Here is a 72,089-nt window from a genome sequence, read left to right on the forward strand (position 1 = left end):
ACCATGCTGTTGTTTTTGTGCAGAAATAAAAGTTCTCGGAATGGAACGAAACTTTTTGAGGATTTTTTATACCAACAATAAGAATTTCTGGAGCCAAGACCCATCTGAGAGGGGCTCCTGGGTGGGCACAACCCACCAGGGCGCGCCCCCTCTCCTTGCGCGCCCAGGTGGGTTGTACCCACCTGGTGGCCCCGCTGACGACCCCCTGATTGTGTAAATTCACTTATTTCTAGAAAAAAAATCAGGGAGAAAGAATTATCGTGATCCACAAGACGGAGCCACCACCAGGCCCTGTTCTTCCTCGGGAGGGAAGATCTGGAGCCCGTTTGGGGCTCCAGAGAGAGGGATCTTTGTTCTTCGTCATCACCAACCCTTCTCCACCGCCAATTCCATGATGCTCCCCACCGGGAGTGAGTAATTCCTTCGTAGGCTCGCTGGTTGGTGAGGAGTTGGATGAGATTCATCATATAATCAAGCTAGTTTTTTTAGGGCCTGATCCCTAGTATCCACTATGTTCTTAGATTGATGTTGCTATGACTTTGCTATGCTTAATGCTTGTCACTTTGGGCCCGGGTGCCATGATTTCAGATCTAAACCATTTATGAATTCATCATTATATCCACGTTTTAGATCCGATCTTGCAAGTTATAGTCACCTAGTACGATTATGATCCAGCAACACCAGAGTGACAACAACCGGGCCCACTCCCGGTGATGACCGTAGTTTGAGGAGTTCATGTATTCACTATGTGTTAATGCTTTGTTCCGGTTCTCTATTAAAAGGAGGCCTTAATATCCCTTAGTTTCCAATATGGATCCCGCTGCCACGGGAGGGTAGGACAAAATATGTCGTGCAAGTTCTTTTAATAAAGCACGTGTGACTATTTACGGAATACATGCCTACATTATGTCGATGAACTGGAGCTAGTGCAGTATCGCCCTAGGTTATAACTGTCACATGATGAATATCATCCAACAAGTTACCGATCCAATGCCTACGAATTTATCCTTATTGATCTTGCTGCGCTACTACTGCTATCATCACTGTTACACTTGCTACAAATTACTACTATCATTGTTACTGTTATCGTTACTACTGTCACTACTATCAAAACTATCAAACTACTTTCCTACTGATCATATTGCTGCAGATAATTAATCTCCAGGTGTGGTTGAATTGACAACTCTGCTGCTAATACCTTCAAATATTCTTTGGCTCCCCTTGTGTCGAATCTATAAATTTGGGTTGAATACTCTACCCTCGAAAACTGTTGCGATCCCCTATACTTGTGGGTTATCACTAGGTATTTAAACCTGAGGACACACAGTCCTCACCGTATTCTCCTTCAGCTAAGGTCACCCAGACCTCTCCCAATTACTCGTGGTATGTCTTCAGGTGACTTCCAAACCTTCACAGACTCAGTCACTCGGCGATCCACAATTTCCTCTTGGATGCTCTAGACCATGAGGCCTAACCGTCTGGAGGATACACAGTCCTCAAAGTAACAAGCATCAGTTCCATAAAGGAACAATCTCTTCAGTGATGCTCGGTGGTTGCATGTGAGAGAGCCAGAGGAGGAGAGGAGCTCGAGGAGAGAGTGAGAGGGCCTAGGGCGGTGCGTGGCGTCTCCAGGCGGTCGGGCGAGGACGGGGAAAGGAGCGAGAGGAGGAAGCAGGAGGTGGCTTCGCCTCCTGTGCGCGCGCCACGCCATCATCCTTCTGGCAAATTAAGAAGACGACTGGCACTGGGCCAGCACGGTGCTAGGCCGGCCAGTGGGCTGTGAGGTAAGACTGGTGAGTCTCTCTCTCTCTCTCTCTCTCTTATTTCTTTTGTTTTCTATTTTTCTGCAACTTTAGATATTTATTAAAAATACTAAAACTAACTCAAAAATCATGAAACTTCTCATGCCCACTGTTTGGAATATTTCCAACAGTAAACATTTTAGTTTATGATTGTTTGGACATTTAAAATGTTTTATTGTATTTAAATGCCCAAATGCAAATAGAGTATGATTTAATCCAATGACCTTATGCTATCCTAGAAAATTGTGCATTCTATACCAAGGCAAAGATGATGAACATTTTAGAAGGGCGTTTCAGGTTCATTGAAAAGGATTTTAGTAAACCCTAGTTAGTTTAAGTGGTGTTGGGGGTTTCTGTCATCCCCATTTCAACTTTCTAGGAGATGTAAACATGATGCAACACTAGATGCTAGCACTAGGCAGACCAGAACTAGGGATGTGACAACTCACCCCCACTAAACAAGAATCTCGTCTCAATATTCAAGTGTTGGCAAGAAGACAGAGGGGACACAAGGCTAATGCGATCTTCGTGATCCAATTGCCCTTCTTGGAGATGTTGATTCATTGCTTCAAATTTATCTTGATGTCTTTGCCTTCGGGGTCTTCATCCAACACGATGACGACAGAAGGAAACTCTACAGAAAACGATCTTCTCAAAGATCGAGCAACTCAAGATCAACTCATGGTGTGAGATGTTGAAACATCTCTTGAGCTGAGACACAGAACACACATCGAGAGGTGATGTAGGGTAGAACCCTAATCGGCCGATCTTTCACAAAAGGAGCGGATCCTGCGATGAACACGACGGGAAAATCCCAAGGGGAACACAAGAGAACACTCAAACCAACAAGAATGATCACACAAGGGCTAGATCCATGAACATAAAGGGAGATACAAGATCCAATTTCAACAACGGATGATACAAGAGGTAACGGTGTTCTCCGTGAGGAGGTCTTGATGGGGCCGCCCAAGAGGGGGTCTTGATGATCTTCTCCGTAAGGAGGTCTTGAATTCAAAGGGATCTTCTCCGTAGAGGCCGCGGTCTCTCTCGTGGAGTAGATCTGATGTGGATGAGCAATGCTCTATCTCTAAAATGAGCGAAACCAATGCAAACCCTAGAAAGTAGGACGAGGAGGAGTATATTTAGTCTAGGGGGAGAAGGGGTACACGGGCCTCGGCCCTTCACTATGTGCAGACAGGGGAGGCCAGACGTCTGGGCATCGGGCCGGATGTCCGGGCTTTCACGCGAGGCCGGATGTCCGGGCTTTCACGCGAGGCCGGATGTCCAGGCTGGGGAGGCCGGATGTCCGGGCTGGAGCGGCTGGTTTGTTGCTCTCGGGTTCGGAGGGGTCTAGATTTCTGGACTGGAGGCCGGATATCCGGGGGCTCGGGAATGGACGAATGTCTGGGCTGGCCAGGCCGGATGTCCGGGGCCTGTAGCTTCTGGCGGCTGAGCGGCTGTGGTGGGAGAAGCTCCAGGGGCCGGACATCCGGGGTCGTGGCCGGATGTACGGGGCCTGGGAGGTGTACTTGACTCCTTCCGTTGGTTCTCTTCATACGTGAACTTGGGGACTTCTACATCTTCATGTGCATCTTTGGGAGGGTCCTTTTGATACCTAATCATGCACAATGTCTCGGACTTAGGTAGTAGCCATGTCTCATGCATAGAAAATGGAAGTTCGGAGAGGAGTTTTTTCACCTTATATTTGATAGCCTTGGCTCGGGCTCTTGTCATTGGTCCAAGTGGTGTCGTTGGAGGTGTAGGTGCATCCATGGGAATGATCGTGGGATGCTCCGCAGCATCTACCCTCCCTTGGGGAAGATCCATCCTCGGATCAAATTCTTCATCATCATGGTAGGGAGAGAGATCTTTGACGTTGAAGATGTTGCTCACGGAGTACTTGTCGCGTGGAATGTCGATCTTGTAGGCGTTTTCATTGTAGCGTGCAAGCACCTTGAAGGGACGTCCGCTCGTGGTCGAAGTTTGGACTTGCATTCTTGGGGAAAGCGGTTCTTTCGAAGGTGTAGCCACACAAGATCTCCAATGTTGAATACCATAGGTTGCTTGTTGAAGTTGAGCTTGGTCGCAAGGCAAAGAACTTGGTGCTCGATGGTGTGTCTTGTACCTTCATGCACCTTCTTGAGACGTGTCACCCGTGCACTTGCGTCCAAATTGATGCGATCTTCGAGTGGTAGAGGAAGAATATCCAACGGTGACAATAGGTTGAATCCGTAGACGACCTCGAAGGGGGACTTGCCGGTTGTTGAGTGTCTTGCTTGGTTGTAGGCGAACTCGGCAATAGGTAGTCACTCCTCCCACTCCATGATGTTCTTCCTGATGAGTACTTGAAGTAGAGCGGAGAGTGTGCGGTTGGTCACCTCCGTTTGGCCGTCAGTTTGTGGATGATATGCCATGGAGAAGAGTAGCTTGATTCCGAGCTTGGCGCATAGGGTCTTCCAAAAGTAGCTAAGGAACTTGACGTTGTGGTCCAAGCCGATCGTCTTTGGCACTCTGTGTAGACGCAATATTTCCCTACAAAAGAGATTAGCAACATGTGAAGCATCGTCTATCTTGTTGCAAGGAATGAAATGTGCCATTTTACAGAAACGGTCCACAACGACAAATACCGAATCCTTCCCATTTCTAGTCCTAGGCAAACCAAGTACAAAGTGCATGCTAATGTCTTCCCATGGTTGATATGGAATTGGTAGAGGCATATAAAGGCCATGGGATTGAGCTTTAGACTTAGCTTTGCGACATGTAGAGCATCGGTTGGTGAAGCGGTTGACGTCACGAAACATCTTGGGCCAATAGTAGTTCTTTGAGAGCGTAGCGAACATCTTGTCGCGTCCAAAATGTCCCATTAAGCCTCCTCCATGAGATTCCTGCAAAAGCAACAAACAAAGAGAAGACTCAGGGATGGAAAGTTTGTTAGCTCTCAAAAGATATCCATCTTTGATGTAATAGTGTTCCCAAGAGGTGTGCGTCAAACACTTGGAATAAGGAGTAGCAAAAGTAGGATCATGCTTATATGCTCAAAACTAATGACATCCAATTCAAGTTGAGTAACAAGCATGTATATGCGGGAAAGGGCATCCACCACAATGTTTTCCTTACCCTTAATGTACTTGATGACATAAGGAAAAGACTCAATAAATTCACTCCATTTAGCATGACGCTTGTTCAACTTGGTTTGGCCCTTAATGTACTTGAGCGTTTCATGATCGGTATGAATGATAAATTCATGAGGGCGAAGATAGTGCTCCCATTCATGCAAAACGCGGACTAAAGAATAGAGCTCTTTGTCATAGATGGGTAATTGAGTTGCGCTCCGGAGAGTTTCTCAATAAAGTAAGCGATGGGGCACTTCTCTTGTGTTAACACACCTCCTATGCCATTACCACTAGCATCGCAATGAATCTCAAAGTGTTTGTCAAAGTTGCGTAAAGCAAGCACGGGAGCATGAGTAAGCAAATTCTTCAGCTCATTGAAAGCGGTATCTTGGGATGGTCCCCAAACAAAAGGTGCATTCTTCTTGCTCAAAACATTCAAAGGCGAAGCAATGGTGCTAAAATCTTTCATAAAGCAACGATAGAAACCCGCAAGGCTAAGAAAGCTACGCGCTTGTTGCAAGTTTGTTGGTTGTGGCCAAGTCTTAATAGCATTGATCTTGTACTCATCAACATGAACACCCTTAGAAGAAACAACAAAACCCAACAAAACGAGCTTGTCAACGCCAAAAAGGCATTTCTCCGTATTAGCATAGAGATGCTCTTTTCGAAGAGTTTGTAAAAAGGTTCGGACATGGGTGACATGCTCTTTGAGAGACTTGCTAAAAACAAGGATATCATCAAAGTAGACCACAACAAACACACCAATGTAAGGGAGAAAGACATGATTCATAAGGCGCATAAAAGTACCCGGTGCTTCTGATAGACCCATAGGCATGACTAACCACTCGTACAAGCCAAACTTGGTTTTGAAAGTGGTTTTCTATTCATCACCCTCTTGTATGCGGATTTGATAATAACCACTCTTAAGATTAATTTTTGAAAAGATAGTGTCACCACTAAGTTCATCAAGCATATCATCAAGGCGTGGAATGGGATACCTATAACGGACGGTGATAGCATTGATGCATCTACAATCGGAGCACATTCGAAAGCTACCATCTCGTTTGGCACAAGAATGACTGGGATGGCACAAGGGCTCAAAGTTTCATGCACATGTCCATGGTCTATGAGATGCTTTACTTGCCTTTGTATTTCTTTGGTTTCTTCGGGGTTGACGCAGTAGGGAGATTTTTTCGGAAGCGGAGCTCCAGGGATGAGGTCGATGCGGTGCTCGATGCCTCGTAGTGGAGGTAGTCCTGGAGGTATCTCATCAGGGAAAACATCGTGAAATTCCTGCAAAAGAGAATACAACACTAGAGGAAGAGTGTGAGTGTTGTTAGCTTGTGGTTCATTGTCCTTGCACAAAAGGATGTAGTGTAGGACACTAGATGGGTTCTCACACACTCCTCTTATCTCACTTTTGGTGGCAAATAGGACTAAGTTCTTCTTTTCTCTCATCGTGGAGGCGCTCGATTTGGGCTTGGGGCGCTCACTCTCTTTTTGGTGGCTTGCTCTCTCACTATTCTCTCCATGATGGGTGGCTTGCTTGTCGGCGATCACTTGGCTTGGAGACATGGGACGAAGTACATACTCCTTTCCCTTCATCTTGAAGATGTAGTGGTTCGTTCGGCCATTGTGAATGACACCTCTATCACATTGCCATGGGTGTCCAAGGAGAAGGTGGCAAATGGTCATTGGAGCGACATCGCACTCCAAATTGTCTTCATAGACACCAATTTTGTAGGAGACTTGTACTTGTTGCTCAACTTGGATAGTGCCGAAGTCGCTAAGCCATTGCACTTTGTAGGGATGCGGGTGCTTCGTCTTGGGAAATTGGAGCTTGGAGCAAAGTTCTTCACCTGCGAGATTATGACAACTCCCTCCATCGGTGATGACCTTGATGGATCTTCGATTGATGCCGGTCTTGGTGTGGAATATGTGGCATCTTTGGTCTTCTTCTTGGTGATGTTGGAGAGTAAAGACCTTGGATACGACAAGAGCGGGACTTGAATATTCATCGCAAAATACTTGTTCCTCTTCATCGTTCACTTGCCGGTGCAGGGCGACTTGCTCAAGAGCGTCCATTTCTCCTTCACTCATCGAGTCATAGGTTCCGTCGTCATGGAGGATCATGGTCAGCTTGTTGGTGCACTCGTAGGACTTGTAGCCTCGGCCTCCGCATGTGAAGCATTTTAAGGAACTCGTCTTGATGGTCTCATCGGTTGGAGTGGATGATGATGAAGCTCTCAGCTTGAAGTTGCTTGTAGTAGGAGGATGACTTGGAGTTGACGAAGCTTTCCTGGAACTCGACTTGTTGACATTGCTTGTAGAAGGCTTGGTAGACGGTGTTGGAGTCGTTGAAGCTTGGGTGTGGGAGAAGCCGTATGACTTGGATGAGAACTTGGCATACTTGAAGTCATATTGCACTTGACGTTCCACTTTGGTTGCTTGATGCACTAGCTCGATGAGGTTCGAGTATGGTTGGAAGTCGGCGATCTTCTTGATAGGATGGTTGAGTCCATTTAAGAAACGTGCCATTGTTTTCTCATCATCTTCCGTGACGTTGGCTCTTATCATGGCAATCTCCATCTCCTTGTAGTACTCCTCAACGCTTTTGGTTCCTTGCTTGAGTAGTTGGAGTTTCTGGAAGAGGTCGCGGTTGTAGTAGGTAGGCACAAAGCATGCTCTCAATACATACTTCAGTTGTGCCCAAGTAGTGATGGGTGTTTCACCTCTTGCCTCTCGGCGCTCGGTAACTTGTTCCCACAAAATGAGGACATAGTCTTGGAACTCAAGGGATGCCATCGCGATCTTCTTCTCTTCTTCATAGTTGTGCAAATAGAAGATTTTGTCGACCTTCAATGCCCATGAAAGGTATTCTTCGGGATCGTTGCTTCCATTGAACTTGGGCATGGTGAACTTGAGCTTGCCTTAGCGTTGCTCTTCATTGTGTTGGGGTCGGGGATGATGACGTCCATGTTGTTGATGATTTTCAAGCTCGTGTGGCTCTTGGTGAGGAGGGTATCCATTGTCTTCATGCTCTTGATGAACTTAATGTTCTTGGCTAGCTTGTGGAGGAGCTTGTTGAGCTCGAGGAGGAACTTGAGGAACTTGACGATGCACGCGAGCTTGAAATCTTCGTTCGTGAACCTCTTCGTGAAGTGCTTCCTGTTGTTCACGAGCTTGTCGGCCTCGGTTGGCTATGGCTTGAATTGCATCTTGGAGGGCTTGTTGCGCCTCAAGTGCTTGATGATCTCGCAATTGTTGTTCTTGGCGTTGTGCCTCGGCATCTTGTGCAACTTGGTGTAGACGCGCGCGCTCTTCCTCTTCATGTTGTCGTTTTCGTTTCCATTCTCATGCTAGCGCAAAAGCCTCTTGGGTTTGATGTTGTCGGTACTCTTTAGAGTTAGTGTCGCATAGAGGATTGAGGCTTGCTTGACGATCATTGCGCGCGGCACGTCGAAGAGTGTTTGATGTCGGTGTACTTCAGCCGGAGAGGGTGAAGTCGGAGTGTCGACTTGAGCGAGTCCTTGATGAAGACAAAGTGGAAGAAGAGCGGTTGAGAAACAAAACGTGAATCTCGTCCATTCTTGCGTCATTCTCTTGCTTATGATCGTCGAGCTTGTGGTTGAAGTAGTCCATTGTACGTTGCTCGGAGGGTCGCAAGTCGGCGGCGAAGTTGTCGATGCGTTCACTCATAGCTTGTTGCTCTTGATGCAAAGCATGTTGTGCACCAAAGAGGTGACTCTGGGTGACGTAGGAGTTCATGTCATCGTGCTCAATGAAAAGTGGGTTGGTAGAAGTACTTGGCCTATCCATCATTCCAAGATACAAAATGTGAGTGGTAGAAAGAGAAGAACGAATTCCAAATGTACCTTGACCAAAGTTGAAAGTGGATCAATGATCACTCCAATGTGGACAAGGAAATAGCACAATTGGTACCAATTCTTGTCGGTTTCTCACACCTACACAAATAAGGCTTATGCTGGAGCTCGGTGAGGATGGTGGCACAAAATTTGATGCAATAGCAAGTGAGCTTCAATAATGTTGGAAAAGATTCGCAAGATTGCAATGCAACAAGTAGACCAAGCAATGTAATGTACACGCAAACACACACACAAAAAGATAAGTGGGGTTGGGCAACCAAGGATGAGCCAAAATGTGGAATCCACAAAAATGCTCTTGTTTCACAACACTAGTGAGACGCTAGCACGAATGCATAATAGGCGGATACAAGACTTGTGCACAACCTACTAGGCAAAAATGCGACAACTTCTATCGCAAGTATGTTCTATGCAAGGTGTTTCGATGATATGATCCAAGATGATCGAGTATGACAATCTTAATGTTGTATGATGCTATGGTTCTTGCTTAAAAGCTCTTTGCTTATCTTTCCTTTTTGCTTAAAAGCTTGTTTGGCTCTTTGATGTTGGAGCTCTTTTCTCATGCAATGCTTCACGAACCAAGATAGCAAATGTGTATGCGATGACAACCTTGTGACACAAGAGATGATACCAAGATATGCAACAATGATGTACGTATTCTATGGGAAGTATGATCACTAATGTGCACAAGTCTCGTTGCCGGCAATACTCAATGGCTAGTCTCGATGGGTAAGCAACACAAAGGAGTAAGGCTATGATGGCTATCAATGTAATGGTAAGAGTGATATGTGCAATACCAAGATGAGGTTACCGTTTCTTACGGACGGTATGGTGTCAAAATGGTGGCACGTATACCAAGATGTAGTCGAGATGGTCGTTGTTGATGATGCGTCCGTGGCGAAGATGAGCGGCGGTGATGTTGATGTCGAACCATACCTAAATAGCCAAACACAAGTAGGACATGGTACCGCAACTCAAATTCTCAAAGCAAAAATGGACCAAAATTGTCGGAGTTGGAGTTGGTAAGCGGTGGTTATATATGTGGTATATGGTGGTGCTATGCGGAAGTGGTGGAGGTATGCGGAAGTATATGTGGACACCGGAAGAAAATTTGGCGAAGAATGGGCGGAAAACGAGTGGTGGAGAGGAAGTGGTGCTGCCAGGGGCCGGATGTCCGGGCTTGTCAGGCCGGATGTCCGGGCTCTAGATCCGTGGATGGATTCAAAGATCGTCATGAGGAGAGGTCAAATCCGGGCAAAATTCAGAGAAATTTGTGGATGGAAAGCTAGATCTACCTACAACACACGAAATCTGCGGATCAAATCCAACAAAACTTCATCACACCAACAAATCACAAAAAAAAATTGGGGCTATTTTTGTGGGGAATTTTCGAATTAGGGACAAAATCAACAAAATTAGGCTAGCAACACAACGGGGAGGCTCCGAAATTGTGATCAACGTGGCTCTTGATACCAAGATGATGTAGGGCAGAAGCCTAATCGGCCGATCTTTCACAAAAGGAGCGGATCCCGTGATGAACACGAAGAACACGAGGAGGGAAACGAGGGGAAAATCACAAGGGGAACACAAGAGAACACTCAAACCAACAAGAATGATCACATAAGTGCTAGATCCATGAACATAAAGGGAGATACAAGATCCAAAGTCAACAACGGACGATACAAGAGGTAACGGTCTTCTCCGTGAAGAGGTCTTGATGGGGCCGCCCAAGAGGGGGTCTTGATGATCATCTCCGAAGGAGGTCTTGAATCCAAAGGGATCTTCTCCGTAGAGGCCGCGGTCTCTCTCGTGGAGTAGATGCGATGTGGATGAGCAATGCTCTATCTCTAAAATGAGCTAAACCAATGCTAACCCTAGAAAGTAGGACGAGGAGGAGTATACATAGTCTAGGGGGAGAAGGGGTACACGGGCGTCGGCCCTTCACTGTGCGTAGACAAGGGAGGCCCGACGTTCGGGCGTCGGGCCGGATGTCCGGGCTTTCACACGAGGCCGGATGTCCGGGCTGGAGCGGCTGGTTTGTTCCTCTCGGGTTCGGAGGGGTCCAGATTTCCGGGGGCTCGGGAAGGGCCGGATGTCCGGGCTAGTGAGGCTGGACGTCCGGGGCCTGTAGCTTCTGGCGGCTGAGCGGCTGTGGTGGGAGAAGCTCTAGGGGCCGGACGTCCGGGGTCATGACCGGATGTCCGGGGCCTGGGAGGTGTACTTGACTCCTTCCGTTGGTTCTCTTCATCCGTTAACTTGGGGACTTGTACATCTTCATGTGCATCTTCGGGAGGGTCCTTTTGATACCTAATCATGCACACCGTCTCAGACATAGGTAGTAGCCATGTCTCATGCATAGAAAGTGGAAGTTCGGAGAGGACGGAGTTCACCTTATCTTCGATAGGCTTGGCTCGGGCTCTTGTCATTGGTCCAGGTGGTGTCATTGATTCATTCCTTCAAATTTATCTCGACGTCTTTGCCTTCGGGATCTTCATCGAACACGATGACGACAGAAGGAAACTCTACAGAAAAATATCTTCTCAAAGATCAAGCACCTCAAGATCAACTCATGGAGTGAGATGTTGAAACATCTCTTGAGCTGAGACAAAAAACACACATCGAGAGGGGTGGAAGAAATAGATGATGAAGGTTCAAGTTGGTAGGCAACAATTCCACGCTTGAGTAAGATGGTGCATGGTTTCAAAGTAGCGAGGAGATAGTTACCATGATTTCAGGCGCTCGGGGAGAGAGTGAGAGGGCCTGGGGGGTTGCGTGGCGTCTCTAGGCGCTCGGTCGAGGACGGGGAAAGGAGTAGGAAGTGGAAGCACGAGGTGGCTTCGCCTCCTGTGTGCGCGCCACACCGTCGTCCTTCTGGCAAAGGAAGAAGATGACTGGAACTGGGCCGACACTGTGCTGGGCCTGCCAGTGGGCTGTGATGTAAGACTGGTGAGTCTCCCTCTCTCTTATTTCTTTCTGTTTTCTATTTTTCTATAACTTTAGAGCTTTATTAAAAATACTAAAACTAACTCAAAAATCATGAAATTTCTCATGCCCACTGTTTGGAATATTTCGAACAGTAAACATTTTAGTTTATGATTGTTTGGACATTTAAAATATTTTATAGTATTTATTAAAATCCCCAAATGCAAATAGAGTATGATTTAATCCAGTGACCTTATGCTTTCCTAGAAAATTGTGCACCATTTTTGTCAGAGGTTCTAGACCAAGGCAAAGATGATGAACATTTTAGAAGGGCATTTCAGGTTCATTGAAAAGGATTTTAGGAAACCCTAGTTGGTTTAAGTGGTGCTGGGGGTTTTTGTCATCCCCATTTCAACTTTCTGGGAGATGTAAACATGACGCAATACCAGATGCTAGCACTAGGTAGACTAGAACTAGGGATGTGACAGTTAGGTGGGTAGATATTTTGGGACAACTGGCGCGTAGCACAACAACGGTCGGATATTTGAGTATCTAATTCCCCAGGGCTATCATGTTCCTCACTAGTAGGCAATTCGCACTAGCAAATTCCTAACTCGTCAGTCAGAACAAATTCCTTAGACACCAGAAGATCTTCGTCTCTGCAACTGAAGAAATTGACTGAACTGTATGAGATTTCCAATGGCTTTACTCGAAAGGATTGGTAGGTGTAGGATTTTGAGATGAGCATCACTTGGAAACTTTTCCTTAGTTTTACCTCGACCCCCTTTAAAAGTACGGTGTTTCCTATGACTTAAGAAAGAGAAAATGAAACTACGAAAACAAAAGTCTTCACGCTTCATAATCCTCGCATGGATATCAAGTCTTCATGGTCACACCAATTTCTTCACTTTCAAAGTCTTCAGAAAACCAAACTCTTCAGTAGAAAACATTCATTTTTAGGGGTCGACTTTCATCGTAAATATCAAACTCCTCATAGACTTATAGACCTGTGTACACTCGCAAACTCATTAGTCCCTTAACCTATAAGTCTTCAATACACCAAAATCACTAAGGGGCACTAGATGCACTTACAGAGGTGCTATACAAACGGTTTTTAACCCCTTCCCGTGACGGCGTTTTGAACCGTCTCCAAGTGAGTGACTGTGATAGGGGGGTCCTTCCCACACGACCCAGAAATCGTCGGGGATAGGCCCTTCGGTCACACACGCTCAGCAAAGTGAGGTCGTGTATGATAGGCGAGCGATCAAATACGGTTATACGTGCAGTTGTGCTAAGAGATACCATTATACATGGCAAATCGTTTCCGGTTGTAAGTACATCCCACACAGTCAGTCCCGACTAAACGTTTCCATTCATATGTACATTGCACACAGCCAATCCAAGGAGTACATTTCCGTTACTATGTGCATCCCACACAGTTAATCCAAGAAGTACATTTCCCTTCATATATACATCCCACACAGTCACTCCAAGGAAAACGTTTCCGTTCGCAGTTGCATCACACACAATTTTCCCCAGTAAATCGTTTGTGATAGCGTTGCCAATGCACACGATATTAAGAATTTTATCGTTTGCGTTATTGAATGCGTCACACACAGTGCATAGAGGAAACTGTGTGGCTAAGGCTGTCCATCACACACACTTTTTATGTGGTAAGCGTTTGCGCAAGGTGGCCTAACGCAAACAATTTTCAATTGGATGTCGTGTGTGATTGTTCATTGATCCAACACGTTTTATTCCTAGAAACTGTGCGTGTTGCCTGAGGTCATCGCCCACGGTGTTTTCTCAATAACCGTTTGCACTAGAAAACCCCAATTAGCAGGCTAATTGGCCATTAGCAGGGTAATTGTCCTATTATTAATAATCCATTTATTAATCTAATTGACATTTCATATTAATCACACAATATATTTCATTTTCATATTAAGGAAGCATGATTTCATAATTAAAATACATTAGAGTACAACATCATATAGCTTCAGCACTCAGCTACTCTAACGCCCCAAGACCGGCGCTCCAGATGCCTTCCAAGGATTCCGAGATTCGTCGTGTGATTTGTTTTGTTCGTTGCATTCATCTTTGCATCATGTCATCTTGCACCCCCTTTTTAAAAACTCAAATAAATAAATCATGCGGATCTTCGATCCATTTAAATAGAGGGAAATTCACATGGTGAAATTCTCTTTAAAACATATCCTCCCAATATTTAGGGAGCTAATAAATACTCTGTTGTTTTGGAATTAACCATAACACACTTGTAAATGAATCCCATGCCTTTCTATCTAAATCCTTGACCTCAACTTTGCCCATAATTTATTTCATCACTTTTCCAATCTCCACCAAAATTCCCAACATTGTTTGGACCTTCCTTTTACCAAGTCCTAGTTCAAACCATTTGAATTTAAATCAAGTGAGTTTGAATTTAAACTTTCAGTCATGCCCACTTCTATTTTTCTTGGATCAAACTCATTTTTGCGAGTCCGAGAAAATTATTCGCGTGTCCAAAATTTTTCCCTAACCCTCTCTTTCTTTTCTTCTCTCTAATTCTTTTTTGTTAAAGAAAGAATAGAGAGAGAGGAGAGAGCCAGCCCATTTGGACCCCCCAGCTACTGCAGCTCGGCCTAGCTCACAGCGCCGACCCACCTAGGCCCAGCCGCACCTAAACCCTAGCCCCGATCCCCTCCTCATCTCTCGCTCGACACCCTCTCTCTCTCGTTCCCCTACTCACGCCGCTAGAGAGCAGCAGATCCCTTGCACCCACGCCTGGCCCGATCCCCATGCCTGAGCGCCTCTCCTCTCCTACGCCTCGCCTTTGACACCGGCAAGCCCGCCGTCGCGCCCAACCAGGTCGCCTCCCTCAGCTCTACCCCGCCTCCATGTCGTCGTCCTCCATGACCGCTACTAACCGAGCTCGAAGCTCCGCCGCTGCACCTCGTCGCCTGAATCCCGCTCCTCTGCCTCCCTGCTTCGTCAGCCGTGACGTCCGGCCACCGTGCCGCCATGCTACAGTGACATCGGCCTTGACCTCCGCTCGTTCGCGTCACCCCTGGTTCTCCTCCTGCACCGCCTCGCCGGACGTCTCGCCTCCCATGGCCGCACCGCCACAACCACGCACTACTGTAGCTGCTCTTCTCACCCGCCGTTGACCCGCGACCCCACCTCCCGAGCACTGTCCATGGTGGTCGCCTTCCTGCATAGAGCTCCCCAAACCCCCCCTCTGCATGATTCCTTTCGCCTGCCATGGCCCTCCTTGCGCCTTGCTGCTACTACGTTTCATCACCGTGCCGGCATGACTTCCTGTGCGCGCCCTCGTCAAGCACTCCATGCCACCACCATCGCATTTCGAACCCCCTTGCAGCCTTTGTTGCCCCACGGCAACCAGCGCCCCTCCATGGACCCTGAGCATCACCACCACGTGTTGCATGACACTGGAACTCTCGCTGCCTTCCTGCACCACCGCTGGCCCCTCAAAATGCCAAGTTCCACTTCTATTGACCCCGAACATCTACGGAATGTGAAAGACTACTAAACGTGTACCTCTACGATTGATGTGGGACCGTCAAGACATGCCAAGTACATCTACGGACGCACCGGACGTCTGCGAAACGTGTACGACCACATGGATTCATAAGTAACCTTCGGATACGCCAAGCTTGACTAGATGGATACGACAAGTTCCTCTCTGAACGTGTATGACTACACCCTGTGATGTGTCGATTACCTTTACCGACGTCCTCGAACATCTACGGAATGTGTACGACTACCGTTGACCTCGAAGACCCGTGAACGACTACTTCCCATGATGCCCTGTAAACGACTACTTCCACTACCATTGCGAGAATGACTACTTCCCTCGACGAACTCGTTCCGCCTTGTTCGATGCACGCTTCAAAGGTATAATGTCAAGATGACCGCCGTGGACGAATGTTGTGTAATGTATGAGATGAACCCCATGTTTGCACCATGCCCATTTGTTTCATGCACGTCCCTCATTTGCCATGCCACCGACACATGGGACACCCGGTATCCGGGATCACTCCCCGTTGCACTGCACATTCCATGTATCCCATGTTTCTTTTGCACCGATGTCTCAATGAGTTGTCGGAATCGGAACAATGCCTTGGAATCATTTTTGTTATCGCCGCCATGGCACCCCTTCCATTCTGTCATGGCGACCAAATGCTTCATATCATGTTCATGTCAACTTTTAACAAAAATTGCACAAAACTTGCATATGTCATCCGCATCATGATAATAACATTTAAAATGTTTAAAATTGTTGTTTGCATTAAATTGATATATGCACATGAGGATTTACCGAAATTGTTGTTTGATGTTTCCGGCCTCATTTAAAGTTGCCTAAATAGTTAGTTTACTCATGCATCACCTCTTGCCATGTTAACCAACATTTAATATTGTTGGGTAAATAAACAGGTGAGAACTAAATAAATGAATGTGGTGTTTCATCAATATGCAACTCATTGCATATTGAGCTCCACTTAATTTGTAGTATTGTTTGTTGCACTTGCCCATGCCATGCCTCTTTAAACCGGACATACATCATACTTGATTTTGCATCAGGCCATGCCTATGTGATGGTTGTTTACCATGTTCTTTGCTTCTTTCCGGTTGTGCTTCTTCTCCATAGTTCTGGTCACGTTGCGATTGTGAGGATCCGTTCGACTATGTTGGTTCATCTTCTTCTTCATGTATTCTATCTTCATCCTAGCGGGATTTCAGGCAAGATGACCGTCACCATGGATCTCACTATTATCTTTGCTATGCTTGTTGTCTCGATGCTATCGCTATGTCACGCTACCTACCACTTGTTTATCACGCCTCCCAAAATTCCATGTCATCCCCTAACCTTTTTCACCTTCCCAGCAAACCGTTGTTTGGCTATGTTACCGCTTTGCTCAGCCACCTTATAGCGTTGCTAGTTGCAGGTGCAGTTTCAAGTTGTTCCATGTTGGGACATGGATATCATGGGATATCATGATATCTCTTATTTAATTAATGCATCTATATACTTGGTAAAGCGTGGAAGACTCGGCCTTTTGCCTGGTGTTTTGTTCCACTCTTGCCGCCCTAGTTTCTGTCATATCGATGTTATGTTCCTTGATTTTGCGTCCCTAACACGATGAGGGTTTATGGGCCCCTCTTGACAGTTCACTTTGAATAAAACTCTTCCAGCAAGGCCCAACATTGGTTTTACCATTTGCTCAACATAATAACTAAACGTGATAATCAATTTGACGCATAGGGAGTTAGCGCTACCCGAGGTTCGTTATTCAACCTAATACAGGGGGGCCAGTGCTGATGGTTTTGGTCCCAAACGTGCAGACTGCGGGGCCGCCTCGGGGAAACCTGAGGTATTTAGAATATACTTGTAGGCTGACCCATCCGGACGTGGCCTGCTACTATCAAGGTGTCGGCACGCCGAGAGGTCTTCCTGGATTAGTTTTAGCATTGTCGAAATGTCTTGTCCACCGGGATTCCGAGTCTGATCGGAGGGTCCCGTGATGGAGGATTGTCTCCGCGGATCATGAGCTTGTCATGGGCTAAGTTGGGACACCCCTGCAGGGTTTAAACTGTCGAGAGCCGTGCCCACGGTTATGTGGCAGATGGTAATTTGTTAATATCCGATTGTAGAGGACTTGAAGTAAACCCAATTAAAATACACCAACCGCATGCGTAGCCGTGACTGTCTCTTTTCGAGGAAGTTCGAGAAGAGAACATGGTGGGGTTATGCTTGAACTTAAGTAGTTCATGATCACTTATTGATCATTACTAGTTTGCGACCGTTTGCGTAGTTTCTCATCTTACTCTTGTACTTGTAAGTTAGCCACCATACATTGCTTAATAGCTTGCTACAACCTCACCACTTATCCATTCCATACCCATTAAGTTTTGCTAGTCTTGAAACCCATGGTAATGGGATTGCTGAGTCCTCGTGGCTCACAGATTACTACAACAATAGTTGCAAGTACAAGTAAAGTGATGATCTGACGCTAGTGCGATGCTTGCTTGTTTGGAGTTCTTCTTCTTCGATCAAGGGATAGGTTCCGGGTCGGGGAGCCTGGGCTAGCAGGGTGGATGTCGTTCTTCTTTTTCGTTTGTGTTCATCCGTACCGGATCCTGCTCTTATGTATGATGATTGCTATGTATTGATGAACTGTTGTATTCATGTTGTAGCTTGTGGCGAGTGTAAGCATTTATCTTGTATTCCTCATATATTCAATACATGGTATGTTGTAATGATGTCCACCTTGCTATGCACTCGAAATGCGATTGTGCCCTGATCATGAGTTCATCACGTGATTGGGATAGAATAACATCTTGGGTGCTACAAGTTGGTATCAGAGCCTTACTGACCTTAGGAGCCCCCTTGATTGATCGAACCGCTGCCATTGTTGAGTCTAGAAGAAAACTATTTTTGAGTCTAGTTATATCATAGAGTAGGAATTCTTTTTACTCCTCAGCCCCTTCGTCACTTTGCTGAGGAATCATGACGTAGGTGTTTTCCCACTCTTCTATCCTTTTTGACTCAATTTTTTTAGGATCACAAGGGTATTGTTGGATCGTTGCGATATCATTGTGACGGGAATTCTATCTTGGTGCCTCCTGACATTTAGGGGTTGTGGCAGTGTCCCGGGGAGTTGAGCTCCAAGGTGTTTTCGTCACAGTGCTTATCATTTAAGTTACGGAATACCAAAACGCTTCTATACTCTTTGTGGTGAGAGTAGTTTGACGACACCCAGTACTAGGGAGAGCGATCAGATGTATTGCCACATCTAGTATATCGGATGTTTTCAAAGGTCTAAGGTACACAATTTCCGAAAGTTTCTTGGTTATGTGTTGAAGGATGGATACAGTCGAAGCATAGGGCTTGTTAGTTGTGTCATATATTTGTGCCTCCCTGTATCCCCAACACCAGATTGCATAACCAGAAAATTTCAGGAGTTAATAGGTGGGAATTGAAGTAGTTACCAAGAATATCTTTCCGACAGATGCATGATATGAGATTGGGGTTCGACGTCTAGTGGTCCGCTGTAACACCCCGGATGTAACTTGCCATATCTGTAACTCTGGCTCTGCCATTTACGGCTTTAAGTTATGAGATTCCCTTCGTGGTTGGGTTTTGTCTTCGTTTTGCATTTTGTTCATGTCATGCATTTCATATCATGTCATCATGTGCATCGCATTTGCATACGTGTTCATCTCATGCATCCAAGCTTTTCCCCATTCTCCGTTTTGCAATCCGACACCCCTACTTGCACCGGCGTACCCCTATTGTCTCTTTTTGTGAGCGGGTCTCGAACGTTCTCGGAATTGACCGAGATTTTCCAAGTTTCCTTAGTACACCACCGGTAGACCGCCTGTATAATTTCGTGCCATTTGGAGTCCGTTTGATACTCCAACGGTTAACCGGGGAACCGCAAAGTCCTCGTGTGTGTTGCAGCCCAACACCCCTCCAAAACGGACCAACGACCCATCCAAACCACTCCCATGTTCTCCGTCGTTGGATCACGATCGTGTGGGCGAAAAATACACTCCATTTGGACACTCCTACCTCCTCCTAGCTATAAATATGTGCCCCTCCCGGATTTTTTCGCGGACGAAACCCTAGCTCTCCCTCTCCTCGCATCGCCGGACACGTTCGGATCTAGCCGGATGCGTCCGCCGCCGCATCCGTCCAACCCGCCGCCGCCACGTGTCCGTCCCCGCCGCCACTTCGCTCCGCCGGCCCGCAAGCCCGCAGCGGGCCCGTGAGGCCCGAGCCGCCGCACTCCTCCGCCCAGTCGTCTCCCCGCCGGCCGGCTGCGCCACGGCGTCGCGCCACCGCCGCCTAGCGCCGCCCGGCTCCCTACGTCCCCGCCGTCCTTCGCACACCGCCACCACGCCGCTTGCCGCCGCCACGCGCCTCGCCAGTGCCGCCCCGCTTGCCTCGCCGGCCGCGTCTCCTCCGCCCTAGCATCGCCGGTCGCCCTCGCCCGCGTTGCCCCGACCTCCTCCGTCATCCCGCGCCGCCACCTCGCCGCCCCGACCTCGCCGGAGCATCGCCGGAGGTCTCCGTCATCGCCCGCGTCTGCCTCGTCGCCAGACCTGGTGGATCGGGACGAGATCCACCGGGATCCCATCCAAACACCCCCCTCCACGCCGTACCTCTCCATCCCGAACCACTCCGTCCAGTTTCTGAGAGGTTGAAATTTCCTCTAAGTCCTTTTCCCCAAACTTTTTTATGCCCTGTTCATTGCATGATAACTCCGTGACCATAGCTCCGTTTCATGCGCATGATATATCAAAATGTTTATTGGGATATGATCTTCATTTAATTCCATTGTGGCATGCTTTTTTGAGTCCATCTTGATGCCCAAATCATTGATGCAAGAGTGCTATAAAATGTTTACTCCTGTTACTTTTTAGATTATGATGTTTTGGCATTTTTGTCACATTTGATGTGTGCTTCATATGGGCATGAGCCCTACATGTGTTTTGAACTATGCCATGCCATATTTACAGGGGTGCTTGCCATGTATTTTTGTGATCAATGTGGTGACTAGCACAAGCATGCAAAGTAGCCCTCGTGATGTTGCTGATTTCAGGGACTTAGGATTTTGCCAAGTCATTTTTCCTGCTGTTATTTTTATGCCATGTAAACATGATGCTACAGTGAGATCCATGCTTGTTTTGAGCATCTTCAGTAAGGGTGTTTTGGACATATGGTTATGCTCTATCCATCCATGTCTTAATCTTGCTCTACTTTTGCTATGAAATGTTCCTGGCAGATTGTTTACATGTTAATCAAGTTTGCCATGGTTGTTGTTAGTGATCCATGCATGCTATGATATTGCTCTTGCCATGGTTAGCTTAATTAACATGTCATCTTGCTATTTCTATGCTTATATTGTCATGCAATGCCTTGTGGTGAGTGAATTGAGCTCGCAAAGATGCCTTCATAATTTTGTTTTTGCCATGCTCAGTTTTCTGCTAAGTCTAAAACTGTTAATAAAACTTGCTATGTTTACATGGGTGCCATCATATCTTCTGTGCCTTTTTGGCTCATTATCAGTAAAGGACGTTTGTTCTATGCATTTAGTAGATTCATGCCGTTCCCTGTATTTCTATGATATGTTCCTGTAGAATGTTGTTTGCTTGCTCTAAACATGGCTTCCTGATGTTATTTCTAGCACGTTAGTATTTTCACCAAGTCTGTGAAGCTGATATCTTTTGCACTGTTGCCATGCTTGTTTGAACCTACTCTTGTGTGATTTAGCCTTAGCTCAGTGTTCATGTTTCGTCAAGTATCTTGAGTACATCACTGACATATGCTTTGTTGCTATGTTGGAGTGCAGTAGCTTAGTTTCTTGTTGCGTTCTAGATGGCATCATGCTGTTAACCGCAGAATTGTGCCATTCTTGCTTTGCTTGCCATTTGCAAACCATGCAATCGTTTTCGGTGATCCTTATATCGATTTAGACCGAAGTCATCTCATCTTTCCAACGACACACTTGGTTTTCCAAGTTGATGCCTTGATCTTTATTTTCCTTCCGGAGCACGCTTATGCATTGCATATCATGTCATGTTTTGCATCATTTTACTTGTGCATTACACCGTGGTTGATTGTTGTTTCCTTTGCATGTGTTCTTTCTTTGGGTAGAGCCGGGAGACGAGTACGTGATCGAGGAACTTGTTGAGTACGCTAACGAGGATCAAGCTTTCGTCAACTCTGAGAACTTTGCAGGCAAGATGACCATACCCTCGAAATCACTTCTATCTTTGCTTGCTAGTTGTATGCTCTATTGCTATGTCGCGATACCTACCACTTGCTATACCATGCCTCCCATATTGCCATGTCAAGCCTCTAACCCACCTTTCCTAGCAAACTGTTGTTTGGCTATGTTACCGGCTTACCGCTTTGCTCAGCCCCTCTTATAGCGTTGCTAGTTGCAGGTGAAGTTGAAGTTTGTTCCTTGTTGGAACATGGTTATTATTGGGATATCATTATTATCTCTTATTTACTTTAATGCATCTATATACTTGGTAAAGGGTGGAAGGCTTGGCCTTATGCCTGGTGTTTTGTTCCACTCTTGCCGCCTTAGTTTCCGTCATACCGGTGTTATGTTCCTTGATTTTGCGTTCCTTACGAGGTTGGGTGTTATGGGAACCCTTTGACAGCCTGCCTTGAATAAAACTCCTCCAGCAAGGCCCAACCTTGGTTTTACCATTTGCCACCTAAGACTTTTTCCCTTGGGTTCCATGGACTCAAGGGTCATCTTTATTTTAAACCCCCGGGCCAGTGCTCCTCTGAGTGTTGGTCCAAACTAGAGCCCCTTGCAGTGCCACCTCGGGGAAACTTGAGGGTTGGTTTTAGTTGTATGGATTGCTTATCCGGTGTGCCCTGAGACCGAGATATGTGCAGCCCCTATCGGGATTTGTCGGCACATTCGGGCGGCTTTGCTGGTCTTGTTTTACCATTGTCGAAATGTCTTGTAACCGGCATTCCGAGTCTGATCGGGTCTTCCTCGAAGAAGGAATATCCTTCGTTGACCGTGAGAGCTTGTGATGGGCTAAGTTTGGATACCCTTGCAGGGTTTTGAACTTTCGAAAGCCGTGCCCGCGGTTATGGGCAGATGGGAATTTGTTAATATCTGGTTGTAGAGAACTTGACACTTAACTTAATTAAAATGAATCAACCGCGTGTGTAGCCGTGATGGTCTCTTTTCGGCAGAGTCCGGGAAGAGAACACAGTCTCGTGTAATGCTTGAACCTAAGTAGCTTCAGGATCACTTCTTGATCACTTTTAGCTTCTCGACTGTGCTTTTCTTCTCTTCTCGCTCTCATTTGCGTAAGTTAGCCACCATATATGCTAGTGCTTGCTGCAGCTCCACCTCACTACCCTTTCCTACCCTTAAGCTTAAATAGTCTTGATCGTGAGGGTGTGAGGTTGCTAAGTCCCCGTGACTCACAGATACTTCCAAAACAGATGCAGGTGCCGATGATGCCAGTGCAGGGTACGCTACCGAACTGAAGTGGGAGTTCGACGAGGATTCGGGTCGTTACTATGTTTCTTTTCCGGATGATCAGTAGAGGAGCCCAGTTGGGACGATCGGGGATCTAGCATTTGGGGTTGTGTTTATTTATGTTGGTTCCATAGTCGGACCTTGATTGTATTATGGGTGATGTATGACTCTTTATGTATTGTGTGAAGTGGCGATTGTAAGCCGACTCTTTATCCCTTTCTTATTCAGTACATGGGATGTGTAAAGATTACCCCTCTTGCGACATGCCTACCATGCGGCTATGCCTCTAGGTCGTGCTCCGATGCGTGGGAGATATAGCCGCATTGTGGGTGTTACAAGTTGGTAATTTGAGCCTTCCCTGACTTAGGAGCCCCCTGCTTGATCGAATTGCTGACATTGTTGAGTCTAGAACAAAATGTTTTCAGTCTTAGGATTATATATATCGGAGAGTAGGATTCTTTTTACTCCTCAGTCCCTTCATCGCTCTGTTGAGGCCTCCTGACGTAGAGTTTTGACTCTTCTCTCCTCAAATTTCACGAATTTTTTTTAGGATCACGCGGGTATCTTGGAATCATTCCGATGGTTTTGTGATGAGAACATTGTTCTTGGTGCCTCCTGACATTTAGGGGTTGTGGCAGTGTCCTGGGGAGTTGAGCTCCGAGGTGTTGTCATCACAATTTTATCGTTGCAATTCTAGAATACCTGAGTTTGCCGACATCAAAAATCTCTTTTATGCAGTCGTTGGTGAGATAACCTCGACGCCACGCAGTACTTGGGCGGGAGTTCGGGAGTATTGTCGTAACTCGTATAACGGATGCTTTTCGAAGGTTGAGGTACATGATTTCCGAAGGTTTCTTGGTTATGTGTTGAAGGATGGATACAGATGGATGTAGGATTTGCTAGTTTTGGGTGAGATGTTATTCTTCCCCTGTATCCCCAACACCTGATTGCATAACCAGAAAGTTTCAGGAGTTTCATAGGTGGGAATTCAAGTAGCTCTAGTATTTCTTCCCGCAGATATTTGGTTTGTGATTGGGTAATCCTTACCAATTATTTTTTCATATCCATACCTTGTTTCTTTATTTCATCTACTTTTATCTAAGTGGCTTCTCAATTTATGGAACTGTGATGATTTACTTTGGAATCCATTCGTTCATTCTTGTTCGAATGTTAAGGCTATATGTTGCAATTTCGATCCATTGATTCAGCTTGAATATATGTCTTTCAAGATGCTAACGGATGTCAACCTATTCAGGATGGCTCCTCTAACGCGTTAGAATCCGGAACCTCCGCTACCACCTCCACCTCCGGAGGCATGGCAAGCTGTCATGGCAGCCACCAACGCCAACACTCAGATGCTTTTGCAACTCTGGCAAGAGCGCAACCAATGGCAAGGCAACCAAGGAAATCAAGGCCAAGGCAACAATCAGCCTCAGTTTGCTACCCTCAATCAGTTCCTCGCAAACCAGCCAAAGTCCTTCAACAACTGTGTCGAGGCCACAGACGCCGACGACTGGCTCATGGATATCTGCAAACATTTTGAGTGTAGCAATGTCAGGCCTGAGGACTTGGTCAAGTTTGCTTCATTCCAACTCAAAGACCAAGCTGCTGAGTGGTTTCAACAATACAGAGATTCCAGAGGAGGTCATGTGATTACCTGGGATGATTTCCGCTGAGACATCAAAGCTCATCACATTCCACAAAGTGTTGCTGAGAGTAAGTGTGAGGATTTCCGCAATCTCAAGCAAGGCAGCATGTGTGTGTATCAATACAATATCCAGCTTCAGAAACTCGCTCGCTTCGCTAAACAAGACGTCCCTGATGAAACGAGCATGATTTATCAATTCAGAGGTGGCCTCAGAGAATATCTGCAATTAGCTCTCGTGCTTCTTGAGCCGACTAAGTATGATGAATTCTACAACATGGCACTAAATCAAGAAGCTGCTCAGCTCAAGTGTGAGGCATCTAAGAAGAGAGTAAGGGATGCAGTTCAATCTTCTTCTTCAACTCAAGTGGCAGCTAAGCAACAGAAGTTCTGGTTGCCTCTTCCTCATCCTCCTCCGTTTCGTCAGCCTTATGAGCAGAAGAGTAAAGGTGGCAATGGATCTTCCTACCCACCCAACCCAGGCTATCAGAACAAAGATTAGTCTCATACTCCAAGGTCAAGTGCTCCTTATCACCGTCCTCTCTCAGAGGTTACTTGTAACAAGTGTCAGCAGAAAGGGCACTATGCAAACAAGTGCTTCAACCAAAGGCACCTTCCGCCTCCTCCTCCTGTGAGATCTGCCAGCAATGCGGTCGTCAAGCATAATTCCAAGTTTGCAAAGGTTAACATGATGAACGCAGCTCAGGCAGAGGATTCTTCAGAAGTGATCATGGGTAATCTTCCTGTTAATGATTTTCCTGCAAAAGTTCTTTTTGACACTGGTGCATCACATTCTTTCATTTCAAGACCTTTTGTGGCTATGCATGATTTGGTTACTCAAGTATTGCCGAGACCTTTGTCTATTGTTTCTCCAGCCCGACAAATGACTTCTCGAGTATTTGTTCCGGATTCCGTTATCAAGATTGGTGACTATAAATTTCTGTCTTCTCCAATAATTCTTGGTGACTCGGATATTGATCTAATTCTCGGCATGGACTGGCTTTCTAAGCACAAGGCTCAGCTTGATTGTGCTGCCAGGCAAATTCAATTGACACACTCTTCTGAGGATGTGATCATCTATGCCACTCGTGATGATACCATTTGACTTTTTTCTCTCAATGAGAAGTACGAGTTGAATGCCATCTCTCAGATTCCAGTCATTTGTGAATATCAAGACATCTTTCCAGAAGAGCTTCCAGGAATGCGTCCTCACCGGCCAGTTGAATTCGTTATCGATCTTGAGCCTGGCACGAAATCTGTTTACAAACGTCCTTACAAGCTTGGTCTAGAAGAGTTGAAGGAGTTGAAGAAACAACTCGATGAACAAGAGCGTATGGGTCTGATCAGACCGAGTTCTTCTCCATGGGGTTGTGGTGTTCTTTTTGTCAAGAAGAAGGATGGAACGGAACGACTCTGCGTCGACTACCGTCCATTGAACAAGAAAACAATGAAGAACAAGTACCCACTTACCAACATTAGTGAGCTATTCGAGCAACTTAAAGGTGCTCAAGTTTTCTCCAAGCTTGACCTCCTTATGGGTTATCATCAGATTCGCATTCGTGAACAAGATATCCCTAAGACAACATTCAGAACAAGCTGTGGTTCTTATGAATATACTATCATGTGTTTCGGCCTTGTCAATGCTCCTCCAACGTTCTCTTGCATGATGAACTTCATCTTCAACCCTTACACAAAAGATTTCATCCTGGTGTATCTCGATGATATTTTGGTCTTTTCCAAGAATAAGGAGGATCATGCCAAGCAGTTGAGATTGGTGCTGGACAAACTCAGAGAGCATTAAATCTATGCGAAGTTTTCAAAGTTTGAGTTTTGGCTTGATGAGGTTCTCTACCTTGGTCATATCATCTCCGCCAAGGGCATCGCTGTTAATCCTGAGAAGGTGTCTGCAATTGTGAATTGGGAACCACCTCAAAATGTCAAGCAGCTCCGCAGTTTTCTTGGGCTTGCAAGCTATTGTCGAAGATTCATTGAGAATTTCTCTAAGACTGCAAAGCCTCTTTCCAACCTCCTCCGGAAGCATGTCAAGTATGTCTGGACGCCTGAATGTGACGTTGCTTTCAACACCTTGAAAGAGAAGCTAGTCAGAGCTCCTGTCTTGACTCCTCCTGATGAATCCAAACCATTCGAAGTTCTCTGTGATGCCTCCCTGCAAGGTCTTGCTGCTGTGTTAATGCAAGAGAATAAAGTTGTGGCTTATACCTCTCACTAGTTGAAGCCCAACGAAAGGAACTACCCCACTCACGACCTCGAGTTGGTGGCAGTTGTCCATGCATTATTAACATGGAGACATCTCTTGTTGGGAAGGAAAGTGGACATCTTCACTAATCATAAGAGCCTCAAGTACATCTTCACTCAGCCCAACCTCAACCTCAGGCACATTCATTGGGTCGAAATGATTCAAGAATACAATCCGAGTATTGAATATACTCCAGGCAAGGCCAATGTCATTATAGATGCTTTGAGCAGCAAGGCTTACTGCAACAGCTTAATTCTCAAGCCCTTCCAACTGGACCTTTGTGAAGCTTTCCACAAACTGAATCTCCAAGTTGTTCCTCAAGGCTTTCTGATGAGGACATCAATACCATTGTTACACCCACAGCCCCTGCTGCTATACATACTGGACCAATTACTAGAGCTCGCGCACGCCAATTGAATTATCAGGTACTTTCGTTTCTTGGTAACGATTCTAATGTTCATGAGAATATGATGCTGCCTAAATTAGATACATTTGTTTTGGCTGAAAATGAAGGGCCTAGCTTGGACAAGAAAGATGAACCTTGGAACAAGTTCAAGCATGGAGATGATGGCATGCGCAAGGGGATCCAGAACGGAATTACAAGTGATGATTTCAGGACTTTGAAGCCACCATAAGGAGTGCATGAAGCCTTGGACGAAATATACAAGATGGCACTTCATAAATTTCGTTCAGAGACTATTTTAGGTGCTGTGTCACCTTATTATTGGGCCAGGCCGATGTATTTTCGAAATACTTAAGTATAGGCTGTTTTTAGAGTCCGTATGTGTGGGGAAACAAGAGTTAGGGTTGGTTTCGGACCCCTCCTCCAAGGGCAACGAAATCCCCCCCTCTTCCTCCATATATACAACCCTTAGGGCGTCGTTTAGACTTTGGGTTTTGTTTAGATGAAAAGTTTGCCATAGCTGCAACTTCGCGTACTTCGTTTGTGTCCAATGACCAGACCAAGACGTCACACCACCCCACCTTGATCAATAAAGCTTTCATCTTATATTCACAATATCCAGATTGCAATCTCAGTTTCTTGCTTGTTCTTCGTTTACTCACAGGAAATAGACCCTCATGGTCAGGTTGATCGTGCTCTGGCGTGGTCAATAACCCCTCGGAAGTTGGTTTAGCGATTGCTAAGGCGCGACGTCTCGCACGTTCGTAGTCGGATCATCAAGGTCGACTCCCACAGAAACGATAGCCACCATCTCATCAAAACATCGGGACACCTTTGCCTCTATCAAGTGGTATCAAATTTTCAGGTTGCTCGGTGAGATTTTACAGTTTTTTGTAGTTTAGATCGAGTCTGTTGTTCATACCTACAGTCCACGAAAAAGCCAAAAAATTTCGGGTTAGTTCATCATATCCGAACCAATCTGAGCCATTGCATAATCTTTTGAGGGTTTTGCATTGTTGAGTTTGCAGTTGCATCGTCATCTCTAGTTGTTGGTCTTAGTGTCTAGTCCTTTAGAGTTTCGAGTTCTGTTCACAAGTAGTCACACCGCCGCCGCATCATCATCATCACTGCTGTCATATACCACCATCATCGTCACTGCTGCCATATACCACCATCGTCATCACCGCTGCCATATACCACCATCATCATCATCGCTGCCATATACCACATATCCACCGCCATCACGCCAATCCGAGTCCACCTGCAACATATATATGCCACCAGTCCGAGTTCCACCAGATTCATCGCCGCCACCAGTCCGAGTTTCCACCAGATTCATCTCCGCCACCAATCCTAGTCCGAGTCCTGTATTTGTTGCTTTGTTTTCGAGTTCCAGATCACGTGATACTCCGAGTTGTGATAGAATAGGACTCCCCAACTTTCGAGCCATCCGCAGAAGGAAAATAGTTCCAAACTCAAAAAAACTAAGTCTAGAAAATTCTGGCTAGGCAGTTTTTAGACCATTTGTAGACTTTTTCGAAAAAAAATTGTTGCGGAGCGAAAACAAAAAAAAGAGGGAAAAAAGTGCAAAAAAAAATCAGAGCGTGCTCCTCCCTTGTTTACGTGCAGCGTCGTGATTTTGTTAGTGTTGTAGGCTCGCGTCTCTAGCATGGTCTAGCCTAGGACTAGCACAGTACCATCGTTGAGCGTTTATTCAACTTGGCATCTCTAAATTGATTATTGCTGACCCTTTTTGCTACCATATTATAAGCCTTACTAGCTCCACATACATCTATGTCATGCGTTTGACTCTCCCTGGTAATCGCTCTATCCAAGTTTTGGGAGTTTTGACTACGACGGTTGCCGATCACCGCCTGCTGCTGGGTAAGAATTGGAAAGAATTTGAGATTTGCTTGACGGATTTGTGACATCCACCACCACCTCTTGTTAGTAGTCTGTAGGATCATATTCTTGTGTGTTTCTATTGCCGCTAACCATGGCAGGATCGCAAGCCGATGAGACTGACTAGGAGAACATGACGAATATGGAGTTGCATGATAAATTTCAGCATGGAGAGGCAAGGAGAAGATAGATGGCATGGAGAAGACGTTCGAAACAAATCTCGATAACAAGTTTAATGAATTTCTCGCGCGTCTTCCACCACCACCGGCTGCCCCTAACGCACCTCTACAACAACAACAACAACAACAACAACGTCACTTTCCAAATCAAGTGGGACGAGCACAGCGAGTTCCCATTGACCCTGGGCAAAATTCTCATGCCACTATTGATGCTTCTGCCGCTCCTACTGCTATTGCAAAGGTGGAGGACCATTACGAGGATGAGGTTGACCAAAATCAGAACTACGTGAAACCACCAGCACCACCACCACCAGGTCGTCCTCATGCATATCATCGCAACGGTAGGGCTGCACCACCACCTGAGGTACATGACCATCTTCCTAAACTAAAATTGAATATTTCATCATTTGAGGGTAGACATGTTCCTGATATATATCTTACTTGGGAGTTAGAAACTGAACAACGATTTACATGTTTACAATATCCTGAAGAGAGACGTGTTCCTGCTGCTGTTTGTGCTTTCACTAGCTTTGCATGTGTTTGGTGGTCTGAACATTGTAGATTATATCCTATTCCAGCTACTTGGGCTGCTTTGAAAACTGCTATGCGTACTCGTTGGGTTCCACCATATAATCAACATGAATTACTTAAAAAATTGCAGCGCTTAAGACAAGGAAAAAATTCTATAGAACAATATTATCAGGAATTACAAACTGGCATGATTAGATGTGGTATTGTTGAGGAGAATGAAGCTATGCTTGCACGTTTTATGGGTGGATTAAATAGAGAGATTCAGACCATTCTAGAGTATAAGGAATATACTAATGTCACTCGTTTATTCCATCTTGCTTGTAAAGTTGAACGTGAAGTGCAGGATCGACAAGCATTGGCGCGAACTAACTTTTCAGCAGGTCGATCTTCATCATGGACACCACATGCATCCTCTACTTCCACTCCACCAGCACCTCCATCAGGTGCCACCTCCAGCTGTTACAAGAAAGCAGGCACAACCACCACTATCTGCCAAGAGCACACCTGTCGGGCCTGCGCAGAGCTCTTCTTCTTCCATGGCATCAACAGGGCACACAAGTGATATTATTTTTCGTTGTAAGGGAAGAGGACATTTTGCGAGAGAATGCCAATCTCAGGACGTGATGATTGCTACTGAGGATGGTAGGTATGAGTCCGCTAGTGACTATGATGAGGAGACTTTGGCTCTTATTACACATGAAGAACACGGTGGAGAGGATTCTGATCATGAGACACAATACATGGCTGCTGAAGATGCTGAGAGGTATGAATGTTTAGTTGCTCAACGTGTTTTGAGTGTGCAGGTTACACAAGCTGAGCAAAATCAGAGGCATAATTTGTTCCATACAAAGGGAGTTGTGAAGGAACGTTCTGTTCGCGTCATCATAGATGGAGGGAGCTGCAATAACTTGGCTAGCATGGAGATGGTGGAGAAGCTATCTCTCACCACAAGACCACATCCACATCCTTACTACATCCAATGGTTCAACAACAGCGGCAAGGCTAAGGTAACACGTACTGTTCGTGTGCATTTTAGTATCTCTACATATGCTGATTATGTTGATTGTGATGTGGTACCTATGCAAGCATGTTCCTTATTACTTGGTAGACCATGGCAATTTGATAAAAATTCTGTACACCATGGTAGAAACAATCAGTATACTCTTGTTCATAAGGATAAAAATATTACTTTGCTTCCTATGACTCCTGGATCCATTTTGAAAGATGATATTAATAGAGATAATAAAGCAAAACAGGAGAAAAATAAGAGTGAAAATCAGATTGTGGCAAAATAATTTGAGCAACAAATGAAACCTAATAATAAACCATCTAGTATTGCTTCTGAAATTAAACTGAAAAGTGCATGTTTACTTGCCACAAAATCTGATATCGATGAGCTAGATTTCAGCAAATCTGTTTGCTATGCTTTTGTGTTCAAAGAGGCATTATTTTCATTCGAGGACGTGCCTTCCTCTTTGCCTCGTGCTGTCACTAATATTTTACAGGAGTTCGCTGACGTCTTTCCAGAAGACGTGCCACCGGGATTACCACCTATTCCCGGTGCATCATTACCCAACCGTGCAGCATACCGTACCAATCCAGAGGAGACGAAGGAGATTATGCGTCAAGTACAAGAACTACTCGACAAAGGTTATATACGCAAATCCCTTAGTCCTTGTGTTGTTCCTATCATTTTAGTGCCGAAAAAGGATGGTACGTCGCGTATGTGCGTTGATTGTAAAGGCATTAATAATATTACTATTCGTTATCGTCATCCTATTCCTAGGCTAGATGATATGCTTGATGAATTGAGTGGCTCTACAATATTCTCCAAAGTCGATTTCTGTAGTGGATACCATCAAATTCGTATGAAATTGGGAGATGATTGGAAAACAACATTTAAAACTAAGTTTGGATTATATGAGTGGTTAGTCATGCCTTTTGGGTTAACTAATGCAATCGGACCATAAGGCTTTATCACTCTCACTTAGCCATATAAGTCTACAATTTTAAATTTTGGTGAAGCCCCTAGTATTCGGAAGGCCGAATTTGGGGCGCTATATACACCTAAGTCGGGCAAGGCCGACTCCTCGCCCGAAGCGGAAAAAGTCTTTAAGGACTTGAGACCTCTCGAACAGCGACTGATAGAGGCGAGGGTCCTGATGTTTCGATGAGATGGTGGCTATCGTTTTCTGTGGGAGTCGACTTTGACGATCCGACTACGAACGTGCGAGACGTCGCGCCTTAGCAATCGCTAAACCAACTTCCGAGGGTTATTGACCACGCCGGAGCACGATCAACCTGACCACGAGGGTCTGTTTCCTGCAAGCAAACGAAGAACAAGGAAGAAACTGAGATTGCAATCTGGATATTGCGAATATAAGATGAAAGCTTTATTGATCAAGGTGGGGTTCTGTGACGTCTTGGTCTGGTCATTGGACACAAACGAAGTACGCGAAGTTGCAGCTATGGCGAACTTTTGATCTAAACAAAACCCAAAGTCTAAACGACGCCCTAAGGGCTGTATGTATGGAGGAAGAGGGGGGAATTTCGTGGCCCTTGAGGGTGGGGTCCGAAACCAACCCTAACTCTTGTTTCCCCACACATACGGACTCTAAAAATAGCCTATACTTAAGTATTTCGAAATTACATGGGCCTGGCCCATTAATAAGGTGACGCAGCACCTAGAATAGCCTATGAACGAATATTATGAAGTGGCATCTTGTATATTTCGTCCAAGGCTTCATGCACTCCTTATGGCGGCTTTAAAGTCCTGAAATCATCACTTGTAACTCCGTTCTTGATCCCCTTGCGCATGCCATCAACTCCATGTGTGTTCTTGCTCCAATGTTCATCCTTCTCCAAGCTAGGCCCTTCATTTGTAAGCAAAACAAATGTATCCAATTGAGGCAGCATCATAATCTCATGAACATTAGAATCATTACCAAGAAATGGAAGTACCTGGTAATTTAATTGGCGTGCGCGAGCTCTAGTAATTGGTCCAGTATATGTAACAGTAGGGGCTGTGGGTGTAACAATGGTATTGATGTCCTCATCATCCTCCCCTTCTTGAAATGAAGTCATCCTCGACGGAAGCGCATCTTCCTCACCCAAATCTACAGGTAGCTCAAGTTTATATGCATTATCATTTATTTTCTCTAACACCTTAAAAGGACCATCAGCACGTGGCATTAGCTTTGATTTGCGCAGATTAGGAAATCTGTCTTTACGCAAATGTAACCAAACAAGATCTCCAGGCGCAAACACAACATGTTTTCTACCCTTATCTCCAGCAAGTTTATATTTAGCATTCATAAGCTCAATGTTTTCCTTAGTTAACTCATGCATTTTTAAAATCAATTCAGAACGTTCTTTAGCATCAAAATTAACCTTCTCGGAAGATGGAAGAGGCAACAAATCAATAGGTGCACGAGGTAGGAAACCATACACAATTTCAAAATGGCACATCTTAGTAGTAGAATTCAATGAACGATTATAAGCAAATTCAATATGAGGCAAGCATTCTTCCCACATTTTCTTGTTATTCTTCAAAACAGCCCTAAGCATAGTAGACAATGTTCTATTGACAACTTCAGTTTGTCCATCAGTTTGGGGGTGACAAGTAGTACTAAAAAGCAGCTTAGTCCCCAACTTAGCCCATAAACATCTCCAAAAGTGGCTAAGAAATTTAGTATCATGATCTGAAACAATAGTATTTGGCACACCATGTAAGCGAATAATTTCACGAAAGAACAAATCAGCAACATTAACAGCATCATCGCTTTTATGACATGGTATAAAGTGTGCCATTTTCGAGAACCTATCCACGACAACAAATATGCTATCCCTCCCCTTCTTTGTTCGAGGTAAACCTAAACCAAAGTCCATAGATCTATCCTCCCAAGGAACACTAGGTACCGACAAAGGCATATATAAACCATGAGGATTGAGTCGTGACTTAGCTCTTTGACATGTAGTGCAGCGAGCAACAAAACGCTCAACATCCCGTCTCATCTTTGCCCAAAAGAAATGCGTAGCAAGTATATCCTCCGTCTTCTTGACGCCAAAGTGTCCCATTAATCCTCCTCCATGCGCCTCCTGCAACAACAAAAGACGAACGGAGCTAGCTGGAATGCATAGCTTGTTAGCACGAAACACAGATCCATCGTTAAGAACGAACTTGTTCCAAGTTCTCCCTTCCTTACAATTCTGCAATACATCTTTAAATTCAGCATCATGAACATATTGATCTTTGATGATCTCCAAACCAAATATTTTAAAGTCAAGTTGTGAAAGCATAGTATAACGACGAGTCAAGGCATCAGCAATAACATTTTCTTTACCCTTCTTGTGTTTAATGACATAAGGGAAAGTCTCAATGAATTCAACCCATTTAGCATGTCTACGATTCAGTTTTGCTTGACTTTTAATGTGTTTCAAAGATTCATGATCAGAATGTATAACAAATTCCTTGGGCCATAAATAATGTTGCCATGTTTCTAAGGTCCGAACAAGAGCATATAATTCTTTATCATAAGTAGAATAGTTCAGACTAGGCCCACTCAATTTTTCAGAAAAGTATGCAACAGATTTTCCATCTTGTAATAACACACCTCCTAATCCAATTCCACTAGCATCACATTCAAGCTCAAAAGTCTTATTGAAATTAGGAAGTTGGAGTAAAGGAGCATGTGTCAACTTATCTTTCAATACCGTGAAGGCTTTTTCCTGTGCGGTACCCCAAACAAAAGGCACATCCTTCTTTGTAAGCTCGTTGAGAGGTGCAGCAATGGTGCCGAAATCTCTCACAAAACGCCTATAGAAACCAGCAAGGCCAAGGAAACTCCTCACTTGTGTGACCGTTTTGGGCTACGGCCAACTCTCAATAGCTTCAATCTTGGCTTTATCAACTTCAATTCCCTGTGGAGTAACAATATAGCCAAGAAAAGATACTCGGTCGGTGCAAAAGGTGCACTTTCCAAGGTTTCCAAACAAACGTGCATCACATAGAGCAATAAAAACAGCACGTAAATGTTCCAAATGTTCCTCCAAAGATTTGCTATAAATCAATATGTCATCAAAGTAAACTACCACAAATCGTCCAATGAAAGCACGTAAAACTTCGTTCATTAACCTCATGAAAGTACTAGGTGCATTAGTTAACCCAAAAGGCCTGACTAACCACTCATATAATCCAAACTTAGTTTTAAATGCTGTTTTCCATTCATCTCCCAATTTCATACTAGTTTGATGGTATCCACTACGCAAATCAACTTTGGAGAATATTGTAGAGCCACTCAATTCATCAAGCATATCATCTAGCCTAGGAATAGGATGACGATAACGAATAGTAATATTATTTATGCCTCTACAATCAACGCACATACGCGATGTACCATCCTTTTTCGGCACTAAAATGATAGGAACAGCACAAGGACTAAGGGATTCGCGTATATAACCTTTGTCGAGCAGTTCTTGTACTTGACGCATAATCTCCTTCGTCTCCTCTGGATTGGTACGGTATGGTGCACGGTTGGGTAGCGAAGCACCGGGAATTAAGTCAATTTGATGCTCAATCCCTCGAATAGGTGGTAATCCCGGTGGCACGTCTTGTGGAAAGACGTCAGCGAACTCCTGCAAAATGTTAGTGACAGCAGGGGGCAAAGAGGAAGGCACGTCCTCGAATGAAAATAATGCCTCTTTGCACACAAAGGCATAGCAAACAGATTTGCTGAAATCTAGCTCATCAATATCAGATTTGGTGGCAAGTAAACATGCACTTTTCAATTTAATTTCAGAAGCAACACTAGATGGTTTATTATTAGGCTGCATTTGTTGCTCAAATTCTTTTGCCACAATCTGATTTTCACTTTTATATTTCTCCTGTTTTGCTTTATTAGCTCTATTAATATCATCTTTCAAAATGGAATCATGAGTCATAGGAAGCAAAGTAATATTTTTATCCTTATGAACAAGACTATACTGATTGTTTCTACCATGGTGTACAGAATTTTTATCAAATTGCCATGGTCTACCAAGTAATAAGGAACATGCTTGCATAGGTACCACATCACAATCAACATAATCAGCATATGTAGAGATACTAAAATGCACACGAACAGTACGTGTTACCTTAACCTTGCCGCTGTTATTGAACCATTGGATGTAGTAAGGATGTGGATGTGGTCTTATGGTGAGAGATAGCTTCTCCACCATCTCCATGCTAGCCAAGTTATTGCAGCTCCCTCCATCTATGATGACGCGAACAGAATGTTCCTTCACAACTCCCTTTGTATGGAACAAATTATGCCTCTGAATTTGCTCAGCTTGTGTAACCTGCACACTCAAAACACGTTGAGAAACTAAACATTCATACCTATCAACATCTTCAGCAGCCATATATTGCGTCTCATGATCAGAATCCTCTCCACCGTGTTCTTCATGTGTAATAAGAGCCAAAGTCTCCTCATTATAGTCACTAGCGGACTCATACCCACCATCCTCAGTAGCAATCATCACACGCTGAGATTGGCATTCTCTCGCAAAATGTCCTCTTCCCTTACAATGACGACAAATAATATCACTTGTGTGCCCTGTTGATGCCATGGAAGAAGAAGAGCTTTGTGCAGGCCCGACGGGTGTGCTCTTGGCAAATAGTGGTGGTTGTGCCTGCTTTTTTGTATCACGGCTGGAGGTGGCACCTGATGGAGGTGCTGGTGGAGTGGAAGTAGAGGATGCACGTGGTGTCCATGATGAAGATCGACCTGCACAAAAGTTAGTTTGCGCCAATGCTTGTCTATCCTGCACTTCACGTTCAGCTTTACAAGCAAGATGGAATAAATGAGTGATATTAGTATACTCCTTATACTCTAGAATGGCCTGAATCTCTCTATTTAATCCACCCATAAAATGTGCAAGCATAGCTTCTTTCTCCTCAAATATACCACATCTAATCATGCCAGTTTGTAATTCTTGATAATATTCTTCTATAGAATTTTTTCCTTGTCTTAAGCGCTGCAATTTTTGAAGTAATTCACATTGATAATATGGTGGAACCCAACGAGTACGCATAGCAGTTTTCAAAGCAGCCCAAGTAGCTAGAATAGGATATAATCTACAATGTTTAGACCACCAAACACATGCAAAGCTAGTAAAAGCACAAACAGCAGCAGGAACACGTCTCTCCTCAGGATATTGTAAACATGTAAATCATTGTCCAGTTTCTAACTCCCAACTAAGATATATATTAGGAACATATCTACCCTCAAATGGTGGAATAATCAATTTTAGTTTAGGAAGATGGTCATGTACCTCAGGTGGTGGTGCAGCCCTACCATTGCGATGATATGCATGAGGACGACCTGGTGGTGGTGGTGCTGGTGGTTGCACGTAGTTCTGATTTTGATCAACCTCATCCTCGTAATGGTTCTCCACCTCTGCAGTAGCAGCAGGAGAGACAGAAGCACCAACAGTAGGTACAGCAGCACCAGAAGTTTGACCAAGCTCAGTGGGAACATGTTGTGCTCGTCCCACTTGATTTGGAAGACGATGTTGTTGTTGTTGTTGTAGAGGTGCGACAGGTGCAGGGGGCAGTGGAAGACGCGCGAGCAATTCATTAAACTTGTTATCGAGCTTTGTTTCGAACGCCTTCTCAATGCCATCTATCTTCTCCATAGCCTCTTCAAATCTGTTTAGCACATCTTCCCCCTGTCCACTCGTCATTTGCTGAAACTTATCATGTAACTCTTTGTTCGTCATGTTCTCCCAGTCAATCGCGTCGGGTTGTGATCCTGCCATGGTTAGCAGCAATAGAAACACACAAGAATATAATCCTACAGACTACTAGAAAATGGCGGTGTCACAAATCCGTCAAGCAAATCTCAAATTCTTACCAGTTCTTACCCAGCAGCAGGCGGTGATCGGCAACCGTGGTAGTCAAAACTCTCAAAGCTTGGATAGAGCGATTACCAGGGAGAGTCAAACGCACGACGTAGATGTATGTGGAGCTGGGAAGGCTTATAATATGGTAGCAAAAGGGGTCAGCAATAATCAATTCAGATATGCGAAGTTGAATAAACGCTCAATGACGGTACTGTGCTGGTCATAGGCTAAACCGTACTAGAGACTTGAGCCTGGAACACTAACAAAATCACGGCGCTGCACGTAAACAAGGGAGGAGCACACTCTGAATTTTTTTTCGAAAAAGTCTACAAATGTCCTAAAAACTGCATAGCCAGAATTTTCCAGACTTAGTTTTTTTTTAGTTTGGAACTATTTTTCTTCTGCGGATGGTTCGGAAGTTGGGGAGTCCTACTCTGTCACGACTCGGAGTATCGCGTGCTCTGGAAATCTAAAACAAAGCAACAATTACTGGACTCAGACTGGTGGCAGAGATGAAACTGGTGGAATCTCGGACTGGTGGCGGCGATGAATCTGGTGGAAATCGGACTGGTGGCGGATATATGTTGTAGGTGGACTCGGATTTGCGTGATGGCGGCAGATGTGTGGTGGCGTATATGAACTCGGATTGGTGGTGAATATGTGGTGGTGAATATGGCAGTGATGATGAAGTTGGTGTGGTGGTGGTATATGGCAGCAACGATGATGATGATGCGGTGGTGATATATGGCAGCGGCGACGTGACAACCTGTGAACAGAACTCGAAACTCTAAAGGACTAGACGCTAAGACCAGCAACTTGACACAATGATGCAATCGCAAATTCAACAAAGCAAATACAGAAAGGATTATGCAAAGGCTCAGATTGGTTCGGACAGGATGAACTAACCCTAATTTTTTTGGCTTTTTCATGGACTATAGGTATGAAGAACAGACTCGATCTAAACTACGAAAAACTGTAAAATCTCACCGAGCAACCTGGAAATCTGATACCACTTGATAGAGGCAAAGGTGTCCCGTCTTTTGATGAGATGGTGGCTATCGTTTTGGAGGAAGTCGACTTTGCCGATCCGACTACGAACGTGTAGGGAAGTCGCGCCTTAGCAATCGCTAAACCAACTCTGAGAGGTTATTGACCATGTCGTAGCAAGATCAACCTGACCACGAAGGTCTATTTCCTGCAGGCAAACAAAGAACAAGCAAGAAACTGAGATTGCAATCTGGATATTGCGAATATAAGATGAAATATTTATTGATCAAGGTGGGGTTCTGTGACGCCTTTGTCTGGTTGTTGAACAAAAACGAAGTACGCGAAGTTGCAGCTATGGCGAACTTTAATCTAAACAAAACCCAAAGTCTAAACGATGCCCTAAGGGCTGTATATATGGAGGAAGAGGGGGTGATTTCGTGGCCCTTGGAGGAGGGGTCCGAAACCAACACTAACTCTTGTTTCCCCACACACACGGACTCTAAAAACATCCTATACTTAAGTATTTCGAAAATACATGGTCCTGGCCCAATAATAAAGTGACGCAGCACCTAAAATAGCCTCTGGACGAAATTTATGATGTGGCATCTTGTATATTTCATCCAAGGCTTCATGCACTCCTTATGGTGGCTTCAAAGTCCTGAAATCATCACTTGTAACTCCGTTCTTGATCCCCTTGCGCATGCCATCATCTCCATGCTTGAACTTGTTCCAAGGTTCATCTTTCTTGGCCAAGCTAGGCCCTTCATTTGTAAGCAAAAAAATGTATCCAATTTAGGCAGCATCATATTCTCATGAACATTAGAATCATTACCAAGAAACGAAAGTACCTAATAATTCAATTGACGTGCGCGAGCTCTAGTAATTGGTCCAGTATGTATAGCAGCAGGGGTTGTGGGTGCAACAATGGTATTGATGTCCTCATCAGCATTGCATATCATGTCTTGCATATTTGTCATGTTTTGCATCATGTTGCTTGTGCATTGCACCGTGGTTGATTGTTGTTTCCTTTGCTTGTGTTCTTGCTTTGTGTAGAGCCAGGAGACGAGTACGTGATCGAGGAACCTGTTGAGTACGCTAACGAGGATCAAGCTTTCGTCAACTCTGAGAACTTTGCAGGCAAGATGACCATACCCTCGAAATCACTTCTATCTTTGCTTGCTAAATGTTCGCTCTATTGCTATGCCGCGATACCTACAACTTTCTATATCATGCCTCCCATATTGCCATGTCAAGCCTCTAACCCACCTTTCCTAGCAAACCGTTGTTTGGCTATGTTACCGCTTTGCTCAGCCCCTCTTATAGCGTTTCTAGTTGCAGGTGAAATTGAAGTTTGTTCCTTGTTGGAACATGGTTATTGTTGGGATATCATTATTATATCTTATTTACTTTAATGCATATATATACTTGGTAAAGGGTGGAAGGCTCAGCCTTATGCCTGGTGTTTTGTTCCACTCTTGCCGCCTTAGTTTCCGTCATACCGGTGTTATGTTCCTTGATTTTGAGTTCCTTACGATGTTGGGTGTTATGGGAACCCCTTGATAGTTCTCCTTGAATAGAACTCCTCCAGCAAGGCCGGACCTTGGTTTTACCATTTGCCACCTAAGCCTTTTTCCCTTGGGTTCCATGGACTCAAGGGTCATCTTTATTTTAAACCCCCGGGCCAGTGCTCCTCTGAGTGTTGGTCCAAACTAGAACCCCTTGCAGCGCCACCTCGGGGAAACTTGAGGGTTGGTTTTAGGTCTACGGATTGTTTATCCGTTGTGCCCTGAGAACGAGATATGTGCAGCCCCTATCGGGATTTGTCGGCACATTCGGGCGGCTTTGCTCATCTTGTTTTACCATTGTCGAAATGTCTTGTAACCGAGATTCCGAGTCCGATCGGGTCTTCCTGGCAGAAGGAATATCCTTCGTTGAACGTTAGCTTGTAATGGGCTAAGTTGGGACACCCTTGCAGGGTTTTGAACTTTCGAAAGCCGTTCCCGCGGTTATGGGCAGATGGGAATTTGTTAATATCCGGTTGTAGAGAACTTGACACTTAACTTAATTAAAACGAATCAACCGCATGTGTAGCCGTGATGGTCTCTTTTCGGCGGAGTCCGGGAAGAGAACACGATCTCGTGTAATGCTTGAACGTAAGTAGCTTCAGGATCACTTCTTGATCACTTTTAGCTTCTCGACCGTGCTTTGCTTCTCTTCTCGCTCTCATTTGTGTAAGTTAGCCACCATATATGCTAGTGCTTGCTGCAGCTCCACGTCACTACCCTTTCCTACCCTTAAGCTTAAATAGTCTTGATTGCGAGGGTGTGAGATTGCTGAGTCCCCGTGACTCACAGATACTTCCAAAATAGATGCAGGTGCCAATGATGCCAGCGCAGGGGACGCTACCGAACTCAAGTGGGAGTTCGACGAGGATTCGGGCCGTTACTATGTTTCTTTTCCGGATGATCAGTAGAGGAGCCAAGTTGGGATGATCGGGGATCTAGTATTTGGGGTTGTCCTTATTTATGTTGGTTCCGTAGTCGGACCTTGATTGTATTCTGGATGATGTATGACTATTTATGTACTGTGTGAAGTGGCGATTGTAAGCCGACTCTTTATCCCTTTCTTATTCAGTACATGGGATGTGTAAAGATTACCCCTCTTGCGACATGCCTACCATGCGGCTATGCCTCTAAGTCGTGCTCCGACACGTGGGAGATATAGCCGCATTGTGGGTGTTACATCCGCCTATCCATGGTTGGTTTACAGTGGTCTCGTTGTGTCTTAAAGAGTCTTTGGCTATGCTGATTCGGGGACGCTTCGTATGTCATGTGCACTGTCTTGTACATGATGGTGTTGTACGATCGAGCCCGTGCGGGCCCCACCATTAAAATTTTGGACGAAATCTCTATCCGGCTTATTCTGCAAGCCAATCCTTTGTTTTATTTTGTGTTGTGGTATTCGAGTTGCTTCGAAGTCAAATGTGGATTCCATACCTTTTCCTAAGCGGTGTTCTCAAGGACTCGGGTTTCTTAATCAGGTATCCATCTTATGGATGTGAAGTTTCTTCATTCTTTCCTTCAATGTTCTTATCCGGTGATTGTCATGAAGATGGTAAGGAGTTTCAAGTTCATCATTCTTTGTTCTTTTTTCTTCTCAAGTGGATTCAATGTAAGCTTTTGGTGTTGATCATAACCCTTTCCTCGTTTCAAATGCTTTCTCGTGCCGATGAACGTCTTAATCATTCACTTCCCGCTATTCATTTGCTCTGGAATGTTGAAGATATCTCAGAAGATTCACGTTCCCATTCTCAATCCGTTCAAGTTATTTCGAGGTTGTTATCTCATTCGAGACATTTAATTCAACCGGTGCAATCCCCCTTTCAATCAATCATTCAACAGTGTATCTTTGAGTGGGCCCTAACCCATAGGTCTTTTCCCCGGATCTTACCTGACTCTTCTAATTCTTTACAGAGTTATTCTCAAATTCATTTCAAAGTTTGACGTAAAAATGAATTATCATCAGCCATATTTCTTTCTCTAAGATCTTCCAAATTCTTTTCATTGTTGGTTCAACCTTTCCATTCTTCATTGTTCCAGAGTGCCTCGACAAATCATGGTGGTGTTTCTGGTCATCATACTCGGATTTTGAAGACCGAAGAAGAGTTCCTCTTAAATGCTTACCCGTTCTCTTGATGATTCATGGTTCTAGCTTCATGCCATCCTCTCAAATCATTTCCGATCATGAGAATTCTTTTCATACCCATCCGAAGCATTTCATGAGTTCTTTCCATTTTATTCATACGAAGGCCATCATTTTGGGTTTATTCGTTCTCAATATTCAACTCTCATTCCCCAATTGTTCCGGTGCATTGTTCAAGTTTTCTCTAGTCAGCTCATGATCTATTCATTCTCATGTATCTAAATTTTGTCAAGTATCATTATTCATTTTCTATTTCTTCCTGGTGAGTTGTGCCTTTGCTACGTTCATTTTCAATTCTTATGGTGGTTCGTTCAAGATTTCTCTTCCTTCATTATCGTATCAATTCATTCGTTGTTTCCAAATCCCACCGGTGGATCCATCAAGACCTTCTCAAGTTTGCTCTATATCTCTCCTCAATCCTTTTCAAGAGGAATAAGTAGTATGCCAAATCTGTTGCTTGCCATCAATTTAAATTGGTGAAGGATAAACATAACATAATTCTTATTCTTATTTCCTGGAGGTGATTAATTCCTTCTCCCAGAGTTTGTTCATGATGAATAAATTCTAAATCCCAAGTGCTTCATACTTTTTCCCAGAGTTCCAAGCTCTCTCAATTATCTTGTCCCGAAGCACCATCTAAATCATGGCAAGGCTTCACCTTGTTCTTTCAACTTCTTTTTCTTTCCATCATTCTTTTATTAACGGAGTTCTCATGAAGGCACTACATGGTGGTTCATCAAAGATTTAATTTATTCTTGGATTTTTCGTCAAGATTCTTCTTGGAGCTCAAGCTTTCTTCATGTTGCATTTCTAAGTGCAATTCCTTCTGTCTTATCTTTTGAGGTGGTGTTATGTTGTTCTTGACAATTTCCCTTCTTGTTTCATGATTCACATGTTGTCAAGAATGAGGTATTTTAAATCCATCAATTTCTTCGTTCGTGTTATCTTGGTATAGATTTCACTAAAATCCTTCCCTAAGGAATGTTGCTATTATGGTGTTTTCCAATGATCCAAGTTTCCTCCTATTCTCGCAGTGTAAGAAGTTTTTCCATCTCTACGTTCCTCTCAGCTAATCAATCTTTTGGTAGTGGCTGGTTGTCACCTCATAATTTTGATATGTCTCCATAAGCCCATGAGAATCATATCCTTTCGTATTGATCTTCCAACAGCTTCGTTCAATCCTTCTTTTTAAGGATGCTCTCTTAAATTTGTTTCAGGTAAAACATGTTGTTTTCTTCTCCGTTCTTTTGATTCCATTCTTACATTTGTTCCGGAGGCATTGTGATGGTACTCTCTTCGACCCAGCATATCATTTTGTAAATATCATATGCTTTTCCTTGCTTATCCATTTAGCAGGAGTGTTGTGTCCTCTGCTCAAGTTCTTTTCATCTTATCAAGTCTTGTATCTCTTTTCAACCGGAGTGCTATTCGAATTTGTTCTTCCTTTTTCCTTGTTTATCTCGTTTCAACTAGAGTGGTTTCAATTCCTTCTTGTCCATTGTGCTCGTCATTCATAGCTTTGCAACCTCCAAGGTTCACATGGTGTTCCTTGTTTCTCTTTCTACCAGGGTGCTCTCAACTTCGTTCAACTCTGTTGTGTTCTTTCTTTCAAGTTTTCAACCTCTCAAGGTTCATTGGTGTCACCCGTTTGTCAAAGAAGCAACTTTGTTTTACCTCTTCCTCTTCCATTTCTCCCCGGTGCCATCCTTAGATCTCGGGTCAAGATCTCTTTAAGTGGAGGAGAGTTGTGACGCCCCAAGACCGGCGCTCTAGATGCCTTCGATGGATTCCGAGATTCGTCGTGTGATTTGTTTTGTTCGTTGCATTCATCTTTGCATCATGTGCATTACATCATGTCATCTTGCACGCCCTTTTTAAAAACTCAAATAAATAAATCGTGCGGATCTTCCATCCATTTAAATCGAGGGAAATTCACATGGTGAAATTCTCTTTAAAACATACCCTCCCAATATTTAGGGAGCTAATAAATACTCCATTGTTTTGGAATACCATAACACACTTCAAATGAATCCCATGCCTTTCTATCTAAATCCTTGACCTCAACTTTGCCCATAATTGATTTCATCACTTTTCCAATCTCCACCAAAATTCCCAACATTTTTTAGACATTCCTTTTACCAAGTCCTAGTTCAAACCATTTGAATTTAAATCAAGTGAGTTTGAATTTAAAATTTCAGTCATGCACACTTCTATCTTTCTTGGATCAAGCTCATTTTTGCGAGTCCGGGAAAATTATCGGCGTGTCCAATTTTTTTCCTAACCCTGTCTTTCCTTTCTTCTCTCTAATTCTTTTCTATTGAAGAAAAATTAGAGAGAGAGAGGAGAGAGACAGCCCATTTGGACCCCTAGCTACTTTAGCTCGGCCTAGCCGGCAGCGCTGGCCCACCTAGGCCCAGCCGCACCTAAACCCTAGCCTCGATACCCTCCTCATCTCTCGCTTGACCCCCTCTCTCTCTCGTTCCCTTGCTCGCGCAGCCAGAGAGGAGCAGAGCCCTCGGACCCACGCCTGGCCCGATCCCCATGCCTGAGCGCCTCTCCTCTCCTACACCTCGTCCCCGACGCCGGCAAGCCCGCCGCTGCGCCCGACAAAGTCTCCTCCCTCTGCTCTACCCCCTCTCCACACCACCGTCCTCCATGCCCCACTACAAAAAAAGACATATCCGTGACATTTTGGGTCGAATGAAATTTTTTCTGTCTTACTTATGACACTTCTATGACGATAATTGTGACAAAACCCGGTATCATCATAGATGTGGTGGGGTCCTACTTCTATGACAAAAAATCATGATAGAAAATGGGCTTTTCATCATGGGCGGGCTGGAGACGCAGCTGCATGAAATTCTTTGGGCCGTTCATGACGGAAAAACTGTGGTAGAAGCGAGGGCGAGGAAAATATCGGGGAGTTCCCGGTTACGGTGGGTGGTCGGGGCCGAGCAATGCATGTTTCTCTCATACACGTACGTGCGTGGGTGCGAGGTGTTGGGCTCTAACTAAGCGCGAGCGAGGCGTTCGCCTAACTGAACCCGAGCGATTGCACTACAGGCTACGCGTTACTAAACTCGAGCGATCGATCGATCCCTTGCTGTTAGCTAACTAAAGCCGATCGAACACTGTTGCCTCCTTCCCTTGATGACTAATTAGCATTGTTGGGGGGTTCGGATGCACAGTTCCCGGTGGGGGGTTGGATGAACACAACCCCGTGGTAGTAGATGCCATTGCTGCTGGATGAACAGTACCCCGATCGATCGAGCCGGTGGAGGGCTGGATGAACAGGACCCCGTGGATGGCTGGATGAACAGGACGACCCCGGTCGAGGGCTGGATGAACAGTAGCCCATGGAGGGGTGGTTGGACAGGACCCCGTGGAGAGGACTGGTTGAACAATAGCCGGTGGAGGAGCAGTGGAGGCTGGATGAATAGGAGCCCGTGGATGAACAGTCACAAGTGGAGGTTGGAGGAGGTCAACGGTGGATGAACAGGAGCCCGTGGAGGCAGTCGACGGTGGATGAACAGTAGCCCATGGAGGCAGTCGACGGTGGAGATGAACAGTATCCCGTGGAAGCAAAGAAAATATAGTTGTACATAATAAGGAAGCACTTACGTACGTACGACTATGGCCTTAGTGGGTCCAAACTATCATCCAGTCAAAATAAAGTCATCTCTTGAATCCTCATGTTCGTTGACCATGTTGACAATGCTCGGTGCCACGGCGAGCGCAACAACTTGAAGGACGACGGAGAGGGCATCTCGGGACCTACGGATGGTCTAATATAGCGTCCGCTACTCATTCAGGAAGCCAGGATCATTGGATACCTATGAGCACCTTCAAGAGACTGAGACGGCATGAAACGGTAAGGCCACACTTGGGAGGCCTGGTTTATTTCACACATGTATTAAGATACAAGTGTAATTTACTCGTCATCGGAAACAACACATAAAATACAGGCGTAATGAAACCGAGGGCTCGAGGACTGTAAGTAAAACCGACGGGTTACGCATGTAATTTGAGAGACCAGTGTATATTTTACTAGTCGAAATCGACCAACCAAGTGGTTTGCCCGGGACCATCTGCTTTTATTTACAACCATCAGTTTTACAAGCGGTTTTGGTTGGAAAACGATGATCCAATCACGGCCTAAGATGATGAGTTGGTTAAAAGTTCATATGGTTTCACCTCTAACCTACCCGAGTTGTCGTATAGGCTATGAATGAAACAAAAGACAATGAACTTCTTAAGCACAGAAACAACAGAAGAGGATGATCTTCTTAACATGCAAATTATGGGCATTAGATCGACATGCAAAATAATACGAAGCATTATTCTCATGAGGCACGATGAACAGCTCGTGATGCCCCATGCCACAGCATTCCAAGATCAACTTCGCAATCAAACTCACAAGGCCTGGCATTACATAGAAAACATTCCAAATAAACTCTTAAAATACCTTACATAAGTCAACATTCAGGTGACTATGCATCTCAACAGAGTAAATATTTACTTCTGAACTTAAGACATGAATAGGAAAAAACGATCGACGTTGCTCACAGCAAAGGGCGTTTCACTCAAAAATATCAAATGCATGTCTTCTGGCTAACATCAATGAGCAAAAATTGACAAGGTTTTTCAATTCCAATATATTAAACTAATGTCTTCTTGCTAACATCAATGATTAAACTTTGACAAGCTTTTCCCATTCAAAATATGTAATGCCTATGATTGTGGAACGGGCAGGGTTTGTCATCATTTTGTCATCTGATAGTCTGGTGGCTCAAGGTGATGGCGAATGATTAGAGAACAATTCGATGTATTGTCCATGATGAAGTATTATGGAGGACATGAACCATCTGAACATTTTGTGGAGTTCCACTAAAATCAAGCTGAGCATCCCTGTGGATTTCGTATTTATATGCACATGCTGCCAGAAAACAAAGACACATCAGCACACACATGAATATTGGCCCCAGTGTCAACCCACCAATCGGTGGACTAACAAACTGAAAGTATGGTAAATAGATTACCATACCCAAATGCCCCATCATTGTTGCTTAGAGTGACATTGACAGACTTGGAGTCCTGTCCTGGCTTCTTGGTACTTGTTTGGGCACTTGTTTGCCCAGTGTTCCTCCTGACCACAAGTAAAGCAGCCATTTCTCTTTTTGTCTTTCTTCTTACCCTTCTTAATGGCCGACGCTTGCAACTCCATTCAAACATATAGTCCGGTGGCTCAAGGTGCCGACGAATGATTAGAGAACCATTCGATGTATTGTGCATGATGAAGTATTATGGAGGACACAAACCATCTGAACATTTTGTGCAATTCTGCTAAAATCAAGCTGAGCATCCCTGTGCATTTCGTATTTATATGCACATGCTGCCAGAAAACAAAGACGCTTTAGAACACACATGAATATTGGCCCCAGTGTCAACCCACCAATCGATGGACTAACAAACTGAAAGTATGGTAAACAGATTACCATACCCGGATGCCCCATCATTGTTGCTTAGAATGACATTGACAGATTTGGAGTCCTATCCTAGCTTCTTGTACTTGTTTGGGCACTTTTTGCCTAGTGCACTCCACGTTTTGTAGAGTTTCCTATGCTCTTTGCAGACTAGTCATGTCACCAGCATCTACTAATACTCTGTAAAGCTTCTCGATCATTCCTTGTGTAATGTAGCGCAAACAGTGACTGCTTCTTTCTGCAAAGTGGTAAGACCAACTAGACCCACTAATGCAACAGTTTGCCTTAGACACATTGGCTCCTTTTGTGCAGTTCAACTAAAATCAAACTCGAAATAAAACTAAGCTTTAATTTTGATATCCCTGTAAGCAGCAATAGGTATAAGGGAAAGAATTACTGAGAAATAACGGTTGATGACTTGTACTCCCAGAAGAAAAACATCTACTGATCTACCTTATCTTAATGGGAAACAAAGTAGGAGAGTAGCAATTCTTAATCAGTGTGATTCATTCATATTAACTAAGACATTATCTTAACAATGCCTTCTTTCAACATGTATAAAGTACGACAAAGCAGAAAACTACCATTCCTAAAACAATGCGACTAATTCATTTTAACAGAAACATTATCTTAACAATACCTTGGTTAAACATGTAGAAAGAACTACAAAGCAGGATAGTACCGTTTGTAAAATACTATAACTGATATATAATAACGGAGACATTAACTGAACAATACATTTGTTAAACATGTACTCCGGCCGATCCCTAACAGAAATGGTACTCCCGCCGATCCCTAACAAGTGTTGCAGTTTTGAACTAAGATTCAGTAGTTAATTCTAAGGAAAGTTGGTACTGACCTTTCAAGACCAAGATTTGAAACAACTCGTGAGGACGAGCTAAAAGAGAGCTCAACACATATATGGAAATTCGGTCTCCTTTTGTGCAGTTCCACCAAAATTAAGCGAAGCAAAATGTCGCAATAGCAACAAGTTGAATAGATATCCCTGTTTTAACAGAGGCAAAAAAGGAATCAATTACTGGACAATAAAGGAGGATGAAACATGTGGCCACAAAAATGGTAATCCCGCCAATCCCTAACAAGTGTTGCAGTTTTGAACTAAGATTCAGTAGTTAATTCTGAGAGTGGCATTGCTTAATTTTACCAGCATATTAGATTAACAAAAAGCATAAACGGTTCCAGGGGAGAGTGAGCGCAACAACAACAGGTGCTTCCATCTACTTATAAAGGGGGTGATGCAGAGTTTGTTGTAACAAAGCAACAAGCATCATGTCTGGGTTGGTCCCATTTTTGTTCACTACTTAATGGGAAAAGACAGTAATACAATAGCTTCAATTCATCATTTATTTGAAATAATACCAATACGAGTAGCACAACATCTCAAAGCACACTACACAATCATGTGGATGAAGGCCTGTACTGACCTTTCACGAGACAACCAACATAAAATGTGAATCTGCCAACATGAATAGGAAATGCAATCTCATTTTGTGCAGTTGCACTGAAATCAAGCAAAGTTGACGATGTGACATTTAAGTTTGCTATAGCAACAAGTTGAATAGATATCCCTATTTTAAGAGACAAAAAGGAAACAATTACTGGCCAATAAATGAGGATGAAACATGCGGCCACAAAAAGAAGCATCTACCCTATCTTGATGGAAAACAAAGTATAGGACAGTAGCATTTCTAAAACGGTTTAATTGATTCATATTAACAGAGGAATCCTCTTAAAACAGTTGAGTAGTTAATTCTGAGAGTGGCATTGTTAAATTTTACCAGCAGCATTAGATTAAGAAAAAGCATAAACAGTTCCAAGGGAGAGTGGGCGCAACAACATCATGTGCTTCCATCTATTATAAAGAGGGTGATGCAGAGTTTGTTGTAAGAAAGCAACAAGCAGCATGTCTAGGTTGGAACAATTTTTGCCCACTTAATGGTAAAAGACAGCAGTTCAATAGCTTCAATTCAATATTTATCCAAAAGAATACCAATACAGGTAGCACAACATCTCAAAGCACACTGCAGCATCATGTGGATGAAAGTCGGTACTGACCTTTCTTGACCAAGATTTGAAACAACTCACGAGGAGGACTTGAAAGAAATCCCAACACATATATGAAAATACATGATCTCCTTTTGTCCAGTTCCACCAAAATTAAGCAAAGTCGCCAGTGTGACATTCAAGTTGAACTGCACAAAACATTCTTAAAACAAAAGTGTTTCACGTAGCGAAGCAAAATGTCACAATAGCAACAAGTTGAATAGATATCCCTGTTTTAACAGAGGAAAAAAGGAACCAATTACTGGCCAATAAAGGAGGATCAAACATGCAGCCACAAAAATAGTAATCCCGCCAATCCCTAGCAAGTGTTGCAGTTTTGAACTAAGATTTAGTAGTTAATTCTGAGAGTGGCATTGCTTAACTTTACCAGCGGCATTAGATTAACAAAAATCATAAACAGTTCCAGGGGAGAGTGGGCACAACAACAACATGTGCTTCCAACTACTTATAAAGGGGGTGATGCAGAGTTTGTTGTAAAAAGCAACAAGCATCATGTCTGGGTTGGTCCCATTTTTGTTCACTACTTAATGGGAAAAGACAACAATATAGTAGCTTCAATTCAATGTTTATTTAAAACAGTACCACTACAAGTAGCACAACATCTCAAAGCACACTGCACAATCATGTGGATGAAGGCCTGTACTGAACTTTCATGAGACGACAAAGATAAAATATGAATCTGCCAACACGAATAGGAAATCCAATCTCGTTTTGTGTAGTTGCACTAAAATCAAGCAAAGTCGCCGGTGTGACATTTAAGTTTGCTATAGCAACAAGTTGAATAGATATCCCTCTTTTAATAGAGGAAAAAAAGGAAACAATTACTGGCCAATAAAGGAGGATGAAACAAATGGCGACAAAACGAAGCATCTAACTTATCTTGATGGAAAACAAAGTAGGACAGTAGCATTTCTAAAACGGTTGCATTGATTCCTATTAACAGAGACATTCTCTTAAAACAACATTCATTAATAATGTAATTTACTTTTAACAGTGGCAATGCTTCAATTTTCCAGCAGCATTCTTAGATTAACAACAGCAAAATAGTTGCATGGGACATGGGACATGCCAGCACCATGTGCGTCCACATGTATAAATGGGTGATGCGGAGTATGTAGCCAAGCAACATATCTGTGTTGGTCCCATATTTGTTCTCTTTGAATCTTTTCCTATGTGAGGGAAACAAGTCTAGTCCTGCACAAACTACCCGACCCCCCAGTTTCTTTCCCTTTTCAACAAAGAGATCGGTTCCTTATAGATGTGTGTATTGGGTTACCCCCTTTTTCCCTTTTCGACCAACAAAGTGGCTGGATAGCCAGTCTATACTACTTTCCCTCCCTCCTTTCCTCATTGAACCACGTCCTAGATTCATGTTCCACCCCACCGCACCCTTCTTTCCTCTTGGAACCAAGACCTAGATTCGACTACAGAATCGAAAAAGATCCGCATGCAGCTAGAGCAATGACGGTTTCAAAGAAACTTCTACCTTAGGTTCGTCGGGATGTGGCAAGGCGAGCGGCGGGAGGCCGGATCTGCCCACACTACGTATGGCAGCGAAGAAGAAGGGGTCGGTGGCCCTCCCGCACGGGCGCTGGGTGAAAGAGAACAACGCAGCGAGCAGTGGATTGCCTCCCTCGCCGAAGGCGATAGAGTGAACGCTGCACCTCCTCCCCTTCCTGGTGCGACGGGATCCAGACGCCTCCTTCACCAGCTGTGAGGGGAGAGAGAGACAGAGGCCACAACACAGTCTTGCTTAGATCTGGTGAAGTGGATGAGAGACTGTGAATATAGCAAACCCTAGCAAAGGAACACTGAGCCTCCAGCGTGTATATATATATGTAGTGCGGCGAGAGTGTGGAGAGTGCAAACCCTAGAGAACAAGCGCTGAGGCTCCAACTTATATAGTGTACTACATATATACTGTATTACGGACTGAGCTCCGGTGCCTTAACTGCACCTGCCTTTGGCTGTATGATAGGTTGGCCAACCACATTTTGGGCCCACCTGTCATACAAAGGCAGGTGCACTAAGTCAATGAAGCTGCGTCCATATAGTACTCGTGTATAATACTAATATATAGCGGAGTGGTTTTATTATTCTCTCCATAAAAATCGTTTTAAATTGTGTAAGTACGAAACAAAACTCTTCAATTAACGTACCAATGAAGAAAACTACTACTTCCGATGAACTAACGATCCACGCGTCCTGGTCGCACTTCCTATCCTTCACGTGATGTACACTACCCTCCCTTAAGTGAACAACCACACATGCGCCAAATTATCAGAAACGTGTGAGGGTGTGTACAAATGAAGAATATTAATTTCAATTATTGGAAAGGTTTGAGAGTATGTACAGTTTGCACTCTCTCAACAATTATGGTTCGTTGTGTTCGGCCTAAACATGGTCAAACTTTACAAAGTTTGACTTCAGTCAAATATAATGTGCAGAGTAAATAAAAATGGAGGGCTACTATGTCCATCCGGGTTTTTAGTCCACACCATTTTTTAATCAAAGTTAATAACCGAACAAATAAAATTATAGGGGAGCTGAAGAAAAAGTTGTGAGAAGGCTTAGAAATCATACAAAACTTATGCTCTTAGTACCAACGTCGATCCTTCTTCGAGGAAACATTTGGTTCATAGCCAATTGTGTGATCAAATTTCACCAACGTGGAAGACGACTGCGTCTCCAACGCAACCAAGGTGAGCTGATGAAGGATATCATCTTTGTGGGTAACAAGCAAAGATCACTGATGGAAGACAACTTGTTTTTCGTCAAAAATCGATTAGCTTCACCAGCCGATGCAACCATGAGGCGCAACCATGAGCATCGATAGGTCATCGTGGTGATGCATCACCCATTTAGCATCAAGTTTGGGTGAGGAACCTATGAAGTTCGACAAATCCTCACCATGGTCTGTTTCTTCTCAGTAATCAAGCTCGAGGAAGGAAGAACCACGTGGCAGGGGACAGTGAGGTGGAACAACAATGGCCATCCAATTTTGTGCAATTCCACTAAAATTGAGGAAGACATGCCTGGGTATGGAGATACACATCGCTGTTTGCAAAAATATAAAAAAGGGATATAGTGTTGTTACTTTGTTTTGTCAGTGGTACAAGATTAATAGCGACATCTCAATTGTCAATAAGAATTAATGAGAAGTACACCAACAAACAGAAGCATCTTGATTATCTTGATGGGAACTAAACCATGATACCTGAGAAAAAAGCATTTCTTCATTTAAATAGTGATAGTATTAGATTAGCAGCAGCAATAGGAGCATATGGACAATGACCGCACAACCACCATGTACTTTTTGTCGAAACAACATGTATACCTCCAGTGAGGCATAAACCAGGACAACTTTTCGAGTGGCATTTCCTCAGTAATAGTAGGTGATGTTGGACCAGCCGACGAACCCTAGCTACTGTAAGTACATGGGGAGCTGGGGAGTAGTCGCATAGAAGAAAACCCTCATGCAGCGACCTGGGGAGCTGGACCAGTAAAAGAAGTTATACCTCGGGTGGGCGAGATGTCGCTTAGGCGGGCGGGCGGGATATGCCCACACGACGGCAGCGAACAAGGGCGCGGAGGACCTTCGTCCGTGTCAGCGCCGGCTCCGAGAGGATGGTGCACATCGGTTTCCTCCATCACCGACAGCGACAACGTCAACGCTGCACCTCCTCACCTCCCGCAGCGGATGGGGTTCCGCCAGATCTGTGACCACCGATGATTAGAGAGATAGAGTGGAGATTGTCGTCTTGTTTTTATATGGAGAGGGTGAGAGAGAGAGACGCGAGAAACCCTATCAAACAATAGGCTATAAATACAATGGAGTAAAAAATCTCTCCATAGCAGTGGTTTTAAATAGAATACGCGCATTCCCGGAAAAAAGAAACAAATAGTGGCGGACAATTTTTTAACGTACCAAGAAAGAAAAATCGATCAAAAAAACTCGCCCCTGCTTCCAGGTCGCGAGAGTCGTCGCGCGCACACACACATAGACATAAACATGCATATCCGTGTTTACGTAAAATTCCATCTCCATCTCCAATCATATTTGTCCAACTAGCACATTATTTACGTTGTTAATTATATACGCAGCAATATTGACGTACAACATCTCTTGTTTGCGGGCGTCCGGACCGCTGCCACGCTCGCTCCTGATCAACCCGAACCCTCTTCATCACCCACGTGTGCTTCCCGCCCGAAACGGTCAGTGCCGCATTCATACCTGGCCAGAGCGGACGCGACCTCTCACTGGCGCCGACATTGAAGTGGCGTGCCAGCCGAGAGAGTGTCGCCCGTGCCGCTTCCCGGCGCATGCGACTGCCCCGGGTTCAAAGGTCGCAATAGCTAGCCACAACATGCATGTAAAAAGTTCTTGGGAGTCCGTGTTACAGCTAGCTATCCTCCCCAACTCGTCAATCTCTCCTAGTATTACTAGTACTCCATGGCGCAATCCATCGACAAGCAAGCGGGAAAGTTATCGTATACTCAGTTTGCGGTGAGTGGCATGCCGGACGACCGTGCGGGGTGGAGCCATGGAGGAGGGTGAGACACGAACGCGATAGACGTGATTTAAATGTTGGTTTTGCTCGATGGCGCGATCCAACGAATCGAAACGTTGGTTTCTCTCCGTTTCCATTTTTCTCTCCAAAAAACGGAAACTTTCCACTCCATTTTCATGCCTACTCCAAGGTTGCCCCGTTACAACATTCCATCAAATACAAAGGAAAACTAACACGCGTGCTGATGCATCTCAATGATTCATAGTTCATAGCCAATATTTACTTCACAACTAAAGACAAAAGTTGTGAGAGCGTGTAAAAAAGAAAAACTACTGATGGGGTCACTACGACTTAAACCCTAAACCCTAACAGGATCTAATTTCCTGGCTAGGTAGAACCTGTCGAAGGAAACCCTTGGATCATACGATGCTTTTGTGCAGTTCCGCTAAAATTGAGCTGAGCATCCTTGATGGCAAAGATATTAAAGAAGTGTGATTAGCATAATAGTACTGGCACTAGTTCATGAGACATAAACTCGTCACAAATAGAAGCCGGTAGAAGTATCGAAAGATCGACATGGAGATGAAGCTACATGGGGAGATGCGGCAGTGGAGCAAGCCGGCTCCAAAAGGAAGATGTACTACCTAGAACGTCGGGCTGTAGCTAGAAGGGAGGTTGGGAGGCGGCATCATCCCATACCGCGGGGACCCCCGATTGGGACGCACTGACTGTGGGTTTTCTCCCTCATCGATGTCGACCGCATCTACGCAGAACATTGTTCCCTTCACCCAGTGGCGGTATCAGGCCGGATATGTGACCAGCGGTGTGGCCCCCATCGTTCTGTGCTTGTGAAGAGAGCAACCCAAGAAAGAAGGCTTGTAGCTTAGGCACCTGCTAGTGTATATATAGTGGTTTTATTTTTCTCTCCATTTTTTATTGCGTACGTGTCATTGAATAGTGAAATGATGGTTGCTTCTTCTGACTAACTTACTGTGTGATTTGACTGCTCCTTAGTGGCCCCTACACGTACTCCCCCTACGTGTATGACCGTTCCTGAGTCTCACTTGTACTTATCTCTATTTTCTTGCATGACACGTAGACAGGATGCGCATAGAGGAATTTTGTTATTGCACGTTGTTACGTAGTACTATACTACTAGTACCTACTCCCTTCTTTCGGTTCACTACTGGTACTCCCTTCGTCCTGGCTTATTGGTCCCCTTTGTACTCAATTCATGGGCTCATTTTCCTCAAGAAATTTTATTTACCAACATATTAATATCGGGAATGCATGGGTGAACAACGAATGATTAAACCTTGCATGCAATGTTTTGACAAAGCATTAACTTATGAACATGTGAATGTGAGGGACTACAACCTCGTACACATGGACGGAAAAACGCGCGCGACGCCCTAATGCATGCATGTCCGAGCACACAACGGAACACACACAGTCACACTCAAGTGCTCAACCTACACGTGCATGCACACACATACTCAGCCAGGGTGAGCTAGTGACCATATAAACACCGGAAAATGTATATATTGAGTGCAATGAGCGTATAATGAAGTCCACTGACCGTATTTTTTCAAATATACAGTGACAAACAATGTATTTATCTCGTTTGAAATTAAGCCATATTAACTAGAAAGGAGGCAGTATGGACTAGCATTACTTTGATGTGTCTCGTCAACTTGCCGAATGAGGAGAAGCTTGCGGGACGGGAGAAGACTAGCCACAATGGAGAGTAACATACACTAGTAACATACAGATATCCCTAGACTATGTTACTACCTTCATAGTGGGTAGTAACATAAGTGTGGTAACATGCAAAACTTCATTTATTATGTTATAGACTCATATTGCATTGGGACATGTGATGTTATAGTAACTAGCTAAGTTACTCAAACTACCTCTCTCCTCATTAACTCATTACAACATAAGCAAATTTACTGAGTTGGACTCGATGTTACTGCTGAAGTTACTTCCACTATGGCTAGTCGAAGCTTGTGCGCGGTGGCTCACGAGACAAGGAGAAACTTCTGACTAATGCAATCTCTCCCTCGCTCAGGCGCTGGACGTGCAACATTTAATTTGGTGTTAGATTACCAGAAGCATACACTATACTAGTACTATTATTGTTCGACTTCCTGAAGAGGTGAACAGCCAAGCGCAAAGTTTACTAGTACTAGTACGACTACTATAGAGGTATGTACTAGTAGGAACCGAATGGAGGAGCGTTTGCACTCTTATTATATTTTAAAAATGTGATAAACCAATCTTCAACACATTTGGTTCTCTTCGAGGGTTCTCGCATGTGATAATGGAAGTTGATTGCATGGCACACTCGCCACAATTCTCGCTTAATTCTGGCTCATATCCTATTACAAATAGGAGCACTTGGTAATATTTCCTCTTTTTTTCTTATTCAGCATGTAAACAGGTCAGCAAACCTTGCGGCGCATCTATGTGCGAACTGTGCTTGCTGCACTTTGAATGTGGCCGAGAGCTGGCTGGATGAAACAACTCGCTTCCTTCTTCTTTTTTTGCGGGGTACCTCGCTTCCTAGTGATCAGTCTCTTGGCTGATCGTCCGAAGAATGCTTATATATGAATAAAGATCTCTCATTTACCCGCAAAGTAGATTAAGCCATATTAACCGGAAAGGAGGAATATGGACTAGCACTACTTTTTGGTGTGTCCCGTCAACTCGCAGAATGAGGAGAAGCTTGCATGACAAGGTGAAGCTTGCTTACGCCTTTTGACTAATGCAACCTACCCTCGGCCAGGAGGTGGACATGCATTAGTTCATTTGGTGTCAGATTGCTAGAGGCATACACTGTAGTACCCAACATGCGGAGTGCCATCATTGTTCGACTTCAAGAAGAGGCGAAGAGCCAAGTGCAATGTTTAGTAGTATGAGTAGTACTACTACTAGAACCGCATGCTATAGCATCTGTAATCTTATTTTATTTTAATCTCTGATAAGGTACACATTTATTCGGGAGAAAGGCGGAAAACAGCAGCCCAAAAGTATAGTGTTAAAAAAACACCGAATATGTAATGATGATATCGATCAACCATGCTTGAATATATCTTGGCCTCCGTGTGAGCCTGTCTGTGTGTTCTCGCTCCTCGTCTCTCTCAAGGAATGGCGGGTTGGCCATTTTGCCATCAATTCAGATCAGTTTCCTCACACTCCAGTCCCACATGTCAGTGATATGTCAAGAGGAGGTGCGTTGACCGACTGGCCATACACGTACTTGGTTTTGCACCTTCATACTACTCCTCCCTCTGTCACAGTTTACAGGGCACGCTTCATTGTGATGCATTTCTCTCAATGCATTTCCACCACCAGAGAGACTTTAGACATGTTTAGTTTAATGCTCAATTAATTAGGGCATGGTAACTGCAATCAAGTCCACAATTTTCTCTCGATGTACTACGGAGTGGAGTAAGTGCGTGCATACGTGTACCCGGGGTAGAAGCACTACATGCATGTGTGTAAGCATTATTTCCTCTAGTAATAGGCGCTATGGTATAACTACCAATGCTATTTTTCAGGCCGATCGCTAGTCGCCTTGGTCCCAGAGATTTTTTATTTTTTTTGAAGCACGCTCTATAAACAGTGACAGATGGAGTAGAATGAGCGGATTCAAAGAAGAGCGTATTGATGGTTGCTTCTTCCAAGCAACTTACAGTAGGAAAGTTGGGGCTTATGATTTGACCGCTCATTACTCACTATTAATGCGGCGCAACGGCTGGGCTGAGTCTCCCATCCGGTTGTGCACTACTCCCTCGGTTCTTAAATATACTCCGGAGCAAAATGAGTGAATCTACACTCTAAAATATGCGCATTTGAAATTTGTAAAAGACAAATATTTAGAGACGAAGGAGTATAATTTTGTGCATGGCACATTGACCCGGATGCTGAAGAGGCTTTTGGCAATGCTATCAAGTTTCCAAAATTTTGTTTACATAATTGACGTACTATACAAATAATTTTCCGGCGACATGAAATTGTACAATGCTCTGAGCTTTCAGCTTTTGTTTCATGTGTCTTGCCATCGATGCTCTTTCGGAAACAATAAAAAACTAACTTCCTTGCTAATGCATCTTAATGATTAGTAGATGAGAGCTAATATTTACATCACAACTGAAGATAATGTTGTGAGAAGGTGTTAAATTAAAATTGATCCATGCTTTCATTAGCAGCAACGCCCCCCCATCTCTGTCTAAATCAACAACGCATGTTGGGAAAAAATGATGAGGACATGACTACCTTGGATACGACCAAAAATATCGCATACATGCATATTTGTCAGGTGATTTCTAATGCAAACTATTCAATAGTCTATTTATGTTATCCAGAACAAAAATACTTCACACACTTTTGTGTTTTGTCTAATTGCAGGTGTATGGGACATTTGTACAATCCACATATGAAGATAAGAGAAAAGGAGATGTTTATGTTGTGTTCAAAAAGTCCTCTCACGTCACTTTTGGGCCAAGAGAAGATAGAGTCCAAGTCTCTCACGTTCTGGATTCAGATTCGGACTGCACAGACATACCTGACTCAAAACGCGAACAACTTTTTCATACGGACTCCGAATTGGGTGATTCTTTTTTGTTGGAAACTAGATTTCGTCCTATTTCCATCCCAATTGGATGCACCTTCAAATTCGTCCAGAGCATTGAGTTACGGACGAAACAATCTGACATTGCAGCAGAATCCGAGTCAAACTACAAGCCCAAAGGTGTTGCATCACCTCCACTTGGGCCCATGAGCCTTGTACGACCTAGGGTTAGTTTTAGGCTGCCTTGGGACATCCTCCCACCTCCTTGGCCGCCACCCCTTGCTCCTATATAAGTAGATCGATCTAGTAGCTTTTTCCTTGGGATTTGTTTAGTTAAAGGTTAGCCATTGCAACTTCGTGTACTTCGTTTGTGTCCAGCGACTAGACCAAGACCGCTTCCGGATCCCCACCATTATCAATACCTCATATATATTTGCAATATTCAGATTGCTTTATCATATTCTTGCTCGTTCTTCGATTGCTTGCAGGAATAGACCTTCGTGGTCAGGCTGACCGTGCTTCCGGCATCGTCAGAAACATCAGGAGATTGGTTTAGCGATTGCTAAGGCGCAACGTCGTGCACGTTTGTAGTCGGATCGTCAAAGTCGTCTCCACCAAATCGATAATTATCATCTCATCAAAAGATCGGGACATCCTCGCCTCTATCAAGTGGTACCAGTTTTCAGGTTGGTCGGTGAGAATTTCCAGTTTTCCTAGATTAGATTTTCTTTACCTATTGTCCAAGAAAAAGCCACAAAAAAGAGTTAGATCTATTCATCCTTGGTCCAAGCCAGCCTGAGCCTTTGCAATTTTCTTTTCATTGCTTGCATAGTTGAATTATCGGTTGCATCGTCGTGTCGAGTTGCTGGTCTTAGTGTCTAGTTCGTTTAGAGTTTCGAGTTCTGTTCACATTTGTCACGCCACCGCTGCATCATTATCTCTTCCGCTGTCCACCACCCATCCATCAATTTCCACCACGTGCTACCCACCATTCATTGTCATAATAATAGTTGACATCGTTCACATCTTCACTTGATCCAATCTGCATCTTATCTAGTTTGTTTTGGAAAGAGGGAGAAAAAAAGAGAGAAAAAAACGATAAAAAAAGAGAAAAAAAGTCAGAGAAAAAAAAAGAAAGGAAAAGAAAAAAAGTGTGAGAGAAAAAGAGAGGAGAAAAAAACAAAATTCGGATCTATCTAGACTCAATCTCGTAGTTGAATTTGGATTGGAATCTGTTTTGTGCACTGTTCAGTAAAACAGGCATAACTTCCTCATATGAAGTCTGTTTTGGCTCCGCGAGTACTCAAATGAAAACTAGCGACGAGCCGCATCTAAATAGTTGCAGAAGCTAGTTCAGTATTTGGCACCTCAATATCAGCTTCTAAATAGGTCTACTGCTATTGTGATCTTCACTTATATCTTGCTGTCCAGAGCTACTTCATATCCTTTATTGATGCTAGTTGTGCTACGACGTGACCTCATTAGTGTTCTAGGCTCGCGTCTCTAGTTTGGTCTAGCCTAGGACCAGCACAGTACCGTCGTTGAGCGTTTATTCAACATTGCATCTCTGAATTGATTATGCTAATCTTTTGCTACCATATATAGCCAACCCAGCTCCACATATTTCTACACCGTGTATACGTACGTTCCCCTGGCAATCGTTTTACACAATCTTCGGAGTTATTTGACACCGCTGTTTGCCTGTCACCACCTGCCGCATGGTAAGAACTTGTAAGATATTGATATTTGCTTTACTGTGAGCACTTTACAACCACATCCTAGTAGTTCATAGGAACATTATTCTCGAATTTTGGTTCTTGTTTCTACTAATCATGACAGGTTCCAGAGATAGAAGTTCTTGGATGACAGACACATCTTCACCATCATGAGAGTTGGGACAACACACACAAGCATATGGTCAGGTTATCTCTTTACCATCATTTGAGGGTAGATTTAATCCTGCTATTTATCTAGCTTGGGAGCTTGAAGTAGAACAAGTTTTTAGTCACCATGATTTTTTTGAACTTGAGAGAGTACGAGCTACCATTAGAGCATTTACTGATGAGGCGAGGGTGTCCCGATCTTTCGATGAGATGATAACTATCGATTTGGCGGAGACGACTTTGACGATCCGACTACAAACATGCACGACGTTGCGCCTTAGCAATCGCTAAACCAATCTCCTGAGGTTACTGACGATGCCGGAAGCACGGTCAGCCTGACCACGAAGGTCTATTCCTGCAAGCAATCGAAGAACGAGCAAGAATATGATAAAGCATTCTGAATATTGCAAATATATATGAGGTATTGATAATGGTGGGGATCCGGAAGCGGTCTTGGTCTGGTCGTTGGACACAAACGAAGTACACGAAGTTGCAATGGCTAACTTTTAATTAAACAAATCCCAAGGAAAAAGCTACTAGATGGATCTACTTATATAGGAGCAAGGGGTGGAGGCCAAGGAGGTGGGAGGACGTCCCAAGGCAGCCTAAAACTAACCCTAGGTCGTATAAGGCTCATGGGCCCAAGTGGAGGTGATGCAACACCTTTGGGCTTGTAGTTTGACTCGGATTCTGCTGCAACGTCAGATTGTTTCGTCCGTAACTCAACGCTCCGGATGAATTTGAAGATGAATCCAATTGGGATGGAAAGACCACGAAATCTAGTTTCCAACAAAAAAAGAATCACCCAATTCGGAGTCCGTATGAAAACGTTGTTGGCGTTTTGAGTCAGGTATGTCTATGCAGTCCGAATCTGAATCCAGAACGTGAGAGACTTGGACTCTATCTTCTCTTGGCCCAAAAGTGACGTGAGAGGACTTTTTGAATACAACCTAAACATCTCCTTTTCCCTTATCTTCATATGTGGATTGTATAAATGTCTCATACACCTGCAATTAGACAAAACACAAAAGTGTGTGAAGTATTTTTGTTCTGGATAACATAAATAGACTATTGAATAGTTTGCATTAGAAATCACCTGACAAATATGCATGTATGCAATATTTTTGGTCGTATCCAAGATAGTCATGTCCTCATCAAAAAATTAGTTGTCTAGAGCATGCAACATTCTGATTATTTTGTGCAGTTCCACTAAAATAGAGCTGAGCGTCCCTATTCCGAAGATATTAAGTGTGATTACGATAATAGAGGACTGCTGATGAAACAATAAATACACAAATAGAAACCGGTCACCTTTATAGTCTCTCTTAAGACTAACTAGTTGGAGAAGATTAAGCAAATAGTTGGAGAAGATTAGGCTCGGAGTTGGATGAGGAGGATAGAGCAAAACCAATCTCCCTTTGTGCAGTCGCACTGAAATGTAGAGACGTTGCCCGTGTGATATTTTAGTACAACTGCACAAAACACTCTTAAGAAAAAAGTGATTTGTGCAGTTCACCAAAAGATCGTGATAGAGGCGAGGGTCCCGATGTTTCGATAAGATGGTGGCTATCGTTTTCTGTGGGAGTCGACTTTGACAATCCGACTACGAACGTGCGAGACGTCGCGTCTTAGCAATCTCTAAACCAACTTCCGAGGGTTATTGACCACGCCGGAGCACGATCAACCTGACCACGAGGGTCTGTTTCCTGCGAGCAAACGAAGAACAAGCAAGAAACTGAGATTGCAATCTGGATATTGCGAATATAAGATGAAAGCTTTATTGATCAAGGTGGGGTTCTGTGACGTCTTGGTCTGGTCGTTGGACACAAACGAAGTACGCGAAGTTGCAGCTATGGCGAACTTTTGATCTAAACAAAACCCAAAGTCTAAACGACGCCCTAAGGGCTGTATATATGGAGGAAGAGGGGGGAATTTCGTGGCCCTTGAGGGTGGGGTCCGAAACCAACCCTAACTCTTGTTTCCCCACACATACGGACTCTAAAAATAGCCTATACTTAAGTATTTCGAAATTACATGGGCCTGGCCCATTAATAAGGTGACGCAGCACCTAGAATAGCCTATGGACGAATATTATGAAGTGGCATCTTGTATATTTCGTCCAAGGCTTCATGCACTCCTTATGGCAGCTTTAAAGTCCTGAAATCATCACTTGTAACTCCGTTCTTGATCCCCTTGCGCATGCCATCAACTCCATGTGTGTTCTTGCTCCAATGTTCATCCTTCTCCAAGCTAGGGCCTTCATTTGTAAGCAAAACAAATGTATCCAATTTAGGCAGCATCATAATCTCATGAACATTAGAATCATTACCAAGAAACGAAAGTACCTGGTAATTTAATTGGCGTGCGCGAGCTCTAGTAATTGGTCCAGTATATGTAACAGTAGGGGCTGTGGGTGTAACAATGGTATTGATGTCCTCATCATCCTCCCCTTCTTGAAATGAAGTCGTCCTCGACGGAAGCGCATCTTCCTCACCCAAATAAGGCTTCAAATCTGCAATGTTAAAAGTGGGACTAACCCCAAAATCTATAGGTAGCTCAAGTTTATATGCATTATCATTTATTTTCTCTAACACCTTAAAAGGACCATCAGCACGTGGCATTAGCTTTGATTTGCGCAGATTAGGAAATCTATCTTTACGCAAATGTAACCAAACAAAATCTCCAGGCTCAAACACAACATGTTTTCTACCCTTATCTCCAGCAAGTTTATATTTAGCATTCATACGATCAATGTTTTCCTTAGTTAACTCATGCATTTTTAAAATCAATTCAGAATGTTCTTTAGCATCAAAATTAACCTTCTCTGAAGATGGAAGAGGCAACAAATCAATAGGTGCACGAGGTAGGAAACCATACACAATTTCAAAAGGGCACATCTTAGTAGTAGAATGCAATGAACGATTATAAGCAAATTCAATATGAGGCAGGCATTCTTCCCACATTTTCTTGTTATTCTTCAAAACATCCCTAAGCATAATAGACAATGTTCTATTGACTACTTCAGTTTGTCCATCAGTTTGGGGGTGACAAGTAGTACTAAAAAGCAGCTTAGTCCCCAACTTAGCCCATAAACATCTCCAAAAGTGGCTAAGAAATTTAGTATCACGATCTGAAACAATAGTATTTGGCACACCATGTAAGCAAATAATTTCACGAAAGAACAAATCAGCAACATTAATAGCATCATCGCTTTTATGACATGGTATAAAGCGTGCCATTTTCGAGAACCTATCCACGACAACAAATATGCTATCCCTCCCCTTCTTTGTTCGAGGTAAACCTAAAACAAAGTCCATAGATATATCCTCCCAAGGAACACTAGGTACAGGCAAAGGCATATATAAACCATGAGGATTGAGTCGTGACTTGCTCTTTGACATGTAGTGCAGCGAGCAACAAAACGCTCAACATCCCGTCTCATCTTTGGCCAAAAGAAATGTGTAGCAAGTATATCCTCCGTCTTCTTGACGCCAAAGTGTCCCATTAATCCTCCTCCATGCGCCTCCTGCAACAACAAAAGACGAACGGAGCTAGCTGGAATGCATAGCTTGTTAGCACGAAACACAAATCCATCGTTAAGAACGAACTTGTTCCAAGTTCTCCCTTCCTTACAATTCTGCAACACATCTTTAAATTCAGCATCATGAACATATTGATCTTTGATGGTCTCCAAACCAAATATTTTAAAGTCAAGTTGTGAAAGCATAGTATAACGACGAGACAAGGCATCAGCAATAACATTTTCTTTACCCTTCTTGTGTTTAATGACATAAGGGAAAGTCTCAATGAATTCAACCCATTTAGCATGTCTACGGTTCAGTTTTGCTTGACTTTTAATGTGTTTCAAAGATTCATGATCAGAATGTATAACAAATTCCTTGGGCCATAAATAATGTTGCCATGTTTCTAAGGTCCGAACAAGAGCATATAATTCTTTATCATAAGTAGAATAGTTCAGACTAGGCCCACTCAATTTTTCAGAAAAGTATGCAACAGGTTTTCCATCTTGTAATAACACCTCCTAATCCAATTCCACTAGCATCACATTCAAGCTCAAAAGTCTTATTGAAATTAGGAAGTTGGAGTAAAGGAGCATGTGACAACTTATCTTTCAATACCGTGAAGGCTTCTTCCTGTGCGATACCCCAAACAAAAGGCACATCCTTCTTTGTAAGCTCGTTGAGAGGTGCAGCAATGGTGCTGAAATCTCTCACAAAACGTCTATAGAAACCAGCGAGGCCAAGGAAACTCCTTACTTGTGTGACCGTTTTGGGCTGCGGCCAACTCTCAATAGCTTCAATCTTGGCTTTATCAACTTCAATTCCCTGTGGAGTAACATCATAGCCAAGAAAAGATACTCGGTCGGTGCAAAAGGTGCACTTTCCAAGTTTCCAAACAAACGTGCATCACGTAGAGCAATAAAAACAGCATGTAAATGTTCCAAATGTTCCTCCAAAGATTTGCTATAAATCAATATGTCATCAAAGTAAACTACCACAAATCGTCCAATGAAAGCACGTAAAACTTCGTTCATTAACCTCATGAAAGTACTAGGTGCATTAGTTAACCCAAAAGGCATGACTAACCACTCATATAATCCAAACTTAGTTTTAAATGCTGTTTTTCATTCATCTCCCAATTTCATACGAATTTGATGGTATCCACTACGCAAATCAACTTTGGAGAATATTGTAGAGCCACTCAATTCATCAAGCATATCATCGAGCCTAGGAATAGGATGACGATAACGAATAGTAATATTATTTATGCCTCTACAATCAACGCACATACGCGACGTACCATCCTTTTTCGGCACTAAAATGATAGGAACATCACAAGGACTAAGGGATTCGCGTATATAACCTTTGTCGAGCAGTTCTTGTACTTGACGCATAATCTCCTTCGTCTCCTCTGGATTGGTACGGTATGGTGCACGGTTGGGTAGCGAAGCACCGGGAATTAAGTCAATTTGATGCTCAATCCCTCGAATAGGTGGTAATCCCAGCGGCACGTCTTGTGGAAAGACGTCAGCAAACTCCTGCAAAATGTTAGTGACAACAGGGGGCAAAGAGGAAGGCACGTCCTCGAATGAAAATAATGCCTCTTTGCACACAAAGGCATAGCAAACAGATTTGCTGAAATTTAGCTCATCAATATCAGATTTGGTGGCAAGTAAACATGCACTTTTCAATTTAATTTCAGAAACAACAGTAGATGGTTTATTATTAGACTTCATTTGGTGCTCAAATTCTTTTGCCACAATCTGATTTTCACTCTTATTTGTCTCCTGTTTTGCTTTATTAGCTCTATTAATATCATCTTTCAAAATGGAATCAGGAGTCATAGGAAGCAAAGTAATATTTTTATCGTTATGAACAAGAGTATACTGATTGTTTCTACCATGGTGTACAGAATTTTTATCAAATTGCCATGGTCTACCAAGTAATAAGGAACATGCTTGCATAGGTACCACATCACAATCAACATAATCAGCATATGTAGAGATACTAAAATGCACACGAATAGTACGTGTTACCTTAACCTTGCCGCTGTTGTTGAACCATTGGATGTAGTAAGGATGTGGATGTGGTCTTGTGGTGAGAGATAGCTTCTCCACCATCTCCATGCTAGCCAAGTTATTGCAGCTCCCTCCATCTATGATCACGCGAACAGAACGTTCCTTCACAACTCCCTTTGTATGGAACAAATTATGCCTCTGATTTTGCTCAGCTTGTGTAACCTGCGCACTCAAAACACGTTGAGCAACTAAACATTCATACCTGTCAGCATCTTCAGGAGCCATGTATTGCGTCTCATGATCAGAATCGTCTCCACCGTGTTCGTCACGTGTAATAAGAGCCAAAGTCTCCTCATCATAGTCACTAGCAGACTCATACCCACCATCCTCAGTAACAATCATCACACGCTTAGATGGGCATTCTCTCGCATAATGACCTCCACCCTTGCAACGTCGACAAATAATATCATGTGTTTGCCCTGTTGATGCCATGGATGAAGAAGAGCTCTTTGCAGGCCCAGAAGGTGTGCTCTTGGCAGATAGTGGTGATTGTGCCTGCTTTATTTTATCACGGTTGGAGGTGGCAGCCAACGGAGGCGCCGGTGTAGCAGAACGTGTGGAAGTAGATGATGCACGTGGTGTCCATGATGAAGGTCGACCTGCAGAAAAGTTACTCCGCGCCAATGCCTGTCGATCCTGCACTTCACGTTCAGCTTTACAAGCAAGATGGAATAAACGAGTGATACTAGTATACTCCTTATACTCTAGAATCGTCTGAATATCTCTATTTAATCCACCCATAAAACGTGCAAGCATAGATTCATTCTCCTCAACAATACCACATCTAATCATGCCAGTTTGTAATTCCTGATAATATTCTTCTACAGAATTTTTTGCCTGTCTTAAGCGCTGCAATTTTTGAAGTAATTCACGTTGATAATATGGTGGAACCCAACGAGTACGCATAGCAGTTTTCAAAGCAGCCCAAGTAGCCGGAATAGGAAATAATCTACAATGCTCAGACCACCAAACACATGCAAAACTAGTGAATGCACAAACAGCAGCAGGAACACGTCTCTCCTCGGGATATTGTAAACATGTAAATCGTTGTTCAGTTTCTAAATCCCAAGTAAGATATATATCAGGAACATATCTACCCTCAAATGGTGGAATATTCAATTTTAGTTTAGGGAGATGGTCATGATCTCGTACCTGAGGGTGAGCCCTACCATTGCCATTATTTGCATGTGGACGACCTGGTGGTTGCTGTGCTGGTGGTGGCACGTAGTTCTGATTTTGATCAACCTCATCCTCATAATCTCCCACATAATCATCCTCCTCCACATCAGCAGTAGGAGCCACAGAAGTATCAACAGCAGCACCAGCAGTTTGGCCCGACTGAAGAGGGACACGGCTTGCTCGGCGGAGGGCTGTTTCCTGACGTGGAGGTAGTCGGTGTTGTTGCTGTTGTTGCAGAGGTGCGGCAGGAGCAGCCGGTGGTGGTGGTGGAAAACGCGAAAGCAATTCAGCAAACTTGTTATCGAGCTTTGTTTCAAACGTCTTCTCCATGCCATCTATCTTCTCCATGGCCTCTTCAAATCTGTTTATCACATCTTGCACCTGTACACTCATCATTTGCTGAAACGTATCATGAAGCTCCTTGTTCGTCAAGTTCTCCCAGTCAGTCTCGTCAGATTGTGATCCTGGCATGGTTAGCAGCAATAGAAACACACAAGAATATGATCCTACAGACTACTAACAAGTGGTGGTGGTGGCGGGTGTCACAAATCCATCAAGCAAATCTCAAATTCTTACCAGTTCTTACCCAGAACCAGGCGGTGATCGGCAACCGTTATAGTCAAAACTCTCAAAAGCTTGGATAGAGCGATTGCCAGGGAGAGTCAAACGCACGACGTAGATGTATGTGGAGCTGGGAAGGCTTATAGTATGGTAGCAAAAAGGGTCAGCAATAATCAATTCAGAGATGCAAAGTTCAATAAACGCTCAACGACGGTACTGTGCTGGTCCTAGGCTAGACCGTGCTAGAGACGCGAGCCTAGAACACTAACAAAATCACGGCGCTGCACGTAAATAAGGGAAAAGCACACTCTGGAACTATTTTTTTCGCTTTTTTTTTTTGCGCTCTTTTTTTTGCGCTCCTCTTTTTCTTTTGCGAAAAATCACTATAATGGCGAGTGTCTCAAAACTCTTCCCTCGTCAAACTGATAGGATGGGCACACAATTTTTTTTCACTTTTTTTCGGAAATCAGGGCAGCGACGACGAAAAAGTGCGACAAAAAATCACTATGATGGCACGTGGCTCAAAAGACTCAGAAAAGCCTAAAAATAGGAAAGGAAAAAAATTTGCCCGGGAAAATTTTGGCCTAAAAACTGCCCGGGGGTCTCCAGACTTTTTTTTTCCGAGACCTACGCAGGCAAGGAAACACGAATCGGAATTTAGATTGATCTCAAGAACAAACCTAATATGAGAAGAACTCGGATTGGTGGTGGATATATGGTTGTGGTATATGGCAGTGGTGGTGGTATATGGTAGCGGTGGTGGTATATGGATACAGATTGGTGGTGGTATATGGATACAGATTGGTGGTGGTATATGGATATGGATTCAGAGCGGTGGCGGATAAGCAAAAGTGGTAGATGGGCGATGATGATGGTGCGGCGGCGGCGTGACAACTTATGACCAGAACTCGAAAGTCTAAAAGACTAGACTCTAAGACCAGCAACTTGACACGACGATGCAACCGCAAATTCAACAAAGCAAAAACCCTAAAAAGATTATGCAAAGGCTCAGATTGGTTCGGATATGATGAACTAACCCTAAAAAAAAATTTTGTGGCTTTTTCGTGGACTGTAGGTATGAAGAACAGACTCGATCTAATCTACGAAAAACTGTAAAATCTCACCGAGCAACCTGGAAATCTGATACCACTTGATAGAGGCGAGGGTCCCGATGTTTCGATGAGATGGTGGCTATCGTTTTTTGTGGGAGTCGACTTTGACGATCCGACTACGAACGTGCGAGACGTCGCGCCTTAGCAATCGCTAAACCAACTTCCAAGGGTTATTGACCACGCCGGAGCACGATCAACCTGACCACGAGGGTCTGTTTCCTGCGAGCAAACGAAGAACAAGCAAGAAACTGAGATTGCAATCTGGATATTGCGAATATAAGATGAAAGCTTTATTGATCAAGGTGGGGTTCTGTGACGTCTTGGTCTGGTCGTTGGACACAAACGAAGTACGCGAAGTTGCAGCTATGGCGAACTTTTGATCTAAACAAAACCCAAAGTCTAAACGACGCCCTAAGGGCTGTATATATGGAGGAAGAGGGGGGAATTTCGTGGCCCTTGAGGGTGGGGTCCGAAACCAACCCTAACTCTTGTTTCCCCACACATACGGACTCTAAAAATAGCCTATACTTAAGTATTTCAAAATTACATGGGCCTGGCCCATTAATAAGGTGACGCAGCACCTAGAATAGCCTATGGACGAATATTATGAAGTGGCATCTTGTATATTTCGTCCAAGGCTTCATGCACTCCTTATGGCGGCTTTGAAGTCCTGAAATCATCACTTGTAACTCCGTTCTTGATCCCCTTGCGCATGCCATCAACTCCATGTGTGTTCTTGCTCCAATATTCATCCTTCTCCAAGCTAGGGCCTTCATTTGTAAGCAAAACAAATGTATCCAATTTAGGCAGCATCATAATCTCATGAACATTAGAATCATTACCAAGAAACGAAAGTACCTGGTAATTTAATTGGCATGCGCGAGCTGTAGTAATTGGTCCAGTATATGTAACAGTAGGGGCTGTGGGTGTAACAATGGTATTGATGTCCTCATCAGATCGTAATAGCAATGAGGTGAAATGGATATCCATATTTGCAAAAAAGAGGTAGAAAGGAAACAATTACTGGCCAATAACAGTTGATGACACATACAACGACAAAAAAAGAAGAATATTCCTAGTCCTAAGGGAAGATAAAAACATGGTTGTGTTTGTCTGAAATGGTGTGCGGACGAGATTGCAATATGGAAAGTACACCGGACGAGCTACATTTTGGGCAAAGAACTATGGAAGACCCACATGCAAGATTTTCCACATGCAGCGACGTGGGACGACGGGTAGTGGAGCAAGGTCGGAGGGGATACCTGGGGGTCATCGGGACATAACTCGGTGAGCGGCGCTGGTCGGGGTCTGCCCATACTGCGGCAGCGAGCAGGTGGCATAGGCCCTACCACATCGGAGCTTGGTCAGAGAGAATGGCGGGTACCGTAGATCGGGACGTGCTGCCTCGGCAGCGTCGAACAATGAAATGATGCACATCCTCCCTTTCCGCCGGCGGATGGGATGCGGCCAGATCAGTGACCAATGGCGGGAGAGAGAGAGAGCCACCGCCGCCTTGTGTGAGATACTCTGAAGACAGACAAAGCTAGGCAGGCAGGCTCCATTGTATATAGTGGAGCGGACTACCTTTTTGTCCTTAAAAATTGTTTTATATTTTATGTACGTGCCATTGAGCGATATAACTTTATTTAAAAATAACGCACCAACGCATCAGGTCGAACTTTGTTTCGTGCATGCGTGGTACATGACCTCCGTAGGTAAACAACCGCTATACGCGTCCAAATTAGCACGTGGGCTGCTATTTTCGTACAGAAATGAGCTCCACCGTGTACCCGCGCGCGTGTGGCTGGGCACAAAGCGTGAGTACGTGCACCTATTCTCTTCGTGTACGTACACCACCTATGTGGGGTTGTGTGAGAGAGATACAAACGTAGAGAGATATAGCGTGTGGGTTGGTGAGTGTTTTTGGGGGGGGTGTCAATCAAAAAATGTAACAGATGCAATGTGTGTGAAATATAGTCCTGGATATATCATATATATAGAGGGGGTGATCCACGAGAAGAGAGTGGAGGTATCATCGGCTTGAGGTATCCATAGAATCGAAGAGAGGGATGATGTGTGTGTGTGCACACGCGATCAATAAAGAGTGCCATCGAATTTGTGTGTGCCTACGTCAAAGATATAGAGTGGTTGGCCTACTGGAACGTGAGAGGGGACAGGTGCAGTTTGTCTCTGTGGCATGGATACCTACCTACAGCGATCGACTATTTGTGTGTGGTGGGGGAGGCCTAATTAAATATGGAGGTACAATGGCTGGTATATGTGTGGAGGAGGAGAGAGGCCTACCTTATGTATTAAGGGAGATCGATCGGCATCCATGCATATGTGTAGGAGAGGAATAAGGTTTGGAGAGAGACATAGCTAGAGTGTTGGAGGGGGTGGTAGTGGAGTTGCTTCTAAGAAATGGTGGGAGACAGTGGCAGACCTAGGAATGGGCCAGGGCCCAGGCGAACTAGGCCAAGGCCCAGGCAGCTTAGTTGACTGTAGCGTTTTATTGTAGCTACCATGTTAAAATATACAAAGGAGATGGGCCTTACGTCCCAGGCCACCGCCCCTTCTGCCTGGGCCTTGAATTCGCCCATGGTGGGAGAGGCTTGCTAGACAAATGGAGGGCACACTTGCAATATCAATAAGAGAGGGGATGACTGCCTGTCTATGCATGTGCGTGCGAGAGACGGGTCAGGAGGCATGCACAAATGATGAGGGGGGATGATATGGCTGTGGTAAGCAGACGTAACTACATAGGAAGATCAATCGTCCTTTGTCAAAGAAAGGAGAGACATAACTTGTGAGGTACATCGATCGATGGGTGGGGGGAAATAGTTAAAG

The sequence above is a fragment of the Triticum dicoccoides genome, chromosome 3A (genome assembly GCF_002162155.2).
Source record: "Triticum dicoccoides isolate Atlit2015 ecotype Zavitan chromosome 3A, WEW_v2.0, whole genome shotgun sequence".
NCBI classification, from domain to species: domain Eukaryota; kingdom Viridiplantae; phylum Streptophyta; class Magnoliopsida; order Poales; family Poaceae; genus Triticum; species Triticum dicoccoides.